The sequence below is a fragment of the Rutidosis leptorrhynchoides genome, chromosome 3 (assembly GCF_046630445.1).
Source record: "Rutidosis leptorrhynchoides isolate AG116_Rl617_1_P2 chromosome 3, CSIRO_AGI_Rlap_v1, whole genome shotgun sequence".
In the NCBI taxonomy this organism is placed as follows: domain Eukaryota; kingdom Viridiplantae; phylum Streptophyta; class Magnoliopsida; order Asterales; family Asteraceae; genus Rutidosis; species Rutidosis leptorrhynchoides.
Window position 1 is genome coordinate 51,567,429 of NC_092335.1, and position 72,089 is coordinate 51,639,517.

Below are 72,089 nucleotides of genomic sequence, written 5' to 3' on the forward strand. Positions count from 1 at the left end.
TGTAAATCTTGTTAATTCTCTCTAATACCGAATCTCCTTCACGCTTACCGAATCTCATTCTAACTTGTATTTTCTTCTAATCTCAACATGATCTGACCTATCAGATTTGATTAAATTAATTTAAATTATTTATTTATAAAATTATTAAAGAATTTGATTTATCAAATCCAAAAACGTGTATTAAAAAAATATATTATATATGACTTGCTGAGATCTAATTTGATAAAATTCCGTCACTTATATTTATGAAATTTTAAAGTGTAAATTAAATATTTCCTATTATTTAAGCATTTTTATTTTCTTTTCATATTAATAGGGGTGTTTTTATAACGACTCATCCTAATCCATCTGGACGAATACATTACATTTGGTTACATCGCGAGGTACTTGACCTCTATATGATACATTTTACAAACATTGCATTCGTTTTTAAAAGACATACTTTCATTTCATCGAAAGTCGACGGCATGCATACCATTTCATAATATATCCAACTATAATTGACTTAATAATAATCTTGATGAACTCAACGACTCGAATGCAACGTCTTTTGAAATATGTCATGAATGACTCCAAGTAATATCTCTAAATGAGCAAATGCACAGCGGAAGATTTCTTTCATACATGAGAATAAACATGCTTTAAAGTGTCAACCAAAAGGTTGGTGAGTTCATTAGTTTATCATAAAACAATAAAATTCATCATTTTAATAGACCACAAGATACTCATATTTAGAAAACAATCTGTGCGGGTCTGCTCACTGCTGGAAAATCATTCATATGAAGAACACCGGAACCTTTCAAACAACTCACCAACGGTAGCTAATGCGTAGTGCAATGACAAAATCATCTTACCGTGGTAGTTAATACAATATAATTCTTACAACGGGGGCTAATGCGTACGCAATGCAAAATCATCCATCCGTTACCAACTACAAAGTCGACTATAATACAATACAATACATCAGTAGCTAACGCGTAGTGCAATGACGAAATCGTCTCACCGATGGTAGTTAAAACGGTAGCTAACGCGTAGTGCAATGACGAAATCATCTCACCGTTACTAACTACTAAATCGAACCATATCGGTAGCTAACGCATAGTGCAATGACGAAATCATCTCACCGATGGTCGATAATACAATATTTATAGAAATCGAACCTCTGAATCCATTTAATTCTATCATAGAATGTAGTTTTGAATATTTGTGTCTATTTCGTCAAACGTTTATAGAAGCAGTTCATGTATTCTCAGTTCAAAAATATATCTCAAAAGCATTTAGGAAACAGTTATAAAAACAGCGCATGTATTCTCAGTCCCAAAAATGTAAAGAGTAAAAGGGAATCAAATGAACTCACCATACTGTATTTTATAGTAAAAATACATATGACGTTATTGAACAATGCAGGGTTGGCGTCGGATTCACGAACCTATATCATTCATATATATATTAAAACATATTCTTGTAATCGAACAATATTGTATATATTATTATTGGTAATATAATTTTTATATTAATAACTTTTATATTTCATTATTATTATATATCCATTTTTATATATAAAATATAAGTTATGTTATGTTATGTGTATTAAATATATTTTTATGTAAAGTTCATTTATTAAAAGTTGTAAATATACTAGATTAAGGATAATAATCATAATGATAATGTTAGTAATAATAAATGTTAATTTTGATAATGATAACTCTAATAAAATAATAACTTTACTAGTAATGTTAAATCTTAAGAAAATGATAATTTTGTAAATTTTAATTCTAATGGTGAAAGTAATGATAATAATAATAATAATATTACTAATTCTAATAATAATAATAAAATGATACTTTGCTTTAATATTATTATGATATAATAATTATATAAGTGGTAATAATAATAATCAGATTTATCATAACTTCATTTTTAATTTCTCAGTTTATATCTACAATTTCTATAACTTAATTTCTTAGTCAAATTCATATTTGTACATATATTCATATAATTACAACCAATTTCACAATCTTTATCATATCATCTTTTACTATATAATTTTTGTTATTAACATGTTTTATTTTCTTGGAATCATAATAATAATATTCGCAATAATAATACCATAATAATAATACGACTAATAATTATAATTCTAATACTTAATGATAATAATAATAATAATCATAAATATTCATAACAACTAATAATAATAATAATAATAATAATAATAATAATAATAATAATAATAATAATAATAATAATAATAATAACATTAGAAATACTTATATTACTTATAACTATGATATTAATTATAATTACTATATTTCTAACAATAACAATCATAATAATAATATTAATAATAATAACTTTATTATAACAACTTACATGTATCAAATCTGATGTTAATATTAATAATTACTAATTATATTAATAATGAAAGTAATAATAATATTTATATTTATATAGCAACTATATTTTAACTGGTTATTTAATTCATTAATATTACCTATTATTAATTATGTAATACTTATATTGAATATTTATTATTTACATATTTTGCATATATTACAATATACATATAATAATAATTATGTACATAATTCATATATGTTTATATAGATTAATTTTAATAACAACCTTATTATCTTGCATAATATTTTACATATTTGATTTTAATGTTTCAATTAAATTTAATTATTATATATACATACATTTATATTTATTAATTTTTATATATACATATTTAGTTACAAACAATTGTTCGTGAATCGTCGGGAATAGTCAAAGTCAAATGTATCCATGTAAACAGTTCAAAATTTTAAGACTCAGTTTAATAGACTTTGCTTATCTTGTCAAAACCACATAAGGATTAAGTTTAAATTTGGTCAGAAATTTCCGGGTCGTCACAGTTTTAATGTGTTTTGCATATATAACCAATATCATTTATAAATATGTAGTATTTTTTTTATTTTTTAATTTACAATTAGTAATAGTTAATGACATCGGCAATGGTTTTAAAAGGCAAAGATTTAAAAAAATAAATTAAGGAGAGTTTTCTGTAATGATGACATCATAATTTTAAGAATTTAAGGAATTTATAGATGGTAATATGATAAAATAAAATGTATAATTTCTTTTCAAGCGTTATATATATATATATATATATATATATATATATATATATATATATATATATATATATATATATATGATTAGTTTCATATTAATTGTTAAGTTTTTCTTTTAGTATGTCCTAAATCCAATTATTTAAATAAACAAGAATAACTAGTTAAAATTTTGTATATTTAATAACACAAAAATATAGGAGGTGATCCTTATACACTATACTAGCCTTTAAGAGCCCGTGCGTTGCACGGAGACTCTTAATCAAAGAAACTAAAAATATAAAAATGTTATGCCGACTGAATGTTAAACACAAAATATGGAATTCTTCAACATAATGAAAGGCGTAAATAACATGTCTTATTCTTGTTTAACATCTGATCAACTTTTACTATATAAAGTAGAGCCATCAAAATCAAAATATAAACCGAGAGAAACTTTATGAACTGGTTAATTAAAAAAATAAAAGGAATGGAAATTCAACCTCAAAGCATTTCACATTGAGATGAAATCATACTACAAATAACATAAGTCCATGCTCATTAACAGTATCTGATATATAAGTAGCGTTTCATTTTTGTTTTTTGTAACAGGCTGCAAGCAAACCACTAATGGATGCACATCATCAGCCAACATGAAACGTTCTTATTAGCTCACTTGTGTGCTTTTGATGCCTTCGTTTTCTTGCTCAACAATCTCATTTGAAGCAAGTTACGATTTCTCAAATGGTTCGGTGTCCTTTCCCAACTCTGTTTCAAATTCTTTTGCTGCCTGCGTAAGTTCACAATCGTATTACAATGTCTTTGGTTTACAATAGAGGTGGCAATATCCGGTCATTCACCACTTAAAAGTAAATTGTTCAAAGTTCCAATTAACAATTCAAAAACCTTATCAATCGAGTTGTATTAAACCATCATGGCATCAAAGAATCGAACTTGATCAAGTCAAACTTTATCAAGTTACAACTATAAGGAAGTTAATAAATTCGATTTCTACGCTCCAATCAAGCCTTATGTATTTTCCAATTAGTATGAACTTTAACCAAAATAAGTTTACCTTGCCTTGATGTCCTTTTAAAGAAAGACTCAGAGACTGAAGCCACCACTTTGGATGTATGAGTGGTTCTAGAGCAAGGAGAGTTCCCAGCCTTCAAAAATTCTGCATAATGTATTATCATTATATTATAATTATATTTCATTATTATTGTAACCAAAGTATAACATAAAGAGAAACAAATCTCATGAGTATGTGATAATCATCATGCTTAGAAGGTAATAAGTATTTGCAAATCAAAGTTTGACAAAACATGACTTTACCGTTTCTTCTGTTCTTTTTTTAGCGAAAGTAGTCGAAAACTGGTTAAGCGAATTGATTTTTAACGGGTGAATTTAAAGTTATCAACGAACAACATTTGCAGCAGAAGTTCTGCACTAATCAATAAAATAGCGTAAGAAAGTAGGTACACCAACATAGATCGGTAGTAAAGCACAATACATGATAAACCATGATCTTCGACCCAACTCAATCTCAATGATTTGCAAAAAAAAAAAAACATACCTATATAATAAATTCATTATGCCAACAAACTAAAAAGTTCCTGCAATTTTTTGAATAAACTACAGTTCTTTGCTTTACTTTGTATAATGCTTCTACAAACTACAAACTACAACAAAATCAAAAAAGGATATATTGTATATTGTGTGTGTGTATATATATATATATATCAATGTTTACGGTAAGAGTAATATAAACTTAGGATGAGAGAACGGATTAGAACCTCAGAGACCAACTAACCAATGGAAAAAAGGACTGTCGGTGTTGCATTGAACTCAGCTGCCCATTTTGTAGATGGAAACAATATATTGGACTGAAGTTGAAATATTCTACAAACTACAACAAAATCAAAAAAGGATATATTGTATATTGTATAATTGTATATATATCAATGTTTACGGCAAAAGTAATATTAACATCACATACATTAGCCGCAAAGGGTAAGGGTAGGGGTTGCAAAGTTGGGGGGTCGGACCACATGTCAATTTTACAAAACGGGTCATACCTTATAACATACAATCCATATGAATTTATATATAAGCTATATAAAACAATCAATGATTGCACAAAATTAGTATACAAATCAATGAGTGCACAACAAATTATCTAGATATGTATACTTGGTATTTCATAACTAAAGCTAATAATAACAATTAATGAGTGTACAACGTTAGCAGATAACGAATTCAGGTTATAGTAAAAAAAATTCATTTTAGTTTAAAAACACTTGCACAACTTCAATCAATGTAAATCTATTTATATTCATTTATATAGTAAGCGCACTATTATTATGATGCACAAGATTATTACGGAGTACCTTACTGCACAGTTATGCTTTTATTTTTCCGATTCTTGATACAATAACTTCTAGGACTAATTGTAAATAAGCAAAAAAGTAGCATACCTTGTCATCTAAAATTAAAGTTAAAGATACTCATCATATTTAAGTTGACATGTTTAGCTTTAACAGCTTCTGGATCTTCTCTTGCACTTAACTCTAAAGCTAACTGAATTTGATTTCAACTTTTGGATCCCTTGAAATTACCAGACACTGTATCATAAACCCATTGTATTAGACTGCATTATTAATAAAATTAATTCAAAATTCGAATGTGATGCTTAGTTATATTCCAAGTAGTATAAATTAAAAAAAAAAAAAAATCATTTATATGTAAAAGAAGATAACATATTAAAAACACTTTTAGCAACAAAGTACAATACGTAATATTCAAAAACAGTAAGAAAATCAATGGCCAACATATTTTTGTATAAAGTTTCCTCTTCTTCATACAAAAGAAGTACAGTTCTACATGAGTTTAGTAAAAATTTGTTACATATTTTGCAGCCAACTGAAAAATATTCTTGCTCCCTTCCTATAAATGATTATGGTATAGAGTAAGTACCACACAATTAACTCCTAATTTATGTAACACAAACGGTGACAAATATATGAAACTAAATGCACACGAATGTCATAAATAAAAATAAATAAATAAATATGATTTCAATAGATCAATAGCAGGCATACTAATAAAAAAGTAGAATAAACATAAACATGTTTAAACCCAATTAACTGATGGAGATCAATCAAGTCAACTAACATATATTATACGTCTCTGCCACCTACTTTTAGCGGCTAAAAAAAATCTAACCAACACATTATGACGGTAAAGGAAAAAGAAATACCGCTTCAAATAGCATCAAGATAGTGGTTCAGCCTTGCAAATTGGACACCACTTCTTGAGTTGCAGCCACTGCTTGAAACATGGAGTAAGGTACCCATGTCCACCTCCCAAACTTCCTATTTCATCTCCTTTCACAAACTCCTGTAATAAGAACACACATAAGATATTAGGCAACTTCATGAATTAATTATTAATTATTAAATTAAATATATAAATAAAAGTGAACTTGCAAGATTCTCTTGAATAGTAAAGGTAAGAAATGCATCTGAGTCAAAATGAGTACGTGTTAGTACAAAGTCTGTTCGGGTTAAGCCACCTGCAGAAACTTTGTTTTGTCTTTTATTTTCTTGAATTTTTAATATATAATAGTTTTATTAAATTATTAAATATGATAATACAAACTTACAGAATAAAAATTTGCAATAATAATTTAACCTTTTGCAATATAGCCACTGAAGACATTTATATGATCTTTGACTACAGTCTTGGCAACTTTCTAATAGTTTAGCCCATTTACGTATTATATAATTTTTCTTTCTATCCGCTTGACCCGTTAGTGATAAAAAAAAACATAGTCCGAAGGACACATGTATTAAAAGTGTTTAAGGTTTAGGCTGTAAGGTTTAGGGCTTAGGGTTTGATATACAAATCAGAAACAACATACATAATCAAAAATTAATCATGTATATCAATCGCAATAACTAAATGCGTTACTGTATAGAATACAAAACAGGATATGCAGATTTGAAGGCTGAAGCACTAATATAGCTTTTAATAAAACATGAAAAAACAAAAACAAATCAGACACTTAACAAATATAATCGTAACTTAGAAGGAAAACAACGATAACCGTATATGATTCAAGAACCACAAAAAAATAGATAAAAAAAACAACAACAATACCCAATCCCACATGTGTGGGGTATGTGGTTGATATAAAAAAAAAAAAAAAAAAAAAAAAGAGAGAGAGAGAGAGAGAAAAAGAAAAGTTAAAATTAAAACAATTGAAAAAATGTCTAACAAATAAATGATCTTAAATTTTGGGGACAACAAATCCAGACCAGTCTTTTTAACCCATACTAATGATGCCCTTCTTATTTCACGCAATCATTACCCAACCCAATGTCCACCTCGTTATGTCCCAATATAAATAGAAAATGCAAGTCTTAACAAACTGTGTAGTAAGTGAATAAGTGATTACAGGTGTGTACATAGCATTCATATTTGTGTTACGATTGTGACTAACCTCAACTGAATTTTGTAGTTTGACTTGGCCCATATCGCTACTTTCTTTCCCTCAACCATCTTCAAATGATTAGCCTTCTTAGCACCAGGCTTATAAATCCCAAAAACACACTGATATATAGAATAGTATTACTAATAAATAAAAAGTAAAAAGTACATATCAAAATACATGAAATAGATCCTGCACATTATAAAATGGATCACTATTAAATTGTGCAATGGACCTTTAAAAAAAAGCTATACTAATATGCAATAAACATGTGATAACAAAACATCAAAAGTTTCTTCGGATAAACATGCTCATCAAACACAGAAAATTCAAAATCTATGCCCGTATTATTTTTCATTAACAATTTATCTGCATTTCATCAACATTCGGGCCAAGCAAGATCGTCAAAATATTCAAGAAGACCTTTAATATGGAGTTATATTGAGTTTCCATAGCTTCATTCGCTAATTAATCATAAACAAAAGGAATGTAAAACCTGATATTCAAGTCCTATATTCATAAAGTGTAATAAAATCAGCTTAAGCCATATACGATAGTCTGACTTTGTTGTAGAAATTTTACGATCCCATTCATATGAGATGCCTAAAGATTCAATGTTTAAAATGAATGACTCCTCATGATGATAATTAAAAGACGATTTTATCTCGACAACAATGCTAATATGATCCAAATGGTTAACTCCTCAGAATGATGATGATACTTAAAAGATGATACTATGTGATGGAAAGAGTATTCCGAACAGTGGCGGATCCAGAAAAAATTTTCACCGGGGGCAAAAAAAATTTAGAACGTAGGGAATTTTTTTTTTGACAAAATATAGAGGTTTTGGGGCAAAATATAGAGTTTTTTGAGAAAAATTTAGAGGTTTTTGAGCAAAATACGAAGGTTTTAGGGCAAAATACGAAGGTTTTGGGGCCTAATATGAAGGGTTTGGGGCAAAAAAAAATTCCACCTGGGGCAAAATCGAAAAACCGAAAAAATTTACACTAAAATTTCGAAATCGTCGGGGCGGCTGACCCCACTTGACCCCCCCTCCCTCCGCCCCTGATTCCGAATGAATGGTACCTGTTCGTCCATTGCAATTAGATTAATAACTTCTTCTTTTTTTTGTCTTTTTCACATATGTAACCATCCAGAACCCACACGCGAGTAAGTATATCCTAGCTACCAAAATTTAATCTTGAATCATAATAATACTTGAATCCAGTATCTGCAAACACATGGATATAGTATCTGCAAACACATGGATGTAGGTTAGAATCAGTGAAAATATCTGAAAAAGAATGTCAAAGTTTTGTATTATAATGAAGTATGCTAAGCACTAACAATAGCGTGACTGAAATTCATTGATGCAATTACATACTAACATGATATAATTACCAAACTGAAAATGGAAGACAATAAAATTAACATCAAATACACTTTTTGAAAGTAACCAAGATTCAGATAAAGAAAATTCAGATAAAGAGGAGTAATAACAGAAATAAAACCCATGTGATAGCAGAGGTAAACAATAAAAAAAATCAATAACCTTAACCGAAAATCATCATCAAAATAGGGTATATAGACACGCTACGTATGAATATGAATAATGGAAAAAGGCAAAGAAAACCCTAACCTTGCCTCGATTGGCTGAACCAATGAATGCAATTGCAAAAGGAGCGAATAAAACCGTGACACACCATCGTTTGCTGAAAGTACAAAAATGTTATAGATGCATAAACAACTGTGAAATTAGGCCATTAAAATCTGAATCAATCGTATTTGATTGATTCAGAATCAGATATCAATTGAGTTTTCCGGCTCTATCGATTGAGTTATTAGGGTTGTAGCAGATCGAATCGGTTACAAAGATGGAAACCTTATCAGAATGGATGTCGCCAAAATTCGCAGGAGAGGAACCCTAATTTATTTTTAATCAGATTTTGTTTCCGAACATCTTCATAATGTAAAGGAATCATACTTTAATTCCTTGAATCGTTCAATTCGAATGGTTAATCAAGATTGTATTGTCGATGTACAAAACTTGTACCGTTTTGTAGAGAAAAACGTAACGGATTTATTGGTGGTAGTGGCCTCGCCTAATATGGCGGAATGAAGGCATAATCGACGGTGAATTGAATCTGAGGGTTTTCACTTTTGATGAGAGAGGGAGGGCGACGGTTTTAGCAGATTAGTGGTGAAGAAGAAGTTTATTAGGGTTTTTCTTTTAATTGTCGAATACATATGTGACACGTGGTGTGATTTCAGCAGTATTAAGTGTAATTAAATCCACTAATCCGAATTTAACATGTGGATTAAGTAATTAGAGGGTAATTAGCACAAGGACACGTGGCCCTTTCTGATATATATATATATATATATATATATATATATATATATATATATATATATATATAAAATTGATCAATGTATATTTTATTTCATAAATTGAAAATTGATAGTTATGTTTTTAAATTATTTTAATATAACTTAAACTTATATTATTATTGTAAATATAATTAAAAATTAAAAATAAAATATATAATTAAATGTACATAGATTAAAAAACATTGTATATGAGAATTACTTTTCAAAATTCAAAATATAAAGTATAAAATATAAAAAATCACTTAACCCACTTAATAACACTGACAAAGGTCAACGTCCCTCTTACAGTTCAACCTTCGCGCCGCTGCACAAAACCACCGACATCGTCGTTAATCATGTCAATCGCCGCCGTCGCTTCATCTCCGTTCACTCCTTCATATCTCCGATCAGTTTCCGCCACTTCTCAATCATCAATTTCTATCTCCAGTTCTCTTAAATCATCATCATCATCTTTCACTCTCCACTTAACCGCCAACAAATTAGCAACTAAAAACCCTAATTCCGAATTTTCCGTAACAGCAATGAGCGTAACCTCTCAACAAAACATCTCTAAAACTTCATTCCTTGATCGAAAAGAAAGCGCTGTTCTTCATTTCGTCAAGTATCATGGCCTCGGTAACGATTTTATAATGGTAATTTAGCAATTTTTCACATAAACCACATTTGATTTTTCCTTGTGTTTGTTGATTATAGTACAATGGTTGTTGTTTGTATGTAATGTGTATATGTGTTTAATGTATTTAAGGGTTGATTATAATTAGGTTAATAATTTGGATTCCATGGAACCGAAAATAACGCCGGAGGAAGCTGTTAAGTTATGTGATAGGAATTTTGGGATTGGAGCTGATGGAGTGATATTTGCAATGCCTGGAATAAATGGGACCGATTATACAATGCGCATTTTTAATTCTGATGGTAGTGAACCAGAGGTAAATTTTGCTTTTAACGACACGTTTTCATTGTTATTGATTACTCCGTATTATTTACTCGAGTGATTTGTGTAGAATTGTTGATTATTATAAGTGTTTGTTTAATCAATTAATGAAATGACGATTAGATTTAAATTCAATGAGATTATGAGAATCTGTATACTGTGAGTTTCCAGTAATGGGATGTGTAGCTATATTTTCAAGAATCTTTGGTATAATAAGAAAAAATACATAGCAGGAACTTTACTAGTTGGATTATGATTTGCTTGAATGCTATTAAGAGAAACGCAGATGAAAGTAAACGTGTAAACCCTTGATTTGTTACTGCATTATTAACGGGTATATTATATTATAAAATATAATGAGAGTCTAATGCCATATTAATGGCATTGTGTTAAAAGGATTAATTCAAAATAATTTGGAAACTATTTGATAACTGTTTTGAGGAACGTCTTGTTAGTCACTTTACTACATGACCCCGTCTTTTTGCATTTACTGGAAATTGAAACTTCATTCTCTCTCAGATGTGCGGTAATGGAGTTCGTTGCTTTGCAAAATTCGTCTCAGATCTCAGTAACTTAAACCGAAGGCAAAGGTATATAATTATTCTGTGTCATCTCCTTTGGAAGTTTTATATACCATGCTAACCTTTTTCATATTGTTCGTTTTCTTCTCCGCATCTTGGGTTATATGTGCATAATTTGTTTTTTCATTAACCTTGTTTAGCTGTAATCTAAGTTACATGTTTCTTTTCTTGCGAATAAACTACATATAATTATATATGTTTTTGGTATTTGGATGTGAAGCAGTAGATGCAAGTTACACGTGATCATGTTTTTTTGTTTGTTCTTTTACAAAATTGCAGCTTTACCGTTCATACTGGTGCTTGGTTGATCATACCTGAGATACAAGACGACGGGAAGGTAAATTTGGTGATTATTTCATGTAATAATACAGTTGCAACATTTTTTAAGTAATCTGTAGATTCATTGTTGTTGTTGTTATTGTTGTTACTTCATGTAGATTCATTGTTGTTGTTATTACTTCAGGTAAAAGTTGACATGGGTGAGCCAGTGTTAAAGGCCTCAGATGTACCCACTAAAATACCAGCAAATAAAGACCAATCTGTTGTGAAAGCCAAAATTGAAGTTGACGGAGTAAATTGGAATGTGACATGTGTCAGTATGGGAAATCCTCATTGCGTCACTTTTGGGAGTGAAGGGAACGAGGTATCGATCTAACTTTGATAAATTTTCTTTTGTATTGTAGCAAAGTTTATATGATGGTGACTTGTGTAACAGAATTTGGTGGTTGATGAATTGAATTCGGCTGATATTGGTCCAAAATTTGAACATCATGCGGTCTTCCCAGCTCGAACTAACACGGGTAAGGCTTTATTTTTTTTATCTCATAATTCTTTATTTAATTTAATAAATGGAGCATGATACCCGATATTAATTTACTTAACGTCCAATATGGTTTCTTATTGTCTTCTCTTGTGTTATACTTTCACAGAATTTGTGCAAGTGTTCTCTCGATCACATTTAAAGATGCGTGTTTGGGAGCGTGGTGCTGGTTAGTTATTTACCTTAAAAGACATACTAGTAGTCTATGTGTATTCATTGTTGGACAATCTATATTAAAAACTTTATAACCGTCATAAAATAACCTTATATGTAACAGGAGCAACTCTGGCTTGTGGAACTGGAGCGTGTGCAGTAGTTGTTGCCGCAATTCTTGAGGGTCGTTCTGAGAGAGTAAGTTTGTATGATTAAAGGTTATTAATTTTTGAAATTGTTGTTTTTATCCTATATAATATGTTTTTTTTCTTTTTTCTTTTTACAGAACTGTACGGTTGATCTACCTGGAGGACCACTGGAGATAGAATGGAGGGAGGACGACAACCATGTGTACATGACGGGTCCGGCGGAAGTAGTATTTTATGGATCTGCCCAGCTCTAGAATTTTTAACATTTGCAAAATAATTAAAATAATTATAATTATTTAAAGGGTTTTATGTAGCATGTTTAGTTGGTCATCTACTCAGTGTGCCTCTGGCACACTGTCATTTGTAATCTTCAATTTTATTTTGGTAAACATAAATTGTTGTATTTGCAAGTGAAATACTGAAATCTTGTAGGTTTAATGGGCTAATAGTAAGCCCAACAAGGTGTTCAATCTGTATTTATAGACACTGTATCAAGTTGTTGAGGGTCACTCATCAGCGCAACTTATGTTTTCAGTTGTCATTTCAAATTTTATGGATCTGAGTCAAAAGTAATTTAACATTGGGTAAGAAAAAACATTGTATGTATATATCAAATATCAAATATCATAGATGCATATATGATATGATTGCTTAACTTGATGGTAACCTTTATTGATAAGGATTAAGGAGCATTTTTTAATGTAAATATGTTGCTTTTATGGGCAAGTTTGGCAACATATTATAGTCTATGCATGTACGGTGGGTAGGCATGATTTCATACATTTTTAATGCTCTTTCTGAACACTCAAGATTTCATGATTTACCACTTTAATGAAGAAGGCGTGTTGACTTGACCATAATAAGGTTGTTTGTATGTGGTACAAGATCCAATTGAAATTGCTTCAAGTGTCTTATTGGTACAAATACAATTTAGTGGAATTAAACCACCTAAGTCTTCAAAAATCAAGCATTTGAAGTGCTTACTTCACTACACCTTCTTAATCCAATATTATTATATATTATTTTTTTACTAGTGATAGAAATGTCGATCTCAATCATCACAACATATTTGGCATCGTGATATCCTTATGAGATTTGACTCATGTTCAAACTTCACTAGCATGCATCACCACATTTTAAAGTGGTTAAAGAAAGAGTCTGAAATGGTCTCAAATAACTTGACTATACCACGTAAACGTAAATCTGAGTAAAAAATATTCGTCCAATCTGCATAGGATATGAAAAACCTTCTTCGTTACCTATTTTGGAATATCGACGTTCTTTCTTTTTAGGACGAATGGATACCATAACACTACAATCACAATAACTTAAGACTCGTTCTCATGATACAACGCCCATATCTAGCATAATCTGATTACCATATATATAAATATTTAATTGTGAGAATAATAAAAAACGAGTGATGGATATATAGACAACAACTAATAGATTTGAGTACTTGTTTGTAAATTCCAAGTTGAAATAACTTAACCATTCTAGAACTAGCTACACCTTTATAAATTCATCATGTCAAACATCATTATACACTAATATAAGTTCAGTTGCTATAAAATATGTAACGAATCGTATTATAATTCAACCATAATAGGATATTGACGTTGATACGACTAAAAGAAATGGATGATATTGACCTCTCTGTTTTATATAAGACATGGAACAAGATACACTATTGCAACTTGCAATTAACTAGGACTTAACTTTCCCATCAAGAGGGGAAGTTTGTTTCTCTAATTATATACTGTAACTAATCAAGCATTAAGATATAACTTCTGGCCACCCACTTTTTTATGTTGCTCCGTATAATATTATCAACTAACATAACATCAACTAATTCTAACTAAACTATTTGCTCAATAAAAAGTGATACTTCAACTATAATAATTATTGGAATTCATGGTCAGTATAAATTAACGTATTACAAGTATAAATGTATACGGGTAAAAATATGACTGTCTACATCTTAACTCTCTTATACTCCGTTTTAGATAAGACTGGATAACGACGTTGTTATTGTACAGATAAAGTTAAACTTGCGTTAGTTCTATCAAATCATATGTATCACCAAATTAAATTTTAGTGCCTTGATGATCAAATGCAATGTATTTTAATGATGAGTACAAGTATATTGAAAGAATGTCTACAACATGAATCAGAACAAAGATATATTTGAAAGTCGTTTTGTCAATTTCTTCTTCATTCGTATATGAAGGCATTGAAGATTCCTATGAACTAAACTAATAAAACAATATGGTAAGTGATAATTCATGAACAAACTTTTTTTATAAACGTAATCTCGATCGTCAACAACTAATTAACAATTAAATCTCTAAACTTAATTGAAATAAACAAGTCTTTATGATCACCGAATACACCTAAAAGCGAAGCCATAAGAAGAGATAAACTCCATTTTTTAGACTTTTACGTTTATAATCTAAGTTGTCTTTTCTCATTTTGTAAACCTAGTGCTGATGGACGGTATTACGTGTCGCAACAATAGACGAATGATCTACATATACGACCAAAAATAATGCATTCGTATATGATTTAAAATTCTGTACAAACAACCAATTATATTTGTTTTGATTTCTTTTATTGAAAAGGGTACTTTAATTTGCAATGCAGCTTGATCTCTATTTCGATTGATGTAAAACATTTGTCTTTATTTGTTAAAATTCGATTCACTTAATTCGTGTAAGCATATATTGATTTTAAGTGTTTTACATTGGACTTTTGGACTACAATACAAACATCTTTATATTTGACTATTCGAGTATTTGATTTATTAGAGGTATAAACGTATTTATGTATACTTGAAAAACAAGTTATACTTAGAGAGCAAATTAAGAGTAAATATTGTATAGATAAAGTTTCCATATTTATGTAATTTATCTTTCTGTCTAAGTCTTGTTAAAATTACTAATCTAGCATAAAACATGTCTATATTCTTGTGCTTATTACGTTTTCGTGTTATGTAGATTTATTGTTGATATTGAATTGCTTGATGTTAAAGTGCTGTGCTGATAGTTCAAGGTTGTTGCTGCTCATATTGATAGTGCAAGGACTGATTATGTTCAAGTTTATTTTTAGAAGAAAATCTTGGGCTCATTGCTTATGAGCTTAGCATGTTATTTATTTAGCCCAAAAGGCCTAAGGGTGAAGTCGGTTGCTGTTTTCTGATCCAGTCTATATAAGTCTCTCATTAGGGTTGAGAGAAATCAATCTCACATATTTTTCAGCTGCTCTTCTCTCAATCTAGGGTTTACAGATTGTTTCATCTTCATCATATCCTGTAATCTTGATAGTTTGTGTATTTTTGAACGTTTGTTCATTGTTTGAGTGAGATTCTCTGAGAGAAATTAGTTGTGCAGAATAATTTGGTGAGATTCATCTATACGATTTGTGATAAATACAGTTTAATTATTATTTGATCTGTATTTGTGTTGATTTACATGATTTTGACATGGTATCAGAGCTGTATGGCTTGATTCTTTGATTCTGAATCCTGGTTATTCGATTGTTCGTCGAAGAATTTAGGGTTTCATCTTGTTAGGGTTTCAACTCTTATTTTTGGGGATTTTTCATCAACGGTCTTCTTGTTGGTGATTGGTTCGTGTTCTGAAGATTATTATCCCGATTCTTCGGATTAGGGTTTGTGTTGTTTATTCGATTTACATCTGGTGTTTTCTTCTTTTCTGTTCTTCCGCTGTTATTTTTCTGTTGTATTATTAAGAAAGCACTGTAAGTCTTCTTTCATTCTTCTTCTCTGAGTCTACTCGTGGATTCCGGGTGAATAGTTATACTTGACCGGTCAACCTGATTGACTTGGAATCCTGTCCCTGGCTATTCAATTCCTGGTCTCCATAGCCATTGGACTTGTCTATTGAAGATTATTCTTCATAGACCTTATAACTCTGTTCTTGTATTTTTTATTTTGTTGTTGGGTCTTGCACTAACTATTGCAGGTTGCTTGGTTTTATACCAATTGCTTGCTGGATTATTTGTAAGTCTTTTCAACTCTGGCAGCCACTGGTGCTGTTTGTGGGATATCTTTTTATTGTTTGATTATTTGATCTCTGTGACTATTTTGTTTATCTGCTATTTGTGCATCTTGTTTTCTGTGAAACTTTATTTGTTCTTGCTTCTTGATTTATTGTTTTATTTTTTTTCATATTTTCTGTTATCATGGCTGAAGAAGCTTCTACTGCACTTACTTTAATTAGTAAAATTGACTTTGGTGATCCTCTTTACTTACATGCTAGTGATACAACTGGTACTCCTATTATTCCTATTAAACTAAAAGGTACTGAAAATTATGCTATATGGAGTAGGTCAATGAGATTAGCTTTGTCTACTAAAAACAAAGTAGGTTTTATTGATGCAACTTGTATTAAAAATACTGAAGATGCTGTACTTGCTAGTTAATGGGATAGATGTAATTCTGTTGTGTTATCTTGGATTCTTGGTTCTATATCTGAGGATTTGTATTCTGGTCAAATTTATTATACCGTTGCTTCTGTTGTTTGGAATGAACTTAAGGATACATATGATAAGGTTGATGGATCCAATATTTTCAATATACATATGAAAATAAATTCTTTAAAACAAAATGGTGCTTCTGTTTCTGATTATTATCATAATTTGAATTCACTCTGGAAACAATATGATGAAATGGTTAAATTGCCAGCCTGTACTTGTGCAGCTGCAAATGTTGCACAAGAACAGACTAAAATCTTAAGATTAAATCAATTTCTCATGGGATTAGATGATGAGTTTATGCAGATTAGAAGCAATATTCTTCTTAGAGATCCAATTCCTGGTGCTAAAACTGCATTTGCAGTTATATCTAGGGAAGAATCTCACAGAAGATTTGTTTCTAGTCATGTTTCAAGTAAAAGTCAAAACACTGTTTTTATGTCTCAATTTGGAAATACTGGATCAAATCAATCTTATAATAATAGAAACAGGAATGATGTGCGAAAAGTGGTATATGAATTGTTGTATAAAATAATATGGGAAAATACCGATTAGAGATTGCTACACACTAACGGGCAGTGTACCCGATCGTGTAGTAGTATAGTAACTGGTTTAGTTCCGTGTATCGTTCCAAGGACAGTTGTATTAGTCAAACTAAAATTATAAACTATATTATGATTAACTAAGTAAATGAAGCTTAAAGGTACAAGTTTTATGTTTTGGTGGCTATTTAACGATTTAGCCAAATCAGAGAAGGTTAAATGTAAAAACAATATTTTTGGTCTTTTAAGTTTATAAGATGAAAATAAGTGCAAAGAAAGCAAGTAAGATAGATTTGATATCAATTTAAGGAAAAATGCTCATCTAGACTTTTTACCCTCGATGTTGAATGTTATTTAAGATTAAGACTGGATTGATTGGTTATGCACGAGAACTAATTGATCGGTTCACCAAGAGTAGTCTTGAGTAAACACTCAAACGGGATTACAAGACGCAAGTGATGTTCTTGTCATCTAAGACCTCCTATTTGTAATCAACTAATTCAACTAGTCTAAAGACTTGAAGAATGATCAAGTCAATGGTGTGTTGATCATGATCCACTCCTATGTCAACTTATGATTTAGCCTAGTTCATTCCTTTGGTCCGGTTAAATGCTCAATTCACCCAACCCAAGTAATCAATTTAGTGTGGTAATAAGATCTCTATAAACGTCACTAGATAAGGCAAATTACTAACACCTATTAGTTATATGGAATCGAGTAATGAAAATATGTATAACATAATCTAGGGAATTGATCGTTCACCTATATAACTACACATATCAATTAGGCTATCCGAAAGTATCTACAAGAGTCGTTCTTATATCTCTATATAAACTAACCATTTGAACTCAACTTATCCCTTTTGGTAAAAGATGGACAAACACATGTCACTAGATGTAAATCAATACATTAATTTAACAAGATGATGTTTCTTAATCAAATGAACATATCAACTAGTTGAATCGAAAGGATTAAGCTTTAACAAGAATGGTTCTTGTATTCAAACATCAAACTATCGTGCATAATAACAATCAATCAAAAGTAAACATTCAACATCTCAGTTATTTATCTAGATGAACATTATAGAGTTTAGCCAACAATCATAATTACAAACAAAATAACAATCAACTGATAAGTAGAATTCATTGTTGGAGAACAAGAAAACAACCTACTAGAGAATGAATCTGGGATGGAGAAGGTTTTGATCTTTGAAGACTTGATGTTGATCCTCTTCCAAGAGCTTGGAGTTCACCAAATTTGCTCCCAAAATCGTCTCAGTAACCTCTGGTTTCGTATGTGATAAAACAGTTCCTCAATCAGTAGGTTTTAAAGTGGAGAAAGTAGGTCAAAAGGCAAAAGTAGGCTGAAACCTACTTCCGAAAGGCGTCCAGAATGCTGGATGGCGTCCCGTTGTTAAGGGCTGGACGGCGTCCTAAAAGCCCGTACGGCGTCCCAGTTTGAAAGGAAGGACGGCGTCCCACATTATTGGACGGCGTCCCGATGTACTGAAAGTTGTTGTTTCGTTTTCTTTTCAATCTTCTTTCATTTGGACGAAGCCTAACACCTTTGGAGTCTTGTTTTACCATTTTAGAGCATAAATTAGACCTTAACTTGTATCGGGATCAACCAAGGTCATAAATCATCAAAACTCTATATAAATTACTCTCCGATACAAATTTGCACATCTTGGCCTATTACTTGTAGAAACACCTTCATTATCCTTGATTCTAGAGCATTTTTACACAATATTGCGATAGATATATATGATGTTATTGAACAATATCAAAACACCCCACACTTAAACCTTGCTTGTCCTCAAGCAATTCTTTCTTTACAAAGTAGAACAATATCAAACACAATCACACAATATAGATTACAAACATTACATAAATCACTCGAAGCACACTAAACACACACGTTGATATGAAACGCAATTCACGCTATATGAAACACATGCTTTAAGTATAACACACCTTTATTGTAATCACACTCACGCTATATACACAATGAAAACACACACACACATTTTTGGGAGATTAGAGCCAAGTGATAATGCTAAAAACGAACATATATTTCATAGCATTATTCCTCAAGAAAGACAAGCTTTTAGTTGCAATTGTTCTATTTACAAGAGATATTCGTTTAAATAATAAAAGGTGAAGACAAAAGACAGATTCGACAAATTGAAGACGCAAACGACCAAAAAGCTCAAAAGTACAAAAGACAATCAAAAAGGTTCCAATTATTGATAAGAAACGTCTCGAAATCACAAGAGTACAAGATTCAAAACGCAAAATACAAGATATTAAATTGTACGCGAGGACGTTCGAAAATCCAGAACCGGGACCAGAGTCAACTCTTAACGCTCGACGCAACGGACTAAAAATTACAAGTTAACTATGTATATAAATATAATATAATATATAATTAATTATATTAATTATATATATATTATATATATATATTAAAAACCGTCGGCAGCAAGAAACTCCAAGGGTGTGAGCTGTAAATATCTCTCCGCGACTCGCGGAGTTTTAAGGCCATTTTGCCGCAAGTCGCGGAGCCCCAATTTTCAACCCTGGCTATAAAGCAACCCGAATTCTGATCAAAAATCATCATCTTTTTTCTCTTCCTCTTCATACGATATATATATATATTTATAATTTATATTTTAATTTTAATTATAATTCTAATAATAAGGGTATGTTAGCGAATGTTGTAAGGGTGTAAGTCGAAATTCTGTCCGTGTAACGCTACGCTATTTTTAATCATTGTAAGTTATGTTCAACCTTTTTATATTAATGTCTCGTAGCTAAGTTATTATTATGCTTATTTAAAACGAAGTAATCATGATGTTGGGCTAATTACTAAAATTGGGTAATTGGGCTTTGTACCATAATTGGGGTTTGGACAAAAGAACGACACTTGTGGAAACTAGACTATGGGCTATTAATGGGCTTTATATTTGTTTAACTAAATGAAAGTTTGTTAATGTTAATATAAAGATTTACAATTGGGCGTCCCTATAAATTACCATATACACTCGATCGGACACGATGGGCGGGGTATTTATATGTACGAATAATCGTTCATTTAACCGGACACGGGAATGGATTAATAGCCACTAGAATAATTAAAACAGGGGTGAAATTACATTCAAGGGTAATTGGTGTAATTGTTAACAAAGTAGTAAAACCTTGGTTTACACGCAGTCGATAACCTGGTGTATTCATTAAACAAAGTATTAAAACCTTGTTACAATTCGAATCCCCAATTAGTTGGAATATTTAACTTCGGGTATAATAATAATTTGACAAGGACACTTGCACTTTATATTTATGACTGATGGACTGTTATGGACGAAAACCAGACGGACATATTAAATAATCCAGGACAAAGGACAATTAACCCATGGGCATAAAACTAAAATCAACACGTCAAACATCATGATTACGGAAGTTTAAATAAGCATAATTCTTTTATTTCATATTTAATTTCCTTTATTTTATATTTAATTGCACTTCTAATTATTGCACTTTTATTTATTGTTATTTTATTTAATCGCATTTTTAATTATCGTACTTTTTAATTATCGCAATTTTATTTATCGCATTTTTATTATTCGCAATTTCATTATCGTTATTTACTTTACGCTTTAATTTAAAGTCTTGTATTTATTTTATATTTTACATTAGGTTTTAACTGCGACTAAAGTTTTAAAATCGACAAACCGGTCATTAAACGGTAAAAACCCCCCTTTATAATAATAATATTACTTATATATATTTGTATTTTTATAAAAGTAAACTAATATAGCGTTGAGCTTTGCTTAAAGATTTCCCTGTGGAACGAACCGGACTTACTAAAAACTACACTACTGAACGATTAGGTACACTGCCTATAAGTGTTGTAGCAAGGTTTAAGTATATCCATTCTATAAATAAATAAATATCTTGTGTAAAATTGTATCGTATTTAATAGTATTTCCTAGTAAAATATAAGCTATTTTATATACACCTCGTTCGACACAAAGTATTTTTGGCGCCGCTGCCGGGGATTTATCTTAAAAGCCGGAAGCGCAACGCTAATATATAAAAAAAAAAAAAAAAAAGATTTTTAGTTACTTTTATTAAAAGTCGTTTTTGTAAAAATACGTTTTAATTATTCAAAAATATAAAAAGAAAAACAAAAATATAAGCATTTTTAAGATTTTGTTAAATATTTAAGTTTTATAAGTTTCTTTATTTCTATTTTAGTTTATAAAAATATAAATTTTATTAAACATCTTTTATTTTTTTTTTAAAAAAAAAAAAAACAGAAAACATAAAATAAAAAAAAAAAAAATAAAGAAAAACGCGTAAAAAGTAAAACCTGTCAACTGAATTCCTGAACCCCGCGACTCGCGGGGATTTCTTCTTTATTTGCCGCGACTCGCGGAGACCTTCTGACACACGGACAAAAACCCTAAAACCGCATTAATTACGGGTTATTATTTATTATTATTATTTAAACCTTATTATTATTATTATTATTATTATTATTAGTTTTAAGTTTTATTTTTATTTAATTTATGTATTTAGTTTAAATAAGTTTAATTAAATTATAAAATTAGTGGTTTTATTAAATAAATAATATAAAAATAATATTTTTATAAAAATTGTACTTTTTACAACTTTTTGTATATTTTTATATTTTGTACCTTTTTAATCGTTGTAGCGTAATATTTGTATTTTTAGCTCATAATTAATTTTAAAATTAGTTTTTGCTATAATTATTTTTACTCCTAGATTTTTAGGCTTTGCCGTAGAATTCCTTAAGTGCTTTTTCTTTAGACTAAGATTTAGGTGCTTTAGAATTTTACGACGCCTTTTTAAGTTTTAGTTTCTTTTTAAGTTATTTCCATTTGGGATTTAGTTTTTCCTGTAAGCTTTAATATTTTTAAGAGACCTTTTACTATGTACCAATTATCATTCCAATTAGTAATTTCAATTTGCGATTATAATTTTAAGTTAGTTGTAGTAATAAGGTTAGGTTAGTAAAGTATTTTTAAGTTTTTATAAGTTTCTTTTATTTTTCCGTCGTCTTTTATTTTTCAACCATTTTTTCTTTTTCAACCTTTATCGACAAACTCTTTTTCTCTCTTATTTCTCGCTATTCTAGTTTTAGGACTTAGAATTTTTTTCTACTTCTTATCTAAATTTCTTAAAATTACGAAAATTTATTTTAAGTGGTTAAATTGATAGACATCAAAATTTTCTGGTTCGTAGTAATAGTTGGATTTGTACGTGGACCGGGTTATTGGAGCCAAACAGTCCTCAATTATATTGAGACCAAACGAATCCTGCCCCTCTGCTGCATCTTTTGGCTATTCGAAACGTGGGCAAAATCAGAAAAGTCTATTGATTGGATAACTTATTATAATTTTTCTTTCCTTTTAAAAACTAATAGCATATTCTGTGAATGCACCGAGCAAGACGTTCATCACCTTTTGTACGTTCACCACCTGTAACTCGATCAAGACATCGTTTAACAAATATAACCGCCGTTGATTTTTCTTTAGAATCGTCATCCAGTCGACCAAGTACTTCAGTTCAAATTACCGATAATCCATTTTTTGAACCCAACCTCACAATTGAGAATCCAGAAAATATTCAGGAACGGTTCATAGATCCTGAACCATTAAACTTTCCTCCGGAACCACCAATCATTCAAACAGAAATTGTTGAGGAACGAACTATTAAATCAGAATCATCTAGTGATACCGATTCAACAAATTCAATTATGGAGAATCTGGAACCTTTAAGTATGGAAGACCGAATGAGAGCTAAACGCACTGGCCAAGGTCACGCAATTACTCATCCAGACATTAATGCGCCAGATTATGAAATCAAAGGACAAATTCTACACATGGTGACTAATCAATGCCAATTTAGTGGTGCGCCGAAGGAAGATCCAAATGAACATCTACGTACCTTTAATAGGATCTGCACACTATTTAAAATACGAGAAGTGGAGGATGAACAGATATATCTCATGTTATTTCCCTGGACTTTAAAGGGAGAAGCCAAAGATTGGTTGGAATCGTTACCTGAAGGGGCGATTGATACATGGGACGTTTTAATTGACAAATTTCTTAAACAATTTTTTCCTGCATCTAAAGCCGTAAGACTTCAAGCAGAAATTGTTACGTTCACACAGAAGCCAAATGAAACTCTATATGAGGCGTGGACAAGATATGGAAAGTTATTAAGAGGATGTCCGCAACATGGTTTAGACACCTATCAAATAGTACAAATATTCTACCAAGGATGCGACATCACTACAAGAAAAGACATAGATATAGCAGCTGGTGGTTCTATTATGAAGAAAACCGAAACTGATGCTTACAAAATTATTGATAACACTGCTTCCCACTCACATGAGTGGCACCAAGAAAAAGATATCATTAGATCATCTAAAGCAGCTAGAGCCGATTCTAGCCATGACTTAGATTCCATTTCCGCAAAGATAGATGCTTTCGAGAGACGAATGGAAAAGATGACTAAAGATATTCATGCTATACGAATTAGTTGTGAGCAGTGTGGAGGACCACATTTGACAAAAGATTGTCTCAGTATTGAATTAACAATGGAACAAAGAGAGAATATTTCATACATAAACCAAAGGCCTGGAAATAATTATCAGAATAATTATCAACCGCCAAGACCGATTTACAATCAAAACCAGAATTATAACCGAAATATTCCATACAATAACCAACAAGGTCCTAGCAATCAACAAGTATCCAATAATACTTATAATCAGCAAAGACCGAATTTTCAAAACAAACCACCACAACAAACCGATGATAAAAAGCCGAATTTAGAAGATATGATGACGAAGCTAGTTGAAACTCAAACGCAGTTTTTCACATCTCAGAAACAAACCAATGAACAAAATGCTCAAGCATTTAGAAATCAACAAGCTTCTATTCAAAATCTGGAACAAGAAGTAAGTAACCTAGCAAGGTTAATAGGTGAAAGAAAACCGGGAAGTTTACCTAGTGATACAAATGCTAACCCCCGGAATGAAACAGCTAAAGCTATTACCACAAGAAGTGGTACAACACTTAAACCACCTGAAATACCTGTAACTTCTGATGAAACTATTCCTACTCCACAAGAACCACAACCTGATCAAGATAAGGAAAAAGAACCGGTAGTTGAAAAGGTTAATGAAGATAACACAGTTAAGGATAAACCTTATGTTAAACCATACCAACCACCACTTCCTTATCCGAGTAAAATGAAGAAGGAAAAACTTGAAGCCGAGCAATCCAAATTCTTGGATATGTTTAAACAAATAAATGTAAATCTTCCTTTCATTGATGTGATTTCAGGAATGCCAAGGTATGCTAAATTCTTGAAAGATCTAATCACGAATAGAAAGAAAATGGAAGAACTCTCGGCTGTTACTATGAATGCCAATTGTTCAGCAGTGCTGTTGAATAAGATACCAGAAAAACTATCTGATCCAGGAAGTTTCACAATTCCATGTTTTCTGGGTAGTCTTAGTTCAATAGAAGCATTAGCAGATTTAGGTGCTAGTATAAATCTAATGCCGTATTCACTATACGCTAAACTAGACCTTGGAGAATTGAAACCAACCAGAATAAGCATACAACTAGCCGATAGATCAATAAAATATCCTAGAGGGATAATGGAAAACATGCTAGTTAAAGTTGGTACTTTAGTATTTCCAGTAGATTTTGTTGTTTTAGACATGGAAGAAGATTCTCAAGTTCCTCTCATATTAGGAAGACCATTCTTAAACACGGCTAAAGCAATGATAGACGTGTTCGGTAAGAAACTGACCCTAAGTATAGAGGATGAGAGTGTTACCTTTTCAGTTGATAGAGCAATGCAACAACCACAATCTGCAGATGATACATGTTATTATATTCAAACTATAGATGCACATGCAGAATTATTAGAAGAATTTCCAGAATTACAAGGAACAGGAGAATGTTCTTTAGGAGAAGGAAATGAACCAATTGATGAAGCTGAAATGTTAGCTACACTTATAGCTAATGGATATGAACCAACAACAGAAGAAATTCAAATGCTAAAAGAAGAAGACAGATATCGATATAAATCATCGATAGAAGAACCTCCGAAATTAGAGTTAAAGCCACTTCCAAACCATTTGGAATACGCTTATTTACATGGTGAATCTGAATTACCTGTAATAATATCGTCTTCTCTTACTGAAAATGAGAAATCACAACTCATTTCTGTGTTGAAAGCTCATAAACCAGCCATTGCATGGAAGATTCATGATATTAAAGGAATAAGTCCTTCGTATTGCACACATAAAATCCTTATGGAAGAAGGTCATAAAACGTATGTGCAACGCCAACGAAGACTAAATCCTAATATGCAAGATGTAGTTAAGAAAGAGATTATTAAACTGCTAGATGCAGGTTTGATATATCCAATTTCTGATAGTCCATGGGTAAGCCCAGTTCAATGCGTGCCGAAGAAGGGTGGCATGACTGTCATTACAAATGAGAAAAATGAGCTTATTCCTACTAGGACTGTAACAGGATGGCGTGTATGTATTGATTATAGAAAATTAAATGACGCCACCAGAAAAGATCACTTTCCCTTACCTTTCATAGATCAAATGTTGGAAAGATTAGCCGGAAATAGTTACTATTGTTTTCTAGATGGATTTTCCGGATATTTTCAAATTCCAATAGCACCCGAAGATCAAGAGAAAACCACATTCACGTGCCCTTATGGTACTTTTGCTTACAAACGCATGCCATTTGGACTTTGTAACGCCCCTGCAACCTTTCAAAGGTGCATGATGGCGATTTTTCACGACATGATAGAAGAATGCATGGAAGTATTCATGGATGACTTTTCAGTCTTCGGTGATACATTTAAATCATGTCTAGTTAATCTGGAACGAATGCTAATTAGATGCGAAAAATCAAATCTAGTACTTAATTGGGAGAAATGCCATTTCATGGTTAAAGAAGGCATCGTTCTTGGACATAAAATTTCAAAAGAAGGAATTGAAGTGGATAGAGCTAAAGTAGATGTAATTGCTAAACTTCCACATCCCACCAATGTTAGAGGAGTTAGGAGTTTTCTAGGGCATGCCGGTTTTTACCGACGTTTCATAAAAGATTTTTCTAAAATTGCCACTCCTATGAATAAACTCCTAGAAAAGGATGCGCCATTCATCTTTTCAGATGAGTGTATCAAATCTTTTAATATTCTTAAAGAAAAACTCACTAATGCGCCGATCATGATAACACCAAATTGGAATCTACCATTTGAACTAATGTGCGATGCAAGTGATTTTGCAATGGGAGCCGTTTTAGGACAAAGGATTGAAAAACGATTTCAACCTATATATTATGCTAGTAAGACGTTACAAGGAGCACAAACGAACTATACAACTACTGAAAAAGAACTCCTTGCTATTGTCTTTGCTTTTAACAAATTTCGATCATATCTCGTTCTAGCAAAAACGGTGGTCTATACCGACCATTCTGCTCTTAGATACCTATTTTCAAAACAAGATGCTAAACCAAGATTAATCCGTTGGATCTTACTCTTACAAGAGTTTGATATTGAAATCCGAGATAAAAAAGGAGCAGAAAATCTCGCCGCTGATCATCTTTCTCGTCTTGAAAATCCCGAATTAGAAGTTCTGAATGAATCGGCCATACAAGACAACTTTCCTGATGAATATCTATTAAAGATAGATTATAAAGAAATCCCATGGTTTGCAGACTATGCAAACTACTTAGTTTGTGGATTCCTTGAAAAAGGATTATCGTACCAAAGACGAAAGAAATTCTTCAGTGATATAAAACACTATTTCTGGGAAGATCCACATCTGTTTAAAAGTTGTCCCGATGGAATAATACGCCGATGTGTATTTGGAGATGAAGCTATTAAAATTTTAAACCATTGTCACACAGGACCAACAGGAGGGCATTATGGGCCTCAACTAACAGCAAGAAAAGTTTATGAAGCTGGATTCTATTGGCCTACAATTTACAAAGACGCACACCTTCTTTGCAAATCCTGTGATGCATGTCAAAGGGCCGGAAAAATAAGTCAACGTGATGAAATGCCACAAAATGTCATCCAAGTATGTGAAGTATTTGACATTTGGGGTATTGACTTTATGGGTCCATTTCCAAAATCTCATAATAATTTATATATACTCGTAGCCATTGATTATGTATCTAAATGGGCGGAAGCACAAGCTCTCCCAACTAACGATGCACGAGTTGTAGTAAACTTTTTAAAACGTCTTTTTGCAAGGTTTGGAACACCGAAAGCTTTAATAAGTGATCGGGGTACTCATTTCTGTAATAATCAACTTGAGAAAGTTCTTAAAAGATATGGAGTAACTCATAAAATCTCCACCGCATATCATCCACAAACAAGTGGACAAGTTGAAAATACAAACCGAGCTTTAAAACGTATTCTAGAGAAAACCGTAGGATCAAATCCGAAGGAATGGTCCATTAAATTGGAGGATGCACTCTGGGCTTTTAGAACAGCCTACAAAACTCCAATTGGAACCACACCTTTTAGACTTGTTTATGGAAAAGCGTGTCATCTTCCAGTAGAAATTGAACACAAAGCATTTTGGGCTTTGAAGACATGTAATCTTGATTTACATGAAGCCGGACGTCTACGATTAAGTCAACTAAACGAATTAGAAGAATTAAGACATGAAGCATACGAAAATTCGTTAATCTATAAAGAAAGAACGAAGAAATGGCATGATAAAAGAATCAGAAGTTCAAAAGAATTTAAAGAAGGAGACAGAGTTCTTCTTTTCAATTCACGATTCAAGCTATTTCCTGGAAAATTGAAATCAAGATGGTCTGGACCATTCATAGTCAAAAGAGTTTTCCCATACGGAACGATAGAATTGATGAATTCAAATGGGATTGAATTTAAAGTTAATGGTCACAGAGTTAAACATTACATACATGGTCCGATGGAAGTCGACAACGAAGTTACTCACAATTTCGACACCACAGCTAACTAAGTGTGGGGAGAATCAAGTCTTTAAAGGATAATATGTATTTCTGTTAGAGTTAGATTGTCTGTTTTCGTGTAGTTCTCGAAAATGGAACACGTATGGTCTTTCCCTAGCAGACCCTAAAGAACTAGTCTTCTCCCCCCATTCTGAATTTTTATTTTTTTAGGTTTTTACGAAATGAAGACTGCCTGTGAACTAAACCATGGTCTAATGCTACACGCTTTGATCACTAAAAGAAATAATGACATACTACCGAGTGAAATAGTATCAGTAATCAGAGAAAGAATGGACGGAGTTAGAAAAGGATCCAGATGCGAAGATAATAAGTTACAATTTGGTAAAGGAAAATCAAAATCCGCAGCGAAAAGAAGAGCACGACACCTAGAACGATGTCACAAATGCGGAAAATGGTCACATGGAGGTAAATGTTCAAATAATCAAACCTATTCAAATACCGAATTTGTTACTTTATGCAGAGACGGACCGTTCATATGTTTAGAAGAAAAGACAATGAATGCTCGAGGTTACGCCTATGCAGCCATGGAAAACCAATTAAACCGACTATCTTATGAATATAATAGATCATATAACTAAGAAATCTATTTCACAGGTATGTCTGTACAGTTTTTATTTTTATTTTTATTTTTAACCTTTTGATAATAAACGCTAATTTGTTCGCTAAAAAGTATTAAATTGGTATTAAATAAAATTAGGTTTGGCGACCGAAATTATTGATATCCTTCAAAAATTTATTACATCACTGCAAAATTTAACGTTTATTCTTAAGGTATAAATATCTTTAATCAATCAACCCAAAATATTTCAAAAATTCGTCATGAGTTAAATTAGGTCTTGGAACCGAAATTACTTTACCGAAAAGAGGGGCGCATATTTTTGATAATATTTGATTGATTAAAGTGGGATAAAAAGACAAAAAGATTTTTAATTTTATTTTTACCATATTTTTAAAAATTAATATTTAAATCTTAAATTAATATTGTAAACTTTGTAAAAACAATATTTTTAAAATTGTAAATATTTGAAAAATTAATATAAGTTTGGTATGAATTTATAAATTTTTAAATTAAGTTTGGTGTGAATTTTTAATTTTTAAAATATTAATTTTTAATTTTATGCATTTTAAATTTTGAGTTTGGTGTGAATTTTTAATATTAATTTTGAATTTTATATTTAAGTTGTGTGAATTTAAAAACAAAAATTTACTTTATCTCATTAATTTAAAAATATGATTTTTAAAATTCGTCGTAAGTTGAAGACTAGGTCTTTGAACCGAAATTGCTTTACCCGATGGAGGGACGAGAACTTTTATTATCAATATTTTTAATCTTGTTGATTTAAAGTATGCCAAAAACATTAAAAAACCCAAAAATCTTAGCTTTTAAAACAATCGCTACAAAAAGACAAATTTTAAAATTTTGTCGAGGGACGGACTAGGACATCGATCCGAAACGACCTCGTCCTAAATAACAAGGGAAACAAAATTTTAAAATTAAATACTTAATTGTTTTATAAGTTAAAGATTATATATATAAAAAAAAAAAAAAAAAAAAAAAAAAGAAAACTCCGCGACTCGCGGAGTTTTAAGTGCAAACCTCCGCGACTCGCGGAGGGACAAAATTACAGAGAAAAAATATAACAAGCTGCACGATCAGTTCACTCACCCACACACATAAACACCCAAATACTGCGAAAAAAAGACCCCGAAAAACTCGAAAATCACCCCCAAAAATCTCAATTTTTAACCGTTAATCACCAAATTTTTTGCTAAAATCATGTTGAGAAGGATGATATCTAAGAACTACTCAAGAAAAACGGTAAATTTCTACACCTAAACACCATTTAATTCGAATTTTAGTGTTCTTGAGCTAATTTTTACCCAATTTGATTTTGATGCTTTTTAGTGTAATTAAGCTTAAATTGTTTATGTATTATGCTTGTATAACCTAGATTGATGCTGTTTAACATGATTAGAAGCCTTAAACTTCAAATTTTGAATAATCTAGGGTTTGTGTTCTTGAGCAATTTGGGGCTTTTTGATATAAACAGGTTATGGCCGATTTTTGTCATGAATTGTTGCTAAATTGAGTAGTGTAACATGTCTAGGTAGTTAAATGATCCAAACTTTGAGCCTAAACATGATTTTGAGAATTAAAGTGGACTTTTTCAAGTCCAAAATTCATGAACTTGATTTTTGAAAGATAATGCCATTTGAGACTTGTTTATTTGCTAGTAATGATTATTTTGACATGTTATTTGAGTTAAATGCTTACGAACTTGGCGAAAATTTTCGTATATGCTTATTTGAAAAAGTGTAGATTTGATAAAAATGTGAAAATAAGCTTAAGTTTGATATAAATTGATAATGTCATTGTAATTATTTTGATTGATGATTTTGCTGACACTAATGCATATTTGGATGCACAAAATTTGTGTTTGATGTGTTTTGCAGAATGAAAGGGGTGAATCTTCATCCCAAGCCCGCCATGCTCCTGCTGAGAACTTGGAACAACAGGAGGTAGATAACTACTACAAGCAGGATGTACCTCATCCAGTCATGACCTTTTCAGATATGCACTTGGAACAGTTGCACCCGAACCTGAGATTTGACAGACTTTGGATAGATTATCCAAAATATCAACGGGGTTTGCATACTCTTCATTCCAAGGTTGTTGAGGTACCAAGGGTCATAGAATGGGGACCCTTGGAAGCTGTAGAATTGGCCGGGCCAATTAGGGAATTACTGGTACAGAGGTATGGTAATTCTTCTTTTAATGACTGGATATGTTTATTCACCATACGCAGGCCTGTATATAAAGTATGGTGTGAAGAGTTGTTATGTAGTATAGAGTTGAATGATCGGGTAGCTAGTTTAACCGATCGTTCTTTTATTAGATTTTTGTTAGGCGGTTCGATGCGCCACATGTCTTTACTGGACATGGCTCAGGCTTTACGTATATATACGCCTGAGGAATTAGCGTCTGCCGATTGTAGAGGATTGATACTAAACGGTAGAAAGATAGATGAGAATTTTGATACACACGGTGTGTGGAGTCAAATGACAAGCCATCACCGTTTTAAAGGGGGAAACTACTCTTATTTGGATATAGATAGAGCCGAATTAAGAGTAATACATAGGTTTTTAGCTAATTCGATTACACAAAGGGGTAAAAACAAAGAAAAGGTAAATGAACAAGATTTGTTTTACCATATGTGTATTCGAGACCCACACAGCGCTGTAAGTATACCATATTGTGTGGGTTATTATTTATCAGCTATGGTTCGAGGGATGCGTCCACATAGCATAATAGGAGGTGGTATTTTTATTACTTTGATTGGTGAATATCTCGGTGTGGATATAAGTCGGGGGGGATTATTAGTAGAAGAGCCGGAACCCCGCGACACTATAGGTTTAAATGTATACCATGGTGCGAAAGTTTTGAAGCGGCGAAATAACGCCGCAGTACGATACAATGGTAGACATCCACAGGTAGAGAGAAACCAGGAACAAGGTAATGTAGGAGGGGGGAATGAGATGCAAGAAATGCATAGGTTTATAGCTTCTCAGGAATACGAAAATGCTAGACAGAGAGCATTTGAAGATTGGCAAGTTCATCAGAACCAGATCATAGCGCATTGCCAACATATAGGTAGAAACTATATTCCTACACCGAAACCCGTCTTCCCTCCTTGGTCGATAGAGATGCAGCCACCATATCCTACGTATGACCCTGCCGAAGCATTCTATAGCACTTATGGTTATGCGTGGAACCCCTATTGGTACCAATATCATCCTTAGTTTACTTATTATTTTTTTTTTTTTTTTTATTTTGTAATTTGTAATTATTGATACATTTAATATTTTTGTTAATATTGTAATCATTTTTATAATTATCTAACTTTTATTCTTAGATTTTAATAATTTTTGAATGTGGGGTAATAAACCAAACTTCAAAAATATGTATATATGTTTGCAGTTTATCTTATGTACAAAACAGGGTAAAACAACGCATTTTCAAAGACTGGCATTAAGTTCAGCAAAAGCAACTAATTTTGACGACAAGATGCAAAATACATGTGAAATATCAACAAGACGGAATGAACAAATGATGTGCACCATTTATCATTCAGCAAACAAACGCCAATATATTTGGAAACTTTGGTAATAATTTAATCATTTTCACACAAATCACCCTCAATAATTTAAATTGTTACTGATTTCTTGCAAATGAGGGCATTGCAAGATCTTAAGTGTGGGAAGGGGTTAAATTCTTTCGGATTTTAAAAATTTTTATATTAAACACTTGGTTACCATTAAAATACTAGTAAAGCAGTAGTTGTATTAGAATCTAGTGCTCTCTGATAAAAAAGAACAGCCCTAGTCTTATATACTGACTACCCAATTCTAGTAAAATTTTTCAATTAAATGAATTCAAATCATGTTTATACATATTTATGAACGATAAAACTAGGTTTTAACACCGAAATTATTGTTACCTCGGAAAGGACATAAATTGAGAAACAAACTAAAATGTTAAAATTCATTTAAAATGGAATAGAGGACGATAAAAAGAAAAATAAAAAGCCAAGTGTGGGAAAATTTACCAAGTTATTTTAAACATATGTCACATATATCTGTAACAAATAACTGAAAATACTTTTGCTTTGAACTAAACTAAACTGTTTTACCCGATGAAAGAAAAGAAAAGATGGATCTACACGATGAATCAATTCCATCATTAAAAGGAAGTAAAGTCTTCCGAAAAAGACACGCGCTTCTTGATTTAGGTCATGAAGTTGTCGTCCAGACCAGCTGTAGGTTGACGAAAAATCTAGAAAAGTCATCACTAAAATCAGCAGGAAATCCACGGACCTCAGCATTAAACAGGGTCGCCAAGTGGTCAGATTTATCCTAGCCATGAGAATGATTTATCTTGTACAATGGGGAGGCACCGTGCAAATTAGCTGGATAAGACTAATGAATCAGATCCCCAGAAAGGATAATCTCCTTAAAGATTAAAAATCAGCTTTTAAGACTGATATTACTCAATCCTAGAGATTGACCTTAAAGATTGAGAATTCAAAACTCATGGAATTCAATGATATCTAAACTCGAGCTTAAACGAGAAAATATTTTGATCAAAATTACAAACCGATTTGTTTTCTGAAAACCCTAATTTCAATGCGTTCATTACCATTGAACGTAAAATCCTAGGAATTCACCTGGAATTCATTAGGTCACCTGAACTAAATCGGGTGTCAACCGTAAGAACGGTGGTTGCATAGCATGGTCAAAGACAGGACCTTGTGCCAGACCGACAAATTATAAGGGTGAGCTTTACTATTGCTCCTACCAAGGATAGTAATTGCGTCCGACACGTTATAGACCATAATCAAAAGCATGTCACGGGACATTGCCTTAACAGTTGCTTGTTCAACGCTTTCCTTTCAACCGGACGGTAGTTTGCCGAAAGGTAATATACGGAACAAGTAAACTGGACGTGTTGCTTTCCAAATACAAGGTTAGCAAGTGGGTGACACAAAACCGTAAGTTTTGAGCTAAAATTTTCAAATCTGAAACCCACCAAACCCACAAAAATATTTTGCAAACACCGGTAAAGGGTTATTCCGGAAAACTTATCTAGGGTAAAAACTAGATTTAATTTTCAAAAGATCAAATGTTTTCATAAAGATCCAATTTCCTTAATGGATCTAAATTTTTATAGTCATGTGGGACTGTAAACCATATCGTTACTACCATTGTTTATACCGCCGTATAGAAATCACTGATGTACAAAGTGTGAAGAATAAAGAAGTGATTCTAGTATTTCAAGACAATATTGCTTGAGGACAAGCAACGCTCAAGTGTGGGAATATTTGATAATGCTAAAAACGAACATATATTTCATAGCATTATTCCTCAAGAAAGACAAGCTTTTAGTTGCAATTGTTCTATTTACAAGAGATATTCGTTTAAATAATAAAAGGTGAAGACAAAAGACAGATTCGACAAATTGAAGACGCAAACGACCAAAAAGCTCAAAAGTACAAAAGACAATCAAAAAGGTTCCAATTATTGATAAGAAACGTCTCGAAATCACAAGAGTACAAGATTCAAAACGCAAAATACAAGATATTAAATTGTACGCGAGGACGTTCGAAAATCCGGAACCGGGACCAGAGTCAACTCTTAACGCTCGACGCAACGGACTAAAAATTACAAGTTAACTATGTATATAAATATAATATAATATATAATTAATTATATTAATTATATATATATTATATATATATATTAAAAACCGTCGGCAGCAAGAAACTCCAAGGGTGTGAGCTGTAAATATCTCTCCGCGACTCGCGGAGTTTTAAGGCCATTTTGCCGCGAGTCGCGGAGCCCCAATTTTCAACCCTGGCTATAAAGCAACCCGAATTCTGATCAAAAATCATCATCTTTTTTCTCTTCCTCTTCATACGATATATATATATATTTATAATTTATATTTTAATTTTAATTATAATTCTAATAATAAGGGTATGTTAGCGAATGTTGTAAGGGTGTAAGTCGAAATTCTGTCCGTGTAACGCTACGCTATTTTTAATCATTGTAAGTTATGTTCAACCTTTTTATATTAATGTCTCGTAGCTAAGTTATTATTATGCTTATTTAAAACGAAGTAATCATGATGTTGGGCTAATTACTAAAATTGGGTAATTGGGCTTTGTACCATAATTGGGGTTTGGACAAAAGAACGACACTTGTGGAAACTAGACTATGGGCTATTAATGGGCTTTATATTTGTTTAACTAAATGAAAGTTTGTTAATGTTAATATAAAGATTTACAATTGGGCGTCCCTATAAATTACCATATACACTCGATCGGACACGATGGGCGGGGTATTTATATGTACGAATAATCGTTCATTTAACCGGACACGGGAATGGATTAATAGCCACTAGAATAATTAAAACAGGGGTGAAATTACATTCAAGGGTAATTGGTGTAATTGTTAACAAAGTAGTAAAACCTTGGTTTACACGCAGTCGATAACCTGGTTTATTCATTAAACAAAGTATTAAAACCTTGTTACAATTCGAATCCCCAATTAGTTGGAATATTTAACTTCGGGTATAATAATAATTTGACAAGGACACTTGCACTTTATATTTATGACTGATGGACTGTTATGGACGAAAACCAGACGGACATATTAAATAATCCAGGACAAAGGACAATTAACCCATGGGCATAAAACTAAAATCAACACGTCAAACATCATGATTACGGAAGTTTAAATAAGCATAATTCTTTTATTTCATATTTAATTTCCTTTATTTTATATTTAATTGCACTTCTAATTATTGCACTTTTATTTATTGTTATTTTATTTAATCGCATTTTTAATTATCGTACTTTTTAATTATCGCAATTTTATTTATCGCATTTTTATTATTCGCAATTTCATTATCGTTATTTACTTTACGCTTTAATTTAAAGTCTTGTATTTATTTTATATTTTACATTAGGTTTTAACTGCGACTAAAGTTTTAAAATCGACAAACCGGTCATTAAACGGTAAAAACCCCCCTTTATAATAATAATATTACTTATATATATATTTGTATTTTTATAAAAGTAAACTAATATAGCGTTGAGCTTTGCTTAAAGATTTCCCTGTGGAACGAACCGGACTTACTAAAAACTACACTACTGAACGATTAGGTACACTGCCTATAAGTGTTGTAGCAAGGTTTAAGTATATCCATTCTATAAATAAATAAATATCTTGTGTAAAATTATATCGTATTTAATAGTATTTCCTAGTAAAATATAAGCTATTTTATATACACCTCGTTCGACATCACCAAGTATCCGAAAAATTTGATCCTACGGAAATCAGGACCTTATGAAAACGTTTTATGGTTTTTGAAAATATCATGCTAGTTTTAATACTAGGCACATTTTCCGATTTTGTCGGATTTACTGAATTTTGAAAAATGAGTGCGGGTTTCTCGCTATTGGTCAAGCCAATCCCTCCCACGGTACCTAACATCATGAGATGTCGGTAAGAAAATAATGTGCTTAGGAGGATACACATTACGTCCGGACATCATTGACAATTATGAGGTAATCATCTAATCCGTTAAATCAATCATGAAGATTGAGGTTCATCAGTCATAAAAGCTGATATTTTACCTTTCCGGAGGTTATCCACTGGGAATCTGATCAATTCACTGACATTTTGTGTATCATGGTGCGCTTCCCATTTGGCCAGCAATTCTCCCTCACTGAGAAAAGCTTTTGACTACCAGTTTCCCTGTTTAATGTTGAGGCCTGGTAGATTTCCAGTCGATTTTAGCAATGACTTTTCAAGATTTTTCGTCACCCTACAACTGGTCTGGACTACATCTCCTGAATTGAATCAGTAAGTGTGTCATTCGGAAGACTTTACTTCCTTGAGGATGGAATAGATACATCCTATTGGTCATAAGAAGTGGTCGGACGCAACATTGTCCTTGTTAGGAGAAACAATGAGGATCGTCCTTAGGGTTTTTGATCTGGCGCGAGATCCGGTTTCCGACCACGCTATACAATCACCGCTCTCTCACGGTTTACACTCGTTTTGGCACAAGTGACCTACAAGTTAGCTTTATTAAACTAGTAGGATTTTCATCCAAATAATTGAATGATAGAGCAACTTCAAAGACTATTAATAATTTAAAACATAAATCAACATTTATTTTCTAGATTTTAAGACCACAATGTGTGTAACATGGTTTTTGGACATTTAATCGTTTTTAAGGCTACTTGAAAATTTTAAAATTTTTAAATAAACGCCTTAATTTTAGTAAAACGAGTTCCCGATAAATTTCTATTCCCCACCCCACACTTGAGAACATGCAAGGCCCTCATTGCATGAAATCAGAAAAGGGATTAAATTTAGAGGGCAAAGTGATAGAGTGATTGTAGAAATTTTCAATTTTTTAACTTGCAAATCGTGGAATATGTAGACGGATGCCGCTGAACTTACTGCCAGCATAAGAGCATCGTCCATTCCGCGATTATCATCATACACACATCATAATATCAAATGTTGCTGAACTTAATGCCAGTCTTTGAAGTTCAATCACGCTGCACAAATTAACAAACCACACAAATAATAATAAAAATAATGGTGTTTTTGTTCAACCACACCCATTATCAAACCACACAATTAGTCAATTATTACAAACCAAATATTGTCTAAAAACACACCACACGAATTAAATTGTCTGAAAACAGTGTACAAAATGATCAAAGGCACGCAGGCCTTAACTGGATTAGTTACCATATGGCCAAAAGTAGTTTCCCGAACCATCTCTGTACGGGCGTCCTTGCGGGTATTCCTGATCAAACCGGTTCCTAGCATCCTGCATCGCAGCGTTATTATCATAAATCGGGTGAGGAGGAGGTGGGTTTTGAGGATCCGTGTAATATTGGGGTGTCAGACGTGTCGTCCCATAGTACTGCTCGGGGTTGGAATAAAACAACTCTGAGTTATGGATATTCCAGTCAATACCATAACTCATCCATCCCTGATCGTGCACTTGAGCAATCTGTCGTTGCTCCATTCGCTGATTACTATCCCACATTCGGTCGTTGTGTGTCCTTTGCTCACTCGGACTCAACCTCATATTATTAACACTACTAACCAAACTGTCCCAACTAGATTGGGACGGATGCCAAGGACCCTGATCACCAACATTCGTTTGCGCCTCCATTTTTGCTTCCTCCTCTACCTGCTGTTCTTGCTGCACGCCACTACCACTCACGCCACCTGCGCCACCTGCCACAAAAGGTACCAAATCCCCATTTCTATCTTTCATAAGAATTTCAGCATTGATATAAGAAACCTTCTTTAATGGTTTCATGATGTTAGTACACTCCTGTAATCGGCTGAAATCTATGTTGAAGTGTCGAGCAATTCTGGTGATGTAGTGGCCTCCAAGAAGCGGCTTGTCTCGCCGTGTCTCGGTAGCGATGGCCAAGAAATAGTTTCCTATCAACCCAGGAATGTCAGTATAGCAACCCCGTTTAATTTGGTCCATTATCCATAGATCCAAAGTTTTAACCTTTTCGTTGCCTTCGACTCTTGCATTGAAAGTGCATGCAATAAGTCGATGAAGAAGTCTATCATCCCGGGATGCAATCTCATTATACCTGTGTCTGCTCGATCTGAATGGTGTAGATGCATTTGGCCCACAAATTCTTCGCCAATAAGCAATCTCATGAAATAGAACTCGACCAACGTAATCGAAACTCCGTAAGTAATCACCTAACTGGGTGTCGGTGAGTTCCTCAAAAATACCCAAAACTCTGCATAGCTCAAAACTGCTTATACCCCTATATTCGCCCCCAACCTAAATTTAAGAAAATCATTTGACAAATAATCACGGACATTATTAAACTATACCGTTGAGTAGAATTCTTTTAGTAGTACGGGATAAATTGGTTCGTTGATGCTGAAAACTTGTTCCCATGCGTGGGTAACTATCCTACCGTAGGGGATGGCTAATAAGTTGGAAACATGTCGGTGCCTACCCGCCTCATCCAACGGGCCCCAGATAAAGTACCATGTGGCATTAATATGCCTACTATTTACCCTCTCAAATGTTTCTGCGTAGTCGTCGTCATTTTGAACCAGTCTCAATCAAACTCGTGGATCATTTAGATCCTCCTCTTCTTCCTCTCCAGACGATAATGAAGAATGTTGTTGCGGTGGTGGTGGTGGTGGTGCCAAACCTGCGGTCCTGCCTCTCTTTGCCGGTCCTCCTCGGCTAGACTGTCCCTGCAAAACATAATAACACCAAACCAAAAGAACATAGAGACCGTTGTGTTAATGTTAGCTAAAAACATAACCGAGTAGCAAGAGAACTTAATCATTCCATTCAAAGTTCATAAGTATTATGAATCATTTAAACAAAAGCGTATGTTCACAATTTTTAACCAAAGTCAACCAAAGTCAACATGAACTCGCTACTACACTTTCAAAAATGAAAATCACAACTTCACAATTTAGCATCAACTTAGGACTCAAGCATGTTGCATTTATAGGTCATAACATTTAAACTTGCATTCTAATGATATTCATCACAAATCATAACACAATTTTCACAATTTTAGCTCAAACGACCATTATAACGTCATACATTATAGCAACCCATACCATCAATCTGTAGTGACCCGAACTTTTCCATGTTTATATATATTAATTGAGATTAATATTTACATGATTAAATGTTTCCAACATGTTAAGCAATCAAACTTTTTAAGACTTGATTAATTGAAATATGTTTCATATAGGCAATTGACCACCCAAGTTGACCGGTGATTCACGAACGTTAAAACTTGTAAAGACTATATGATGACATATATGGATATATATATAGTTAACATGATACTATGATAAGTAAACATATCATTAAGTATATTAACAATAAACTACATATGTAAAAACAAGACTACTAACTTAATGATTTTTAAACGAGACATATATGTAACGATTATCGTTGTAAAGACATTTAATGTATATATATCATATTAAGAGATATTCATACATGATAATATCATGATAATATAATAATTTAAAATCTCATTTGATATTATAAACATTGGGTTAACAACATTTAACAAGATCGTTAACCTAAAGGTTTCAAAACAACACTTACATGTAACGACTAACGATGACTTAACGACTCAGTTAAAATGTATATACATGTAGTGTTTTAATATGTATTTATACACTTTTGAAAGACTTCAATACACTTATCAAAATACTTCTACTTAACAAAAATGCTTACAATTACATCCTCGTTCAGTTTCATCAACAATTCTACTCGTATGCACCCGTATTCGTACTCGTACAATACACAGCTTTTAGATGTATGTACTATTGGTATATACACTCCAATGATCAGCTCTTAGCAGCCCATGTGAGTCACCTAACACATGTGGGAACCATCATTTGGCAACTAGCATGAAATATCTCATAAAATTACAAAAATATGAGTAATCATTCATGACTTATTTACATGAAAACAAAATTACATATCCTTTATATCTAATCCATACACCAACGACCAAAAACACCTACAAACACTTTCATTCTTCAATTTTCTTCATCTAATTGATCTCTCTCAAGTTCTATCTTCAAGTTCTAAGTGTTCTTCATAAATTCCAAAAGTTCTAGTTTCATAAAATCAAGAATACTTTCAAGTTTGCTAGCTCACTTCCAATCTTGTAAGGTGATCATCCAACCTCAAGAAATCTTTGTTTCTTACATTAGGTTATCATTCTAATACAAGGTAATAATCATATTCAAACTTTAGTTCAATTTCTATAACTATAACAATCTTATTTCAAGTGATGATCTTACTTGAACTTGTTTTCGTGTCATGATTTTGCTTCAAGAACTTCGAGCCATCCAAGGATCCATTGAAGCTAGATCCATTTTTCTCTTTTCCAGTAGGTTTATCCAAGGAACTTAAGGTATTAATGATGTTCATAACATCATTCGATTCATACATATAAAGCTATCTTATTCGAAGGTTTAAACTTGTAATCACTAGAACATAGTTTAGTTAATTCTAAACTTGTTCGCAAACAAAAGTTAATCCTTCTAACTTGACTTTTAAAATCAACTAAACACATGTTCTATATCTATATTATATGCTAACTTAATGATTTAAAACCTGGAAACACGAAAAATACCGTAAAACCGGATTTACGCCGTCGTAGTAACACCGCGGGCTGTTTTGGGTTAGTTAATTAAAAACTATGATAAACTTTGATTTAAAAGTTGTTATTCTAAGAAAATGATTTTTATTATGAACATGAAACTATATCCAAAAATTATGTTTAAACTCAAAGTGGAAGTATGTTTTCTAAAATGGTCATCTAGACGTCGTTCTTTCGACTGAAATGACTACCTTTACAAAAACGACTTGTAACTTATTTTTCTGACTATAAACCTATACTTTTCTGTTTAGATTCATAAAATAGAGTTCAATATGAAAACATAGCAATTTTATTCACTCAAAACGGATTTAAAATGAAGAAGTTATGGGTAAAACAAGATTGGATAATTTTTCTCATTTTAGCTACGTGAAAATTGGTAACAAATATATTCCAACCATAACTTAATCAACTTGTATTGTATATTATGTAATCTTGAGATACCATAGACACGTATACAATGTTTCGACCTATCATGTCGACACATCTATATATATTTTGGAACAACCATAGACACTCTATATGTGAATGTTGGAGTTAGCTATACAGGGTTGAGGTTGATTCCAAAATATATATAGTTTGAGTTGTGATCAATACTGAGATACGTATACACTGGGTCGTGGATTGATTCAAGATAATATTTATTTATTTCTGTACATCTAACTGTGGACAACTAGTTGTAGGTTACTAACGAGGACAGCTGACTTAATAAACTTAAAACATCAAAATATATTAAAAGTGTTGTAAATATATTTTGAACATACTTTGATATATATGTATATATTGTTATAGGTTCGTGAATCAACCAGTGGCCAAGTCTTACTTCCCGACGAAGTAAAAATCTGTGAAAGTGAGTTATAGTCCCACTTTTAAAATCTAATATTTTTGGGATGAGAATACATGCAGGTTTTATAAATGATTTACAAAATAGACACAAGTACGTGAAACTACATTCTATGGTTGAATTATCGAAATCGAATATGCCCCTTTTTATTAAGTCTGGTAATCTAAGAATTAGGGAACAGACACCCTAATTGACGCGAATCCTAAAGATAGATCTATTGGGCCTAACAAACCCCATCCAAAGTACCGGATGCTTTAGTACTTCGAAATTTATATCATATCCGAAGGGTGTCCCGGAATGATGGGGATATTCTTATATATGCATCTTGTTAATGTCGGTTACCAGGTGTTCACCATATGAATGATTTTTATCTCTATGTATGGGATGTGTATTGAAATATGAAATCTTGTGGTCTATTATTATGATTTGATATATATAGGTTAAACCTATAACTCACCAACATTTTTGTTGACGTTTTAAGCATGTTTATTCTCAGGTGATTATTAAGAGCTTCCGCTGTCGCATACTTAAATAAGGACGAGATTTGGAGTCCATGCTTGTATGATATTGTGTAAAAACTGCATTCAAGAAACTTATTTTGTTGTAACATATTTGTATTGTAAACCATTATGTAATGGTCGTGTGTAAACATGATAATTTAGATTATCATTATTTGATAATCTACGTAAAGCTTTTTAAACCTTTATTGATGAAATAAAGGTTATGGTATGTTTTAAAATGAATGCAGTCTTTGAAAAACGTCTCATATAGAGGTCAAAACCTCGCAACGAAATCAGTTAATATGGAACGTTTTTAATCAATAAGAACGGGACATTTCAGTTGGTATCCGAGCATTGGTCTTAGAGAACCAGAATTTTGCATTAGTGTATCTTATCGAGTTTGTTAGGATGCATTAGTGAGTCTGGACTTCGACCGTATTTACTTGAAAAATGATTGCTTAACAAATTTTGTTGGAAACTATATATTTTTAACATGTGAATATTATGTGATATATTAATCTCTTAACGCGTTTGATATTATGTGATAGATGTCTACCTCTAGAACAAGTCCCATTGACTCACCTAATAATAATGAAGAGTCAAATGTAAATTGGAATGATTCGTGGACTGATTCACAAGTTCCCGAAGAGGAACCGGAAGAAGAGTCGGAACCGGAAGAAGAATCGGAACCGGAAGAAGAATCAGAACCGGATGAAGAAATAGAACCGGTGGGGGAAATAATAAAACGGTTAAGTAAAAGAAAATCCTCAACCAACCGACCAAGGTTAATTATGGTCAATGGTGTTTCCGCCAAGGAAGCAAAATATTGGGAGGATTACCAATTCTCCGATGAATCGGATTCCGACGAGAATTCCGATGATGTTATAGAAATTACCCCAACTGAATTTAAAAAGGCAAAAGAAAATAATAAGGGAAAGGGCATAAAAATAGAGAAATCTAATTCCAACCCCGATGAACTTTATATGTATCGTCAACCCCCGAAGTCCTTAAGTTGTAACAATGACCCGGGAACCTCTAAACCACCAGGTTTTTCTAAACCAATGTGGAAAACGACGGTTCGTATTAGGGGAACATCATATATCCCTAGAAACTTGGCAAAACGAACCAAAACCGAAGAAGAAGAAACAAGCGAGTCGGAATAAGATAGTTGTATTCGTGTGGTGCAATATATGTAATATAGTGTGCTTATGCTTTATGATATATGTAAAAATTGCTTGTATTAATAAGTATTTTTTTTATGAATCTAACTCTTGTCTATTTTACAGTATAAAAACACAAAATGGATAGACAACCCAATATTTTAAGAGACCTACCCGGAGACATGATTGATGAAATCTTGTCTAGAGTCGGTCAGAATTCTTCGGCATAACTATTTAAGGCGAGATCAGTTTGTAAGACATTCGAAGAACGTTCCAAGAATGCCTTGGTTTATAAAAGGCTTTCGTTCGAAAGATGGGGGATATCACATTGGGAAATCCATAAGTTACGATGTGTTTACTTTGACGCATATATTGCGGGGAACCCAAATGCTATTTTACGCAATGGGTTAAGAAATTATTTTGACTCAATATATCCGAATATTGGACTTCGTGATTTAGAAAAAGCGGCTAACATGCAACATAAAGAAGCATGTTATGCTCTCACCAAAGTGAGAACAAGAACATCGGGCTACAACTATTAAACAAAATGTTTCCACAAGTGACGGAGTCGGTAATTAGGGTAAGAAATGAGGTTTTTAGATTGTTACGGGACTGTTGGACATTACGTAACCCTCGTCCCTTTGACGATGTTACAACACGCTGTCTTATCAACGGCCATAACGATTATGTTCCACAAGACCAAGGATGGGAAGTAATCCTAGTAAAACCAGAATGCATGACTTGTTTCTGGACGTATGAATTACGTGTCTTTATTGCCTTTGCTGTACGACTTGTGTACAAGCTAGAATTATCTTCACAACCATCTTGTATCAAATTTATTGTGTGCTATATTTCATACTATATGTAAAATAAGCGGTATTGTAAGTTTGTAAAATATTGTGTAAAAGTTTGAACGCGAAATATTATTATAATCAGTTTTTCATATAGAATTGTAGTAGTTGAATTGTATATTAGCTACTAAGTATGAACTTAACGGGTAGGTACTACCCGAATTTAAACTTATAAAACGCTAATATGAAGAAAAAGCTTTTATAAATGAGTTCATATTATGCTACGAAATACTATTAACTACTCTTAATATTCTGTATGATTAACTTGTTCCATTTGACTATTTTGAAGGAAATGGCACCGACTACTCGACACACCGTGAATATGAATGAAGAGGAATTCCGTACTTTTCTAGCTTCAAACATAGCCGCAGTACAGGCTGCGCTACATACCAACAATAACCTTGGATCTAGCAGTACAGGAAATCGTGTAGGATGCACCTACAAAGAATTCACTGCCTGCAAACCTTTGGAATTTGATGGAACCGAAGGACCGATCGGATTGAAACGGTGGACCGAGAAGGTCGAATCGGTGTTTGCCATAAGTAAGTGTACTGAAGAGGACAAAGTGAAGTACGCTACGCATACCTTCACAGGTTCTGCGTTAACATGGTGGAATACCTATCTAGAGCAAGTGGGACAAGACGATGCGTACGCACTACCGTGGTCAGCATTCAAGAACTTGATGAACGAGAAGTACCGTCCCAGAACCGAGGTCAATAAGCTCAAGACTGAACTTAGAGGGTTACGAACCCAAGGATTTGATATTACCACGTACGAAAGACGATTCACAGAATTGTGCCTATTGTGTCCGGGAGCATTCGAAGATGAGGAAGAGAAGATCGACGCGTTTGTGAAAGGATTACCGGAAAGAATCCAAGAAGATATAAGTTCACACGAGCCCGCCTCCATACAACAGGCATGTAGAATGGCTCACAAACTAGTGAACCAGATTAAAGAAAGAATTAAAGAACAGACTGCTGAAGAGGCCAATGTGAAGCAAGTTAAAAGAAAGTGGGAGGAAAACGGTGATAAGAATCACCAATACAACAACAACAGCAATTACAACAATAATCGCAACAATTATCCCAACAATCGCAACATCAATCGCAACTACAACAAACGGCCCAACAACAACAACAACAATAACAACAACAACAGCAACTACAACAATCATCCCAACAACAATAATAACCGCAACAACAATAACAATCAGAAGCAGCTATGCCAAAGGTGTGAAAAGTATCACTCGGGGTTCTGCACCAAATTTTGCAACAAGTGTAAAAGAAATGGTCATAGCGCGGTGAAGTGTGAGGTCTACGGACCAGGGGTTAATAGAACGAAAGGAACAAATGGTGTCGGAACGAGTAATGGCGGAGCAAGTAGTGTCGGAGCAAGTTATGCCAATGTAGTTTGTTATAAATGTGGAAAACCGGGCCACATTATTAGAAATTGCCCGAACCAGGAGAACACGAATGGACAAGGCCGCGGAAGAGTTTTCAATATTAATGCGGCAGAGGCACAGGAAGACTCGGAGCTTGTTACGGGTACGTTTCTTATTGACAATAAATCTGCTTACGTTTTATTTGATTCGGGTGCGGATAGAAGCTGTATGAGTAGAGATTTTTGTGCTAAATTAAGTTGTCCATTGACGCCTTTGGATAGTAAATTTTTACTCGAATTAGCAAATGGTAAATTAATTTTAGCAGATAATATATGTCGGAATCGAGAAATTAAACTGGTTAGCGAAACATTTAAGATTGACTTGATACCAGTAGAGTTAGGGAGTTTTGATGTGATAATCGGTATGGACTGGTTGAAAGAAGTGAAAGCAGAGATCGTTTGTTACAAAAATGCAATTCGCATTATACGAGAAAAAGGAAAACCCTTAATGGTGTACGGAGAAAAGGGCAACACGAAGCTACATCTTATTAGTAATTTGAAGGCACAAAAACTAATAAGAAAAGGTTGCTATGCTGTTCTAGCACACGTCGAGAAAGTACAAACTGAAGAAAAGAACATCAATGATGTTCCCATTGCAAAAGAATTTCCCGATGTATTTCCGAAAGAATTACCGGGATTACCCCCACATCGATCCGTTGAATTTTAAATAGATCTTGTACCAGGAGCTGCACCAATAGCTCGTGCTCCTTACAGACTCGCACCCAGCGAGATGAAAGAACTGCAAAGCCAATTACAAGAACTTTTAGAGCGTGGTTTCATTCGACCAAGCACATCACCGTGGGGAGCTCCTGTTTTGTTTGTCAAGAAGAAAGATGGTACATTCAGGTTGTGTATCGACTACCGAGAGTTGAACAAACTTACCATCAAGAACCGCTACCCACTACCGAGAATCGACGACTTATTTGATCAACTACAAGGCTCGTCTGTTTATTCAAAGATTGACTTACGTTCCGGGTATCATCAAATGCGGGTGAAAGAAGATGATATTCCAAAGACTGCTTTTAGAACACGTTACGGTCATTACGAGTTTATGGTCATGCCGTTTGGTTTAACTAATGCACCAGCTGTGTTCATGGACCTTATGAACCGAGTGTGTGGACCATACCTTGACAAGGTTGTCATTGTTTTCATTGATGACATACTTATTTACTCAAAGAATGACCAAGAACACGGTGAACATTTGAGAAAGGTGTTAGAAGTATTGAGGAAGGAAGAATTGTACGCTAAGTTTTCAAAGTGTGCATTTTGGTTGGAAGAAGTTCAATTCCTCGGTCACATAGTGAACAAAGAAGGTATTAAGGTGGATCCGGCAAAGATAGAAACTGTTGAAAAGTGGGAAACCCCGAAAACTTCGAAACACATACGCCAGTTTTTAGGACTAGCTGGTTACTACAGAAGGTTCATCCAATACTTTTCCAGAATAGCAAAACCCTTGACTGCATTAACGCATAAAGGGAAGAAATTTGAATGGAATGATGAACAAGAGAAAGCGTTTCAGTTATTGAAGAAAAAGCTAACTACGGCACCTATATTGTCATTGCCTGAAGGGAATGATGATTTTGTGATTTATTGTGATGCATCAAAGCAAGGTCTCGGTTGTGTATTAATGCAACGAACGAAGGTGATTGCTTATGCGTCTAGACAATTGAAGATTTACGAACAAAATTATACGACGCATGATTTGGAATTAGGCGCTGTTGTTTTTGCATTAAAGACTTGGAGGCACTAATTATATGGGGTCAAAAGTATTATATATACCGACCACAAAAGTCTTCAACACATATTTAATCAGAAACAACTGAATATGAGGCAGCGTAGGTGGATTGAATTATTGAATGATTACGACTTTGAGATTTGTTACCACCCGGGGAAGGCAAATGTGGTAGCCGATGCCTTGAGCAGGAAGGACAGAGAACCCATTCGAGTAAAATCTATGAATATAATGATTCATAATAACCTTACTACTCAAATAAAGGAGGCGCAACAAGGAGTTTTAAAAGAGGGAAATTTAAAGGATGAAATACCCAAAGGATCGGAGAAGCATCTTAATATTCGGGAAGACGGAACCCGGTATAGGGCTGAAAGGATTTGGGTACCAAAATTTGGAGATATGAGAGAAATGGTACTTAGAGAAGCTCATAAAACCAGATACTCAATACATCCTGGAACGGGGAAGATGTACAAGGATCTCAAGAAACATTTTTGGTGGCCGGGTATGAAAGCCGATGTTGCTAAATACGTAGGAGAATGTTTGACGTGTTCTAAGGTCAAAGCTGAGCATCAGAAACCATCAGGTCTACTTCAACAACCTGAAATTCCGGAATGGAAATGGGAAAACATTACCATGGATTTCATCACTAAATTGCCAAGGACTGCAAGTGGTTTTGATACTATTTGGGTAATAGTTGATCGTCTCACCAAATCAGCACACTTCCTGCCAATAAGAGAAGATGACAAGATGGAGAAGTTAGCACGACTGTATTTGAAGGAAGTCGTCTCCAGACATGGAATACCAATCTCTATTATCTCTGATAGGGATGGCAGATTTATTTCAAGATTCTGGCAGACATTACAGCAAGCATTAGGAACTCGTCTAGATATGAGTACTGCCTATCATCCACAAACTGATGGGCAGAGTGAAAGGACGATACAAACGCTTGAAGACATGCTACGAGCATGTGTTATTGATTTCGGAAACAGTTGGGATCGACATCTACCGTTAGCAGAATTTTCCCACAACAACAGCTACCATTCAAACATTGAGATGGCGCCGTTTGAAGCACTTTATGGTAGAAAGTGCAGGTCTTCGATTTGTTGGAGTGAAGTGGGGGATAGACAGATTACGGGTCCGGAGATTATACAAGAAACTACCGAGAAGATCATCCAAATTCAACAACGGTTGAAAACCGCCCAAAGTCGACAAAAGAGCTACGCTGACATTAAAAGAAAAGATATAGAATTTGAAATTGGAGAGATGGTCATGCTTAAAGTTGCACCTTGGAAAGGTGTTGTTCGATTTGGTAAACGAGAGAAATTAAATCCAAGGTATATTAGACCATTCAAGATTATTGATCGTGTCGGACCAGTAGCTTACCGACTTGAGTTACCTCAACAACTCGCGGCTGTACATAACACTTTCCACGTCTCGAATTTGAAGAAATGTTTTACTAAAGAAGATCTCACTATTCCGTTAGATGAAATCCAAATCAACGAAAAACTTCAATTCATCGAAGAACCCGTCGAAATAATGGATCGTGAGGTTAAAAGACTTAAGCAAAACAAGATACCAATTGTTAAGGTTCGATGGAATGCTCGTAGAGGACCCGAGTTCACCTGGGAGCGTGAAGATCAGATGAAGAAGAAATACCCGCATCTATTTCCAGAAGATTCGTCAACACCTTCAACAGCTTAAAATTTCGGGACGAAATTTATTTAACGGGTAGGTACTGTAGTGACCCGAACTTTTCCATGTTTATATATATTAATTGAGATTAATATTTACATGATTAAATGTTTCCAACATGTTAAGCAATCAAACTTGTTAAGACTTGATTAATTGAAATATGTTTCATATAGGCAATTGACCACCCAAGTTGACCGGTGATTCACGAACGTTAAAACTTGTAAAGACTATATGATGACATATATGGATATATATATATAGTTAACATGATACTATGATAAGTAAACATATCATTAAGTATATTAACAATAAACTACATATGTAAAAACAAGACTACTAACTTAATGATTTTTAAACGAGACATATATGTAACGATTATCGTTGTAAAGACATTTAATGTATATATATATCATATTAAGAGATATTCATACATGATAATATCATGATAATATAATAATTTAAAATCTCATTTGATATTATAAACATTGGGTTAATAACATTTAACAAGATCGTTAACCTAAAGGTTTCAAAACAACACTTACATGTAACGACTAACGATGACTTAACGACTCAGTTAAAATGTATATACATGTAGTGTTTTAATATGTATTTATACACTTTTGAAAGACTTCAATACACTTATCAAAATACTTCTACTTAACAAAAATGCTTACAATTACATCCTCGTTCAGTTTCATCAACAATTCTACTCGTATGCACCCGTATTCGTACTCGTACAATACACAGCTTTTAGATGTATGTACTATTGGTATATACACTCCAATGATCAGCTCTTAGCAGCCCATGTGAGTCACCTAACACATGTGGGAACCATCATTTGGCAACTAGCATGAAATATCTCATAAAATTACAAAAATATGAGTAATCATTCATGACTTATTTACATGAAAACAAAATTACATATCCTTTATATCTAATCCATACACCAACGACCAAAAACACCTACAAACACTTTCATTCTTCAATTTTCTTCATCTAATTGATCTCTCTCAAGTTCTATCTTCAAGTTCTAAGTGTTCTTCATAAATTCCAAAAGTTCTAGTTTCATAAAATCAAGAATACTTTCAAGTTTGCTAGCTCACTTCCAATCTTGTAAGGTGATCATCCAACCTCAAGAAATCTTTGTTTCTTACAGTAGGTTATCATTCTAATACAAGGTAATAATCATATTCAAACTTTGGTTTAATTTCTATAACTATAACAATCTTATTTCAAGTGATGATCTTACTTGAACTTGTTTTCGTGTCATGATTTTGCTTCAAGAACTTCGAGCCATCCAAGGATCCATTGAAGCTAGATCAATTTTTCTCTTTTCCAGTAGGTTTATCCAAGGAACTTAAGGTAGTAATGATGTTCATAACATCATTCGATTCATACATATAAAGCTATCTTATTCGAAGGTTTAAACTTGTAATCACTAGAACATAGTTTAGTTAATTCTAAACTTGTTCGCAAACAAAAGTTAATCCTTCTAACTTGACTTTTAAAATCAACTAAACACATGTTCTATATCTATATGATATACTAACTTAATGATTTAAAACCTGGAAACACAAAAAACACCGTAAAACCGGATTTACGCCGTCGTAGTAACACCGCGGGCTGTTTTGGGTTAGTTAATTAAAAACTATGATAAACTTTGATTTAAAAGTTGTTATTCTAAGAAAATGATTTTTATTATGAACATGAAACTATATCCAAAAATTATGGTTAAACTCAAAGTGGAAGTATGTTTTCTAAAATGGTCATCTAGACGTCGTTCTTTCGACTGAAATGACTACCTTTACAAAAATGACTTGTAACTTATTTTTCCGACTATAAACCTATACTTTTCTGTTTAGATTCATAAAATAGAGTTCAATATGAAACCATAGCAATTTGATTCACTCAAAACGGATTTAAAATGAAGAAGTTATGGGTAAAACAAGATTGGATAATTTTTCTCATTTTAGCTACGTGAAAATTGGTAACAAATCTATTCCAACCATAACTTAATCAACTTGTATTGTATATTATGTAATCTTGAGATACCATAGACACGTATACAATGTTTCGACCTATCATGTCGACACATCTATATATATTTCGGAACAACCATAGACACTCTATATGTGAATGTTGGAGTTAGCTATACAGGGTTGAGGTTGATTCCAAAATATATATAGTTTGAGTTGTGATCAATACTGAGATACGTATACACTGGGTCGTGGATTGATTCAAGATAATATTTATTTATTTCTGTACATCTAACTGTGGACAACTAGTTGTAGGTTACTAACGAGGACAGCTGACTTAATAAACTTAAAACATCAAAATATATTAAAAGTGTTGTAAATATATTTTGAACATACTTTGATATATATGTATATATTGTTATAGGTTCGTGAATCAACCAGTGGCCAAGTCTTACTTCCCGACGAAGTAAAAATCTGTGAAAGTGAGTTATAGTCCCACTTTTAAAATCTAATATTTTTGGGATGAGAATACATGCAGGTTTTATAAATGATTTACAAAATAGACACAAGTACGTGAAACTACATTCTATGGTTGAATTATCGAAATCGAATATGCCCCTTTTTATTAAGTCTGGTAATCTAAGAATTAGGGAACAGACACCCTAATTGACGCGAATCCTAAAGATAGATCTATTGGGCCTAACAAACCCCATCCAAAGTACCGGATGCTTTAGTACTTCGAAATTTATATCATATCCGAAGGGTGTCCCGGAATGATGGGGATATTCTTATATATGCATCTTGTTAATGTCGGTTACCAGGTGTTCACCATATGAATGATTTTTATCTCTATGTATGGGATGTGTATTGAAATATGAAATCTTGTGGTCTATTATTATGATTTGATATATATAGGTTAAACCTATAACTCACCAACATTTTTGTTGACGTTTTAAGCATGTTTATTCTCAGGTGATTATTAAGAGCTTCCGCTGTCGCATACTTAAATAAGGACGAGATTTGGAGTCCATGCTTGTATGATATTGTGTAAAAACTGCATTCAAGAAACTTATTTTGTTGTAACATATTTGTATTGTAAACCATTATGTAATGGTCGTGTGTAAACAGGATAATTTAGATTATCATTATTTGATAATCTACGTAAAGCTTTTTAAACCTTTATTGATGAAATAAAGGTTATGGTATGTTTTAAAATGAATGCAGTCTTTGAAAAACGTCTCATATAGAGGTCAAAACCTCGCAACGAAATCAATTAATATGGAACGTTTTTAATCAATAAGAACGGGACATTTCACAATCTACTTTAACAGGCTCACACAAATGAAAATCAAGCATACATGTTTCATAAGTTCATTTCAATTCAAATATATGCTACAAATTCAAGAACATTCAAATTATGACCCGGCCAAATTGACATCTATATCACCAACAATAATTAAACACTTCACAACCTTTATTAACATCATACATAAACTCAACATCATGAATTAACCACCCTAAATTCGGATTCAATTTCCACAAACCCTAGAATCATGAGCATACCCTTAAAAACATGTAATTTTTGCAAAATCAACTCAATATGGGTAATTAAACAACTAAGGCATGTTAATCTAAACAATAATCATGAAAATCAAACACCCCACACTTATCCTTCACCAATTTATACATATAAACATACAATTCAAGTAATTGAGAAAGAAAAATGTGAAAATGAAGTAACCATACCCTAGAAAACATGATTGGAGCTGGGATTTGGTAGAAGGAAACGCGAATTTGAGGTAGGAAATTAGGGTTTTTGGAAGTGTGTTCGTGTTTGGCAGAGGAGAGTTGATAAAAATGTGTTTTGTGGTTGAGAAATGGGGTGGATAGGGTTTAAAACACGTAATTTTTTTCTGAGTCAGGCAGTTGGGATGTCGTCCAGATTATGGGACAACATCCAACGTTAAAGAGTGGGACGGCGTCTAGCTTTTGGGACGGCGTCCAGGATTAAAATGTGGGACGGCGTCCAGAGAAATGGGACGGCGTCCAAATGCACTAAAACTCACCGACCTGATTTTTCAACACTCGCACGTTTAAAGTCCAAACGTAAATCATTTTGCACAAAACTAAAAATTATCGTACACACAATTCAAAATATTTACATTTGTGAACCATTTTTTTTAACGAGTCGTTCACCCAACTCGTCCCCATTTTGATTTACGCTTTGTTCTCGAAGTTGAGGCTAACCTCATCTTCGATTTCTAGGGGACCATCAACATAGTGCTTGACCCGGTGGCCATTCACCTTAAACGTTTCACCTTTTGCATTCCTTAACTCCACCGTTCCATATGGAAAAGCCTTGTTAACAACAAATGGTCCCATCCATCGGGACTTGAGTTTTCCAGGGAAAAGTTTAAATCGTGAGTTAAATAGCAAAACACGATCACCCTCTCTAAAATCTTTCAGATTCCTAAGACAGTTATCGTGCCAAACTTTTGTCTTTTCCTTGTATATGAGTGAGTTTTCATAGGCATTTTGTCTCAACTCATCCAACTCATTAAGTTGGTTTAAATGAAGGTTTCCTGCTTCTTCAAGATTGAGGTTACATGTCTTAAGAGCCCAATGTGATTTGTGCTCTATCTCCAAAGGGAGATGACATGCCTTCCCATAGACTAGGCAGTAAGGTGTGGTTCCAATAGGAGTTTTGTGGGCGGTTCTAAACGCCCACAAAGCATCATCAAGCTTCGTTGACCACACCTTAGGATTTTATCCAACCGTTTTCTCAAGGATCCTTTTTAGTGCCTGATTTGTATTTTCAACTTGCCCACTTGTTTGTGGGTGATAAGATGTAGAAATTTTATGGGTTACCCCATATCGTTTCAACACCTTTTCTAATTGGGTGTTGCAAAAATGGGTACCACGGTCACTAATTAATGCTTTCGGGGTACCAAATCGGGCAAAGAGCTCTTTAAGAAAAATTACAACAACTCGTGCATCGTTTGTGGGGAGAGCCTTTGCTTTCGCCCATTTTGACACGTAGTCAAATGCAACGAGTATGTATTGGTTGGAATTAGATTTTGGGAATGGTCCCATGAAATCAATGCCCCAAATATCGAAAACCTCACAAACTTGGATTATGTTTTGAGGCATTTCGTCTCTTTGACTAATTTTTCCTGCCCTTTGGCAAGAATCGCATGATTTACAAATTTGGTGGGCATCCTTGAAGATGGTAGGCCAATAAAAACCGGCCTCATAGACTTTTCTCCCCGTAATTTGGGGTCTGAAATGTCCACCAGTGGGACCAAGATGACATTGAAGAAGAATTTGATTGCATTCTTCCCTGGAGACACAACGACGGATTATCCCATCGGGACACCGTTTAAAGAGATACGGGTTTTCCCAAAAATAGTATTTTATGTCACTGAAAAATTTCTTTCGTTTTTGATGTGACATACCGGTTTCTAGGAATCCACCCGCAAGATAGTTGGCTATGTCTACAAACCAGGGATCATCAATTTTCTCAATTTTCATGAGATTTTCATCAGGAAAATTATCTTGAATAATGGTCTCATGGAGAACCTCAAGATTCGGGTTCTCAAGTCGAGAAAGGTGATCGGCTGCTAGGTTTTCGGCCCCCTTTTTGTCTTTAATATCAATGTCAAATTCTTGCAAAAGCAAGACCCAACGTATTAACCGGGGTTTAGCATCTTGCTTAGCAAGCAAGTACTTTAATGCCGAATGGTCTGTATAGACAACCGTCTTTGCTAGTACCAAATAGGATCGGAATTTATCAAACGAAAAGACAATTGCCAGGAGTTCCTTCTCGGTGGTAGTGTAATTAAGTTGGGCTTCTTGCAATGTCTTACTAGCATAATAAATGGGCTTGAAATATTTTTCAATTCTTTGCCCCAAGACTGCACCAATAGCAAAGTCACTAGCATCACACATAAGTTAGAATGGAATTGACCAATTCAGAGATATGAGAATGGGTGATTGCGTGAGTTTTGCTTTAAGGTGGTTAAAGGCGTTAAGACACTCGTCTGTAAAGACAAATGGAGTGTCTTTCTCAAGAAGTTTGTTCATCGGGGTTGCATTTTTGGAAAAATCTTTAATGAACCGCCGGTAAAAACCGCCGTGCCCCAGAAAACTTCTTACACCTTTCACATTTGATGGTGGTGGTAATTTGGCTATGACTTCCACTTTAGCTCTGTCCACCTCCAGTCCCGCAGAGGAAATTTTATGACCTAAAACAATGCCCTCTCTTACCATAAAATGGCATTTTTCCCAGTTAAGAACAAGATTAGATACTTCAGACCGAATCAACATAAGCTCAAGATTATGAAGACATGAATCAAAAGAATCACCGAAGACTGAAAAGTCATCCATGAATACTTCCATAAAGTCTTCAATCATATCATGAAAAATAGCTACCATACACCTTTGAAAGGTAGCAGGAGCATTGCATAAGCCAAAGGGCATACGTCGATAGGAGAAAGTACCATAAGGGCATGTAAAGGTGGTTTTCTCTTGGTCCTCAGGGTGCTATAGGGATTTGGAAATATCCCGAGAAACCGTCAAGAAAACAATAAAAATTCTTTCCTGCCAACCTTTCCAACATTTGATCAATGTAAGGAAGGGGAAAATGGTCTTTTCGGGTAGCATCATTTAATTTTCTGTAATCAATGCATACCCTCCAACCCATGATAGTCCTGGTGGAAATTAATTGGTCGTCTTCATTGGTGATAACGGTCATGCCACCCTTTTTGGGTACACATTGGACTGGACTCACCCAAGGACTATCCAAAATTGGGTAAATAAGACCTGCATCAAGGAGGTTGACAATCTCCTTTTTAACGACTTCCTGCATATTAGGGTTCAGTCGCCTTTGTCTTTGTACACATGGTTTATAGTTATCTTCCATTAATATCTTACACGTACAATAAGAGGGACTTATACCCTTGATGTCATGAATTTTCCATGCTAGAGCCGGTTTATGGGCTTTTAACATGGAAACAAGCTTAGACTTCTCACTTACAGAGAGTTTGGATGAAATGATAACCGGAAGAGTAGAACCCTCTTGAAGGTAAGCATATTCCAAGTGTTTTGGAAGTGGCTTGAGTTCTAAAACGGGGGGTTCTTCAATCGATGTTTTACATCGGTATTCATTTCCCAAATCCAACTTTCTGTACTCTTCATCATTTGGCTCATAACCGTTAGCCATCAAGGTGGTCAACATCTCCACTTCTTCCACCATATTCTCTTCATCACCTTCCGCAAAAATGCATTCTCTCGTACCTTGCAATTCTGGAAATTCCTGCAACAACTCCGAATATGTGTCTACGGTTTGCAAATAATAACATTGATCATCAGTAGACTCGGGGTATTGCAAGGCATGGTCAACGGAAAAGGTAACCTTCATATCCTCAATACTAAGGGTCAATTTTTGCCCATGAACATCTATCATAGCTCTAGCGGTATTGAGGAAAGGTCGACCTAATATAAGAGGCACACGTGTGTCCTCCTCCATGTCCAAAATTACAAAATCAGCCGGAAATACTAGGGTACCCACTTTTACTAACATATTCTCTAAAATTCCACGGGTGAATTTAACGGAGCGGTCCGCTAGTTGAATTGCCATTCGGGTTGTTTTTAGTACCCCGGGGTTTAGCTTAACATATAATGAATAAGGCATTAAATTTATGCTAGCCCCTAAATCCGCTAATGCTTTAATGCATTCCAAATCTCCCAGGAGACATGGTATTGTAAAACTTCCAGGATCAGCTAACTTCTTTGGTATTTTGTTCATTAAAATTGCTGAACAATTGGCATTCATGGTGACGGATGAAAGTTCCTCCATTTTCTTCGAATTAGTAAGTAAGTTTTTTAAGAACTTAGCATACTTGGGCATACCCGAGATTACATCAATGAAAGGCATATTTATGTTAATTTATTTAAACATATCTAGAAATTTTGACCTTTCGGCCTCTAGCCTTTCTTGTTTTTCTTTCTTGAGTATGGGAATGGTGGTTGATATGGTTTCACTACGGGTTTTCCCGTTCTTCCTTTTCAACCACTTGTTCCGGCTCCTTAACCGGTTCATCATTTTGGTTCAACGGAACACTGAAATCAGAATTTTCTGGCATTTTTGGATCATCGTATGCTAAACCACTCCGTGTGATGATAACATTGGCGTGCTTATTTCGGGGATTCTTATTGGTATCGCCCGGTAAACTTCCTGGTTTTCTCTCACTAAGTAAACTAGCTAACCCACTCATTTGCTTCTCCAAGTTCTGTATTGAGGCTTGTTGGTTTCTAAACCGGTGTTCATTTTTCTCGTTGGTTTGGTTTATGTTTGTGACAAGCTGAGTTTGTGCAATTAACTTTTCCAACATACTCTCCAAATTTGACTTTTTCTCTTCCTGTTGGGGTTTTTGATAAAAACCCGGAGTTTGTTGTTGGTACCCGCTACTTGACCCTTGTTGGTAATTGGAATTTTGACCTTGAGGGTTGTAGGGGTTGTTAAAGTTCCGGTTAAACTGGGCTCTTCCTTGAAATTGATATTATTTCTTTGGCTTATGAAAGCCACCTCTTCTTTTTGAGCCATAGTTAAACCGGCATCACAATCTTTTCCTAAATGGAGTCCACCGCAGTATTCACAACCTACTTTCATACTATGAATTTCCTTGGTGATTTTGTCCATGTTTCGAGCAACAACGTCTATTTTCACACTTAGGGAACTAAGGTCATCATAAGCACCGGCGCTTTGGACTTGAGCATTACGAGTAATTGGGCGTTTTTGATGCCACTCATGAGAATAATCGGCTAGCTTCTCGATTATCTCATAAGCCTCTTGCTCGGTTTTGTCCATGAGTGAACCTCCGGACGCTTGATCAATGGAAATTCGAATTGCAACATCACAACCCTTGTAAAAGATTTGGACTTTTTGAAAGGTATCCAAGCCATGGTTTTGACAACCTCTTAGCATTTTGGAAAATCGATTCCATGCTTCATACAAGGTTTCCATCGGCTCTTTACAGAATTGGGTAATTTCGTGTTGGAGTCTAGCGGACTTAGAAGCTGGAAAATATTTCTTAAGAAATTTTTCCAACATACCATCCCAAGTTTCTATCGTAGCCTCGGCCAATGAATCTAACCAACTTCGTGCTTCCCCGTGGAGTGTCCATGGGAAAAGTCTTAAAAATATGGCCTGGTCAGTGTCTGGTTTAAGTTTAAAAAGAAGACATATCTCTTGAAAGAGACGAATATGTTCGTTTGCATCTTCATTCGGACCACCACTAAATTGACACCTGTTATTAATCATTTGAAGAATAGGTCCTTTTATTTCAAAATTTACCTCACCAGTGGGCGGAGTAATGGCACTACCTTGTCCGGTTCGGGTTGCCTTCATCTTTGCTGCCATTGATTCTCTTGGTATCAACGGTCTTTCTCCTTCCATTTCAAATTTTGAAGGAGGAACGGGCTCACCAAATTCAGAATATCTCGGCTTGGTTGTACTTGATTCTGTATCAAAAGTTTCCTATTTTGATGAAGATTCAAAAAGTTCAAGTACTTCTTTCGGGATCCTACCAAGCTTTCTATCAGGTTCCGTAAGCGGCGTAATTAATGGAGAATCTGAACTTCGGGTATGTGGCATATGCAACCTAAAATCTGTCAATCACACAACTACCAAAACTATTAAATGCATCGATTCTATAAGGCTAAAATTCAAAGACTATTAATAATTTAAAATAATTAAGAAACTACTTAATCACAAATTAGTCAATAATTCTATTTTGACACTAAACTGTCCCCGGCAGCGGTGCCAAAAACTTGATGTGTGAAAAGTGGTATATGAATTGTTGTATAAAATAATATGAAAAAATACCGATTAGAGATTGCTACACACTAACGGACAGAGTACCCGATCGTGTAGTAGTATAGTAACTGGTTTAGTTCCGTGTATCGTTCCAAGGACAGTTGTATTAGTCAAACTAGAATTATAAACTATATTATGATTAACTAAGTAAATGAAGCTTAAAGGTACAAGTTTTATGTTTTGGTGGCTATTTAACGATTTAGCCAAATCAGAGAAGGTTAAATGTAAAAACAATATTTTTGGTCTTTTAAGTTTATAAGATGAAAATAAGTGCAAAGAAAGTAAGTAAGATAGATTTGATATCAATTTAAGGAAAAATGCTCATCTAGACTTTTTACCCTCGATGTTGAATGTTATTTAAGATTAAGACCGGATTGATTGGTTATGCACGAGAACTAATTGATCGGTTCACCAAGAGTAGTCTTGAGTAAACACTCAAACGGGATTACAAGACGCAAGTGATGTTCTTGTCATCTAAGTCCTCCTATTTGTAGTCAACTAATTCAACTAGTCTAAAGACTTGAAGAATGATCAAGTCAATGGTGTGTTGATCATGATCCACTCCTATGTCAACTTATGATTTAGCCTAGTTCATTCCCTTGGTCCGGTTAAATGCTCAATTCACCCAACCCAAGTAATCAATTTAGTATGGTAATAAGATCCCTATAAACGTCACTAGATAAGGCAAATTACTAACACCTATTAGTTATATGGAATCGAGTAATGAAAGTATGTATAACATAATCTAGGGAATTGATCGTTCACCTATATAACTACACATATCAATTAGGCTATCTGAAAGTATCTACAAGAGTCGTTCTTACATCCCTATATAAACTAACCATTTGAACTCAACTTATCCCTTTTGGTAAAAGATGGATAAACACATGTCACTAGATGTAAATCAATACATTAATTTAACAAGATGATGTTTCTTAATTAAATGAACATATCAACTAGTTAAATCGAAAGGATTAAGCTTTAACAAGAATGGTTCTTGTATTCAAACATCAAACTATCGTGCATAATAACAATCAATCAAAAGTAAACATTCAACATCTCAGTTATTTATCTAGATGAACATTATAGAGTTTAGCCAACAATCATAATTACAAACAAAATAACAATCAACTGATAAGTAGAATTCATTGTTGGAGAACAAGAAAACAACCTACTAGAGAATGAATCTTGGATGGAGAAGGTTTTGATCTTTGAAGACTTGATGTTGATCCTCTTCCAAGAGCTTGGAGTTCACCAAATTTGCTCCCAAAATCGTCTCAGTAACCTCTGGTTTCGTATGTCAAGTTTTTGGAATATGAATTGATGTGCGAAAAGTGGTATATGAATTGTTGTATAAAATAATATGGAAAAATACCGATTAGAGATTGCTACACACTAACGGGCAGTGTACCCGATCGTGTAGTAGTATAGTAACTGGTTTAGTTCCGTGTATCGTTCCAAGGACAGTTGTATTAGTCAAAATAGAATTATAAACTATATTATGATTAACTAAGTAAATGAAGCTTAAAGGTACAAGTTTTATGTTTTGGTGGCTATTTAAAGATTTAGCCAAATCAGAGAAGGTTAAATGTAAAAACAATATTTTTGGTCTTTTAAGTTTATAAGATGAAAATAAGTGCAAAGAAAGTAAGTAAGATAGATTTGATATCAATTTAAGGAAAAATGCTCATCTAGACTTTTTACCCTCGATGTTGAATGTTATTTAAGATTAAGACCGGATTGATTGGTTATGCACGAGAACTAATTGATCGGTTCACCAAAAGTAGTCTTGAGTAAACACTCAAACGGGATTACAAGACGCAAGTGATGTTCTTGTCATCTAAGACCTCCTATTTGTAATCAACTAATTCAACTAGTCTAAAGACTTGAAGAATGATCAAGTCAATGGTGTGTTGATCATGATCCACTCCTATGTCAACTTATGATTTAGCCTAGTTCATTCCCTTGGTCCGGTTAAATGCTCAATTCACCCAACCCAAGTAATCAATTTAGTGTGGTAATAAGATCCCTATAAACGTCACTAGATAAGGCAAATTACTAACACCTATTAGTTTTATGGAATCGAGTAATGAAAATATGTATAACATAATCTAGGGAATTGATCGTTCACCTATATAACTACACATATCAATTAGGCTATCTGAAAGTATCTACAAGAGTCGTTCTTACATCCCTATATAAACTAACCATTTGAACTCAACTTATCCCTTTTGGTAAAAGATGGATAAACACATGTCACTAGATGTAAATCAATACATTAATTTAACAAGATGATGTTTCTCAATCAAATGAACATATCAACTAGTTGAATCAAAAGGATTAAGCTTTAACAAGAATGGTTCTTGTATTCAAACATCAAACTATCGTGCATAATAACAATCAATCAAAAGTAAACATTCAACATCTCAGTTATTTATCTAGATGAACATTATAGAGTTTAGCCAACAATCATAATTACAAACAAAATAACAATCAACTGATAAGTAGAATTCATTGTTGGAGAACAAGAAAACAACCTACTAGAGAATGAATCTTGGATGGAGAAGGTTTTGATCTTTGAAGACTTGATGTTGATCCTCTTCCAAGAGCTTGGAGTTCACCAAATTTGCTCCCAAAATCGTCTCAGTAACCTCTAGTTTCGTATGTGATAAAACAGTTCCTCAATCAGTAGGTTTTAAAGTGGAGAAAGTAGGTCAAAAGGCAAAAGTAGGCTGAAACCTACTTTCGGACGGCGTCCAGAATGATGGACGGCATCCCGTTGTTAAGGGCTGGACGGCGTCCTAAAAGCCCGGACGGCGTCCCAGTTTGAAAGGAAGGACGGCGTCCCGATGTACAGAAAGTTGCTGTTTCGTTTTCTTTTCAATCTTCTTTCATTTGGACGAAGCCTAACACCTTTGGAGTCTTGTTTTACCATTTTAGAGCATAAATTAGACCTTAACTTGTATCGGGATCAACCAAGGTCATAAATCATCAAAACTCTATATAAATTACTCTTCGATACAAATTTGCACATCTTGGACTATTACTTGTAGAAACGCCTTCATTATCCTTGATTCTAGAGCATTTTTTGTAACAACCCAACCCGTTAACCAACCAATAACGCAGGAAAAAAAAAATATTTTGCTGGTACAGCACATGGCGCGGCGCGCCATATGGCCGCGCGGCGCGCCAAAGTGGCCTGTCCAAAAAGTCATGAAATGCGAAAATGTTTGACCACTTCCCGACGTATTTAGACAAAACGCTTTTAACCATACATTAATATATGTAGAACTAACACGTTCCATTAATAAAATTAGTTTTACGAAGACAGGGCCCACATCGGCCGTTTTACGACTTTCGTACGAAAATACAAGTTTTCAACCACATGATTTGTAATACAAAATAAAGGTCGAGCATGGCGATTGGGGATACGCTACCCAATTCTAATCAATCCAAAAGCAAGCCTTCTAAAGCAACTACGCGAGTCCACTAGTCCCCGCTTACCCGAGCCTCCGCATCCATGCAATCTATAAAAAAGTCAACAACGAGAGGGTAAGCTAACGCTTAGTGAATGATAACATACTACATACATATATATGTATAAAATGGACACGCCACACAAATATCAAATACCGCATACCGAAGCATCCAAGCATAAAGGCAAGCTAGTCTAAGCATACCGTAACATCACTAAGCAACAAGCTAACAATAAATAAAGTGAGTTTACCAATGACGATGTGAACAACGCCAATAAGCCACACCCGGAGGGTTAGCTACATCACAACAATTCATTAATATAAACAACATTATACGTATACAATATATATATATATATATAAATATCTCGAATAGCATAATTGCTTACGCTTACATCACAATAACCATGGTTAACCAAATCTTCGCAAGGGAATGTGTAATGACCCGCACTTTTTCGATCAATTTATACTTATAAGATTAATATTTACATAAATTAAACCTTACCAACATGATAAGCAATCCAAATTGTTGAGACTTATGTTTTCAAAGAGAGTTTTACACAACGATTGACCGTCTAGTTTGACCGATGATATCACGAACTATACAATATATGATAATTATACGTTTGTGTATATATATGTATATATACATATTTAACATGATCTAAGGATGTTTTAATACCTCGTTTTGTATTAATAACAATAAGTTATAAGTATATTTTGAAACTACTAACTTAAGTTTTCAAAACAATAACCATACGTAACGTTATTTGATATAAATACTTATAACCTATAATGTTTATACATATATCGTATATATAATGTATTTAATCACTTTTTAAAGACTTAAATACATAAAACAATATAAGTATATTCACAAAAGATAGCTATATTTGAATTCTCATTCCATTTTTTCACAAAATTTCTATACGTATATCTAGAGTACATGTACTCGTATCATACCTAGCTTCTATACGTATTTACTATTGGTATATACACATCAAATCACCACCAACCAGCCCTTGTTCATGCCTTATGTATAAGGTAACTCTCTTGTTCATGCCTTATGTATAAGGTAACTACTTTTGATGTTTAGTATGACTAATTACATAAAAATACAACATGAAATTTTGTCCATGTTTTTCCATTAATCATGTTTTTATGGCCTTAAATACATCTTCCATTTTCAAATTTTACTACCTCATTTCTTTAACCAAAAACACACTCTTAAGAAACTCCATAACCATTCAGCTAAAATCCATGAAGATCTAGCCATAAAATCATCACTTAATCACCATAAGAAAACTCTTACAAAAACACTTCAAGAATCCTTCCAAGAACACAAGTTTACTTCCAATCTTTCATCCAATTCCATCACCCTTTTGGTTCTAGGTTTTTACTCCTCTTTTACAGAAATCTTGTCCAAGTAACTTGAGGTAGTAACTTTGTTCATAACCTTATTCGATTCATATATATATAGCTATCTTATTTTATGGTATAAAATTTTAACAACAAGAACATAGTTTGAATGTTTTCAAACTTGTTTGCAAACTAAATAGATCCTTCTAACTTAACTTTTAAAATACTTCAAGACCTGTAATATATCATAAATATATGCTAATTTAACAAGGTATAACTTGGTTTTTCAAAGAACACCTTAAAAACTGTTTTTACGACGTCGGAGTGCAACCGGGGGCTATTTGGGGTTGGATAATTAAAAACCATCTTGAACTTTGAATTGGAGGTTTATATTCTGGAAAAATGATATTTCTTATGAATATGTTAACACATAAAAATTTCATGATTTAATTCAAAGTATAAGTGTTTTTAGAAAAATGGTCATTAAATGATATTTTTGTAACAAAAATGATTAACTTCATAAGTTTCACCAAAGTTTGACCTTTGACCTGTGATTTCGAATACAAACTAAGGTATTTACAGTTCATATTCTTAAAGAGGGACTCGATCCAAGGAAGTGGCAAGTTGAACCAACAAAAACGGAGTTGTAACGAAGAAACTATGACCAAAACAAAATCGGATATCCAAGACTTGTTTAGTCACGAAAATAATTGGAGAAAAATTAAATAAATCACATCTTTTTAAAATAACATGATATTTTATATATATGTACTCATAATTTAATTTTATATGGTTCAGGATCACCCGTAAACAATACGAGAAGATTAATCATAAGGTCCCATGATTGTACGCAACACGTCATTTGACAACACCGGTACTTTATGTACGCAACACGTCATTTGACAACACCGGTACCGTGGGTCAAGATTAATCTCGACCAATACATATTCGATGGGGGTTTTATTTATTTCATTGGGGGTTTATTAAACACCTAAAAATGAACCATTAAAATTGAATTACTAACATCGAGCTGCTAACTACGGACTAAGGAATTATTAAAAGTATTAAAAGTATAACAAGTATATATATGTGACGATTTTTTAAAAAGAAAAGGTATTGATATATTATATATGGATAGGTTCGTGATATCAATCGGAGACCAAGTCGAAATTACATATCTTCAAGACAAAAGTGAGTATATAGTCCCACTTTTAAACTCTAAGTATTTCGGGATGAGAATACATGTATTTTATGTTTTACGTTATGGACACAAGTAACTGAAAAATATATTCTACGTTGAGTTGTACCACTGGCATACTTCCCTGTAGCTTGGTAACTATTATTTACAGCGGTATTGTAAACGCGAATCCTGTTGATAGATCTATCGGGCCTGACAACCCCAACCGGACTGGACGACCAGTATTCAACGGTTGCACAGTACTTCGTTTCGTGACTACACTTGGTACGGTGTAGTAAGATTTCATAATAAAGGGAATATGCGACGTGATTAAATGTTAAGTATGGTTACCAAGTGCTCAACCACTTAGAATATTTTATTAAAATGTTTACATATGAAATCTTGTGGTCTATATTTATACCGCTGCCGGCATTAAACCTATATCTCACCAACTTTATGTTGACGTTTTAAACATGTCTATTCTCAGGTGATAACTAAAAGCTTCCGCTGCAACATGTTGAATTTAAGCAAGATCTTGAGTATGCATATTTGTGTCAAAAATAAAACTGCATATCCGAGGAATTGTAATGTAAAATATGCTAGAAATCTTATTGTTATCATCACATGTAAAGTTTGTAAGTCTAAGATTATCGCTAAACGATAATCATCTTTATATTGTCTAAAGCTTGTATTAACATAAGAGTTATGGTTTGTAATGTAAAATAAATGCAGTTGTTCTTTTAAAAATGTCGCATATAGAGGTCAATACCTCGTAATGAAATCATACGTTATCTAACTCGTTCTTATGGTTAAGGACGGGTTATGACAGAATGACTTCGCGAAACAAGTCATCGATGTTCATAACATTCTTTAGTATACTTAACACCTCGTATCACTAAACCCTAGGGTGGCACCTTAACACCTCGGTACTTCACCCCGAGTGGCATCTTAACACCTCGATGCTTCACTCATTATTTTACGGAGTGGTGTCTTAACACCTCGACACTACACCCCTAGGTGGCACCTTAACACCTCGATGCTTCACCCCGAGTGGCATCTTAACACCTCGATGCTTCACCAGTCAATTACTTAGAGTGGCATCTTAACACCTCGATGCTTCACTCTGAGTGGCGTCTTAACACCTCGACACATCACTCGTCACATGAAACGTGGTGTCTTAACACCTCGACACTACACATTTCACGCTACCACAAATAGATATATTATATACCTACACATATAATTATTCCATCTATACGAGAAGCGAGCTCTACAAGCGAGAACCCCTTCTCCCGACCCGCACCCATCCTACACATACATATGCATATAGGATATTACCACTCACCTTGTTGCCTTGAAGAATGCTATCGAATAATCTGCAACTCGTCAATGGAAAGTACCTATTCCATTATCACAAATTCAACAACACACTTAGATTGGATTTACAAACCAACCCAATTTGACACTTAGTGCAAATTTGACCCAAATGCACTTCCAAGTACAAATCGCGCCCAAAATTAACCAATAATCACTAACACAAGTGAGAATGGTCTTAATACGCCAATTAAACCCCATCATAGGTGTTAAATACCTATCTTGCCCAAAATGACACTTAAACCCTAATTTAACCCATAAGAAGTCAATATCACGCCATTAGCAAGTTTTGACACCAAAACATATTTAACTCGGTTCTATGCTTCAACCTAATCCATTTTAAGTTTATAAACCTTATTAATTCGACAATTGGGTCATAATCATCACCAAACCCTAATTTTGACCCAAAGTCAAAATTAGTCAACAAACACACCTAAAAGTGTTCCAACACTTCCATAATCACTAAACTAAGTGATTAAACCCAATTACAAGTCCTAATCAAGGCCAATTTGTTCACCAACCTAAAATCCACCAACACTAACAATAAACCCGATTACTAGCATCACTAAACCCACTTCATGAGTCTAAATGGGTTTATCAACAAATCAAGTTCAAACCCTAACTTTGAATAGCAAAATCAACAATGAAATTCGGAGTTAGAACTTACCAATACCGCCAAAATGATTCCGTTGACGAGTAGAACAACTTTAATGCTTGAGGTTTGACCCGAAACAACCTCCTTCTTTTCCAAATGGAGTTCTCTCTCACTAGAACTCAATCTCACTCTAGGGTTTGAGGATGGGAGTGCTTGATGAGTGAGATGTGATCCAAACTGATCAATGGATCAGTTTTGATGACCCCAAACTGACCCCAAGTGAAAAGACCAAAGTACCCCTCATTTAGACCTTTTAAAAAGGCTGAAAATTGCATCAGACGGGTTCGGCGCGCCGCGCCGAAAGGTGGAGCGCCGCTCCAACCTTCAGGTCAGTTTTCAGTTTCTTGTTTTGGCCATAACTTTTTGATCGTAGCTCCGTTTTCGATGAATCAAATATCGTTGGAAACGTGATAAGATTTCCTTTCCAATGGTAAGGCTTTGGAACATCAGCACAAACTTTATTTGGGGTTGAAAGGATACGTACACACCTTGTCACTTCAGACAACGTCCAGTTCCCTTCAGCGTTTGAGCAAGCAACACGTAAACTTCATACACGCATCGTACACCATAAATACATTATGTACAATAAATATTTGGGTCTTACAACTCTCCCCCACTTAAACTCGATCACGTCCTCATGATCTTCTCCACTTAACCAATCCGGACCTACTCAACGATCCTCACTCAAGTCCCAATACGAACTTTCATAGACAATTCTTCCCAATGGATCACTTTTAACAACTAAAATCGTCAACCGTGATTTATCAAAACCACAATCCGAGCACTAAAACCTGCTCAATTTCCCATATCGGGAAAAACTCAACCAACCTCGTACCGAGATATAAATTCCTTAGCGTACCTTTACCACGGACAACGCTAAAAGTGACCAAGTCTCAACCTAAAGTCAACAATCCGAACATTGAAGATCGAACCACATGAATCCTCACGGATTACTCTTACCACTAAACATCCTTTGTAGTGCGCAATACAACCAATACGCCACTATCCTAACATCATAAGCAACGACTAAAACCAAAATCGCCCAAAACGACTATGGCAACGCTAATCCTAAGGTGTCCAAAATCGACTATTGTCACACCCGTAACAACACGTGAGCGAAACACGGCTATCGCAATCACTAATCACACAACATGGTCCTCACGATCCCACCATCGGTGTATAAAACAACCAATAGATCACTCAACACCGGATGAAGTCAGCGGACCCCGAAGGTCATGCTCCACCAATCAAAAATACTATGATGAAGTCAGCGGACCCCGAAGGTCATGATTCACCAATCACATACGTACTTTTGGCCTCGAACAACGAGTAGTACAACATCGCACTCTGTTACACTATAGTGAACCCTAACGGATACCACTAACCATCCACACAATCGAGCAAGAACCACCTATATCAAACATAGGTACAAAACAATAATTCTCTAAAAGAGAATCCGACACACACATCCCTTAACCGAGGGATTTCACCTTGCTTGCCAAACACGTCCATTATCTCTCAACGAGATTTACCACATTACCACCTTGGTGATAATTCAAATCCAAAATTATAAGTACAATTTAACCGAAATTGTACTCTACCACAATCGACCAAATCTAGGTCCCGACACAAGTTTCGGTTTACTAAAACATTATCCGAAATCTCACATTAAAACCTCCTCGTGCGGGAGTGTAACTCCTCCACTTGGAATTACGTTCCATAACCGCATCTCGTACACCCGTACAATGCTACCAAAGGTAGACTTTACCAATAATTGGGTTCGCTCGGCCCATCACCTTGTCTTGCTCCAACTTTGAGCATACCAAGGATCCTAACCTATCCTTGAACATTTCGAACGAAAAGTGTACCACAAATTACACGAACTATACACTCGCAATCATCCAATTGCTTTAGTTTGTCGAATTTCACCCGATCACTCATGAACCTAAGGGTTTCACTTTGGTACCCTAAGTACAATGTAACCGCAACACAATCGGAGTCGAACACCACGCTAGTAGGTATAAAAGAGGCACCTAATGTCGCGTCACGTAGAATCCTTTACCAACATACATCGAGATCCAAAACACTCGATTTCTCGGGTTTCACCCCACCCGTCGAACCTCATGGTTCATCAAATTCAACACGAGAGCGAACACGCTCTAACATCCGAACACCAAAACTCATTTCCATGGCTTGGTAGAGACATTTCCCAAATACTAAGGAATGCTTGGTTACGCCAAGTCTTACGCCCTACGCCCGACAATCCAAAGTCACCATAGGGTACTTCCATTAGGAACGTCACCCATATCAATAACATGCACAACACAATTGAGACCTTAAGGGTCTCACTCGAACGAGCTAAACAACCCGATACCAACCAAAATGCCTAAGCACCCAAGGATTCACACCATAGAGTCAAGGCACAACACACCACTTATACGCTCTGCTGAGAGCAAACCGGAACCATAAACGTAAACCGCCCGCTTGCTACAAATTATCTCCAACGGAGAATAAAGTTTAGCTAAGACTTACGCACATACCGCATGTTATTACAAACGAATGACATATGATTTCGTACTAAAAGTACCTGATGTAGCGCTGTTGGGCTTCCGTGCTCCACTTCCCATCATATATTCACGCTCTAACCTCCTAACCCGATCGTCATGCGATTCGGAACACTCTGACTTCCGGTGTCCCTCCATCCGGCAAATGAAACATCTGATTGAGCCTAAAGGCACTACCGTACAATCTTGTGCCAAATGACCCCGTTCCCCACACTTAAAGCACATAAGCTTGTAACCCTTCTTACTCTTCTTCTTCACATTCCCGACGCCTTCAGGCGTACTTCGTGCCCTCTTACCATGAGCACCGTGTAATCCTAACCTTGCAAGTACATCTTCATCATCGCTACCTCGAGGTTTGGGAAACCTCTTTTCAAACTCTTCCTTTACAACTTTAGTCACTTGGTCTCGGACCACTTTAGTCATTTGTCCTTCGACCAACTCCTTGGTTACTTCTCTAACTCTGCCGGTGAAAATCGAGACATATCGTTCAAACACAGCCTCAATCTTTAATGTTAACTCATCCTCCCCTTCGTGAATAGGCTCACTCGTTCCACATCCATCTTCCGTTTTCATTCTAAGGAATGCAAACGATTAGATCACGAACGTATAAACCACACGCACAACACCGTCCCATCTTGCTAAACACTCGTCGTACATCACTTGCTAGACACGATTTGCACCCTTAATAAGGTTTGCAAGTCCTTATTATGCATACACGCCGTATCGGCTCATTAGTACAACGACCGCCTCGCTCGATGATATATGCAACCGCAACATAAACAAAGCACAAACAAAATCCTACGCGATATAAACACACGCGAGAATTATTATCACATCACAATAATATATTAATAATATCCGCATTACTAATATACACGTTAGTCAATCTATAAACAAGGCACTAACTAAACCCATTCCGACCCGTAATCCTACAAGTCCCGCAACAATTAAGCACATACACAAGTCTAAGTCTAGGCACCTATCTCAAGTCACCTAAATCCCTTAGACCATGCTCTGATACCACTTGTAACAACCCAACCCGTTAACCAACCAATAACGCAGAAAAAAAAATATTTTGCTGGTACAGCACATGGCGCGGCGCGCCATATGGCCGCGCGGCGCGCCAAAGTGGCCTGTCCAAAAAGTCATGAAATGCGAAAATGTTTGACCACTTCCCGACGTATTTAGACAAAACGCTTTTAACCATACATTAATAAATGTAGAATTAACACGTTCCATTAATAAAATTAGTTTTACGAAGACCGGGCCCACATCGGCCGTTTTACGACTTTCGTACGAAAATACAAGTTTTCAACCACATGATTTGTAATACAAAATAAAGGTCGAGCATGGCGATTGGGGATACGCTACCCAATCCTAATCAATCCAAAAGCAAGCCTTCTAAAGCAACTACGCGAGTCCACTAGTCCCCGCTTACCCGAGCCTCCGCATCCATGCAATCTATAAAAAAGTCAACAACGAGAGGGTAAGCTAACGCTTAGTGAATGATAACATACTACATACATATATATGTATAAAATGGACACGCCACACAAATATCAAATACCGCATACCGAAGCATCCAAGCATAAAGGCAAGCTAGTCTAAGCATACCATAACATCACTAAGCAACAAGCTAACAATAAATAAAGTGAGTTCACCAACGACGATGTGAACAACGCCAATAAGCCACACCCGGAGGGTTAGCTACATCACAACAATTCATTAATATAAACAACATTATACGTATACAATATATACATATATAAATATCTCGAATAGCATAATTGCTTACGCTTACATCACAATAACCATGGTTAACCAAATCTTCGCAAGGGAATGACTTCGCGAAACAAGTCATCGATGTTCATAACATTCTTTAGTATACTTAACACCTCGTATCACTAAACCC

The 72,089-nt window shown here is 34.1% G+C and overlaps 2 protein-coding genes across 2 annotated transcripts; both read left to right on the forward strand.

The window, feature by feature from the left end:
* The first annotated feature begins 10,310 nt into the window (after positions 1-10,310).
* LOC139896099 (diaminopimelate epimerase, chloroplastic-like) lies at positions 10,311-12,866 on the forward strand. The gene is made up of 9 exons (XM_071878683.1): positions 10,311-10,607; positions 10,737-10,904; positions 11,429-11,499; positions 11,770-11,827; positions 11,954-12,133; positions 12,206-12,290; positions 12,420-12,479; positions 12,588-12,661; positions 12,750-12,866. Exons 1-9 carry the CDS (start codon positions 10,311-10,313, stop codon positions 12,864-12,866), a joined length of 1,110 nt encoding a protein of 369 aa, XP_071734784.1.
* A 3,949-nt stretch (positions 12,867-16,815) lies between these two features.
* LOC139899976 (uncharacterized) lies at positions 16,816-39,391 on the forward strand. Its single transcript, XM_071882797.1, has 3 exons — positions 16,816-17,040; positions 17,110-17,616; positions 39,272-39,391. Exons 1-3 carry the CDS (start codon positions 16,816-16,818, stop codon positions 39,389-39,391), a joined length of 852 nt encoding a protein of 283 aa, XP_071738898.1.
* Positions 39,392-72,089: the final 32,698 nt, after the last annotated feature.

Coding starts and splice junctions, on each gene's coding strand:
- LOC139896099 (XM_071878683.1), top strand. CDS start 10,311: ATGTCAATCGCCGCCGTCGCTTCATCTCCGTTCACTCCTTCATATCTC. Junction 10,608..10,736: donor TCGGTAACGATTTTATAATG/GTAATTTAGCAA, acceptor GATTATAATTAG/GTTAATAATTTGGATTCCAT. Junction 11,500..11,769: donor AACTTAAACCGAAGGCAAAG/GTATATAATTAT, acceptor ACAAAATTGCAG/CTTTACCGTTCATACTGGTG.
- LOC139899976 (XM_071882797.1), top strand. CDS start 16,816: ATGGCTGAAGAAGCTTCTACTGCACTTACTTTAATTAGTAAAATTGAC. Junction 17,041..17,109: donor TTAAAAATACTGAAGATGCT/GTACTTGCTAGT, acceptor TCTATATCTGAG/GATTTGTATTCTGGTCAAAT. Junction 17,617..39,271: donor GGAATGATGTGCGAAAAGTG/GTATATGAATTG, acceptor ATCCTACCGTAG/GGGATGGCTAATAAGTTGGA.